General features: G+C 38.6%; 3 protein-coding genes and 2 pseudogenes across 3 annotated transcripts; 3 read left to right on the top strand and 2 right to left on the bottom strand.

Moving 5' to 3' along the window:
• Positions 1-834: 834 nt before the first annotated feature.
• On the top strand, positions 835-1,776 carry LOC131837159 (olfactory receptor 4F6-like). The gene has a single exon (XM_059183406.1). The coding sequence runs from the start codon at positions 835-837 to the stop codon at positions 1,774-1,776; it is 942 nt and encodes a 313-aa protein (XP_059039389.1).
• Positions 1,777-13,755: 11,979 nt separating this feature from the next.
• LOC131837157 (NHP2-like protein 1) lies at positions 13,756-14,172 on the top strand (annotated as a pseudogene).
• A 14,035-nt stretch (positions 14,173-28,207) lies between these two features.
• LOC131837156 (olfactory receptor 4F6-like) lies at positions 28,208-29,149 on the bottom strand. The gene has a single exon (XM_059183405.1). The coding sequence runs from the start codon at positions 29,147-29,149 to the stop codon at positions 28,208-28,210; it is 942 nt and encodes a 313-aa protein (XP_059039388.1).
• Positions 29,150-29,366: 217 nt separating this feature from the next.
• LOC131837155 (ferritin heavy chain-like) lies at positions 29,367-42,225 on the top strand (annotated as a pseudogene).
• Positions 42,226-51,430: 9,205 nt separating this feature from the next.
• Positions 51,431-55,877, bottom strand: LOC131835289 (olfactory receptor 4F4). The gene is made up of 2 exons (XM_059179645.1): positions 55,812-55,877; positions 51,431-52,402 (listed from the first exon to the last, which is right to left on the bottom strand). The coding sequence occupies exon 2, from the start codon at positions 52,346-52,348 to the stop codon at positions 51,431-51,433; it is 918 nt and encodes a 305-aa protein (XP_059035628.1). The 5' UTR covers positions 52,349-52,402; positions 55,812-55,877.
• Between the last annotated feature and the right edge of the window lie 16,212 nt (positions 55,878-72,089).

The raw sequence follows: 72,089 nt of genomic DNA, 5'->3' as shown, positions 1-72,089 counted from the left end.
ATCATAATTAAACATTTTGTTTAAGTAAAGTCACCAGTCTTTCAGTTTTGTGTTTGAATTGACACTTATTAATCCTAAAATAGACCTATCAAAAGCACAATATCTCTATCCTAGCAAAGTAATTAGAAGCCCTTTTTCAGAGTCTGCTGACACTCTGGGATTTAGCATTTCACCAGTTTAAGGTACATTTTAATTATCCAAGGCACTGGTTGCAGTCACAATATTGGAAACTATCAGAGGACTCAGCCTTTTCATTTTAAGCTAATGCTTCCTCTTAGAGTAAACATTCTTACACTCATTGTCTGGTCACTATTCACTATTGCATGAGTGATTAATGCCTGAAACTTTGCAGGTGTGAAGTAAAAGAATAATCAAAGAGTACATTCTGCTACAGTATCTGTGCACAAATATGATCAAGGGTTTGAACATTCAAATCATGGCTAACTATTTATGACACAGAAGACGTTTTCTTGAATATACATGGAGAAGACAGAAGATGCCCAAATTATTATACAAGGAGCATGGTAAAGAAACTTTCTACCAGGAAGATGTTACTCTTTGCTCCTAATTCCTCCACGTTACCTGCCTTATTCTCACATGATTTCTTTCCCTGTCATCCTAGCCTAACTTTTGATTATCTCATTTCTATTTTTTTCTTCCTTTCCCCTGTCCTCTCTGTATGTATTTGAACTTCTCAATTAGACACTTGCCACGTATTTTCCACAAAATCATTGATGGGCAAACAACATATCAATGTTCAGTTCCCATATTTCTCAATTCTGCCTTATTTTCTACCTTTAGAATACTTCAGCTTCTTCTCTACTGATTGAGCCAATGGATACAACAAATGTCTCTGTAGTATCTGAATTTGTATTGATTGGACTTTCAAATTCATGGGTGATGAACCTTTTTCTCTTTTGGTTCTTCTCTGTGTTCTACATGGGAGTTATCCTGGGAAACCTCTTCATTGTGTTCCTGGTAATTATTGACTCTCATTTACACACTCCCATGTACTTCCTGTTAGCCAACCTCTCTCTCCTTGATCTAGGTCTGTCCTCTACCACAGTGCCCAAAATAATCACTAATCTTTTCACTAACTGCAAAATCATTTCCTTTCCAAAATGCATAATACAGATATTTTTTATTCATGTCATGGGTGGAGGTGAGATGGTGCTGCTCATAGCCATGGCATATGACCGGTACACTGCAATCTGTAAGCCTCTCCACTACTTGACCATCATGAGCCCCAAAACGTGTGTTTCCTTCGTAGTGACTGCCTGGATAGTGGGGATAATCCATGCCGTATCTCAGTTTGTATTTGTCATAAACTTGCCCTTCTGTGGCCCTAATGAAGTAGATAGTTTTTACTGTGATTTCCCTCGGGTCATGAAACTTGCTTGTGTAGACACTTACAAGCTAGAGTTTGTAGTCATTGCTAACAGTGGGTTTATATCCATGGCTACCTTCTTCTCTTTAATTATTTCCTATATCTTCATTTTGGTCACTGTCTGGAAACGTTGTTCAGGGGACTTGTTCAAAGCATTTGTCACACTGTCAGCTCACATCACTGTAGTGATTTTGTTTTTTACACCATGCATGTTTCTCTACGTGTGGCCTTTCCCCACCACATCACTGGATAAGTACTTGTTCATTGTTGATTTTGCTATCACTCCCCTCTTGAATCCTGCCATCTATACATTAAGAAACAAAGACATGAGAGTGGCCATGAGAAGACTAGGCAAACGGATTGTGGGTCCTCATGGGATCTCACAATGATTTGGAGCAGATCTAGAGACCACATGCTTCAGGCTCACCAAGAGCACTGCAAGTCATGTGATTGTCATCACTACAATGGTAAGAACTACTATTGTTATGATAGTTAAACAAAAGTCCCCCTGTAGAAATTGATTATTGAGTCAGAGATGACTTTATTTTGCTAATGACAGAGAATAAATTGACATCACCTAGTTACATTGAGAAGAAAGGTGAGAAAGAAAACTGAGCTGATTTATAGGAGTAAACTTAACATTCAAATACCATTTTCTGTGACTTGCTAATTGTATTTACTCTCAATTACGAAGACATATGTCAAACAAGTGATAAATATATCTCATGGTAACATGGATTTAATTGATAAAATGTAACTTTGAGTCGATCAAAATCAATTCTACTTTTTAGTTTTTATTTTAGTTTGAGTTTAACTGAGAATAAGAAACAAAATCAACTATTTATTACTTAGATTAAGCATGTTGTTTTAGTTGTTTAGACTTGATTGGCTTTAAATAGAGAAGGATAACTCTTTACACTGTGAATACTTCAAATAAATACAAACCACAGATTTCTGAAATTTTGTCTCACTTTCTACTATTCTAAAGATGAAGATTTTCAAATATTCAATTATCCTAGTTTATTATCAAGAAAAAAAAATCCATAAAAGTAATTGCTGTTTCAGGGCACCTCGGCAGTTTTGTCTGTTAAACATCTGCCTTTGGCTCGAGTCATGATCTCAGGGTCCTGAGACTGAGCCCCATGTGGGACTCCCCGTCAGCAGAGAGCCTGCTTTTCCTTCTCCCTTGCAACTGCCCCCAGATTGTGCTGTCTCTCAAATAAATAAAATATTTAAAAATTGTATTAACTAAAATTTAAAACTAATAGCTGTTTCACTGAAGAATAATCACCCTAAGATGTATGTTTAGAGATTCTGGCTTCTTTGAATATGGTTTGCTGATCTGACAAAATGCTTCCCAAAAGTATATGTATCTTAGATAAATGAAAAGCCAAAAGTGGTAAGGCATATTCAATTTGACTGAGCACATCTACATTTGGAATAAGTGCTTTATTAAAGTACACGTGTTTTCATTTATTTGTTTATACTTCTCTGTAAATAAAATCTACTCAATTAAGGAAAATAATGCCTATATTTTTTGTCCAGTGTTTCTCCAGAAACCTTTTCAATAACATCTCTGCTTACTCCATGTAAATTAATCATTAATACTTCTTTTAATGTTTTGGTATTCATCTGGATGGGAAGTTCTTTACTTGATCATTGCTAACCACTCCCTCTTACAAACAATCCACTGGGCCTCTGAGATGGTACAGTCTCCCACTTTTCCCTCCTACTCTTGGGGAATTCCTTCCCAGTAACAGTTTGCCGGGTTCTCTCCTCTGCTCCACCACCAAACTCAGTGTTCCTCAGAATTGCAACTTTGGTCTTTTCTCACTCCATATTCTTTCCCTAGGGGACACCCGTTCTCTTGGCTTTAATTACCATCTCAGCTAATTTTATTATTGGCTTTTATTCTTAAGCCAGGCTATTATTTCTTGTGTTCCTACTTCATAAATCTAACTGCCTGCTGGCTTGATGCTTCAAGGGCATCTCCCACTCAGCAGATCTGAAACTAAACTAATTATCTTATCCTCAAACCCATTCTTCTGTCAGGTCCTTAGTCACAGTAATTGGCACCAATATTAACCCAGTCTCTCAGTGCAAAATCTAGGAGTAATAATGGACTCCTCCATCTGCAATCCCCACTATTCAATAAATCAGCAAATCATGTTAATTCCAACCTCTAAACACCTCCTAAATATGTCCTTTGCTTTCTTCTAAATGTCACCATTCTTGTCCGAGTCTTCACATGTCATTTTTCAAACTGAGTATGAGTCACTATGTGTCTTCTCTCTTCAAAGCTGATTTGCCTTTATTCCCATTATCTACATACAGAATGAGAGATTTTTTAAAGTGTAAATATAAGTACATGTTTGTTCTCCTTAAGACCCCTCACATACTTACCAACACTCTTAAATTAAAGTACAAGCTCCTTTTCAAGATTTATCAGGCGATCCAAGGCCTGGCCCTTATCCTCCTCTCCCGGCTCAGAGGACAACTCCAGAGGAAATTTTCTTTTCTTTTGCTTGCCTAAAACTTTATTTTCTCTGGGCACCAAGTGGCTCAGTCCCTTAAGCTTTGGAGTCTTAGTTTCAGCTCAAGTCATGATCTCATGTTCATAAGACTGAACACAGAGCTGAGTACTGCATCAGGCCCCGTGCTCAGGACTGAGTCTGCTTGAGGTTCTATCCCTCTGTCTCTCTCTCTAAAATAAAATAAATAGGTAAAATCTTAAAAAAAAAAACAAAAAACTTCATTCTCTCTTATCTTGAGGCTTTGCTCTGGCTAATCATTCTGTCTCAAACATCTGTCCTTCATATTTTGCCTATTAATATCTATTCATTCTTCAAACTCTGTTTCAACATTCTTTTATCAAGAAACACTTCCAAGATCCTGGGTCCAGAAGAACTCCTTCCATTGTATATATTATACCACTCCCTAATGCCACTTTCGTAACATCAATAATAATAATTAATAATAATAATTAATAATAATGAATTATAATAATTTCTTATTCAATGTAGATCTTCCTCATTATAGTTTAAGTTCCACATGAGGAAGGGGCTGGGTCCATCATAGTCACTGCTATATATAGCAGTGCTATAACACTGTTTATTCATGTTAATGAGTAAGAACTCTACAGAAAATGCTCAATAAATGCTTATCATTAAATAAATGAGTAAGACCAACAAAGAGTAAAAACAAATAACGTGAATAGTTTCTTGAATACTGTTTGGGCTTTCTTTGTACATTCAGTCAAAGGTCATAGGATTACAGTACTTCTGTCCTTTTCTTTTTCCTTTTCTCAATTAATTTTCTCTGCCTATGTGGCCTGAATGCTCTACAGTGAAATCTACTAATGAGTACCTTTCGTAGACTTAAGCCAATTCAAAGCCTGGGCCAATCTCAGCTGCATCAACCAATAAATTAGTGGTCTCCACCCTCTCTAATACTTCTAAGTCTCATAAACTCTACATTAGCAATGCCTGCTCCTCTTGACCCAGCAGCCTTTTCTGCTGCCAAGCAAACCCAAGATCCATTCCTTAGAGGATGGCTCTCAAATCACAGCTTGCTCTGTGTCTACCTGACCAGCTCCTCAGGACTTTATTTTTACCTAGATGCTGCTCATTCATCTTAATCTGTTGTTCTGCCTGGTATCCAGTGTCTGACTTAGAACACTGGTACATTGGAACAGGAGCACACTGACATGACAGAATGATATTATAGGGCACTGTGTTGCAGAAGAGCTTTTGGAAGGTTGGGAAACAACAGGAGAAATTTTCCTCTTATCTTAGAGTAGCTGTGCTTCTTCTAGGCAAATAAATTGCTTTACCTTGTCTGATATATATTATGATTCATGCAACTGACCATGCTTAGCTATTTATTTTTTATCAGCCCACAGGAGTCCTCAGTTTGTATTCTTGTTTGTACATTTTGTAATTTCAGTGCTTTTTGAAAATTAATTTGAGACTATCATTCCATAACTAGAGAATTAAGGTTCTTCCTTGTTTCTGACCTGAGAAAATAAAATGCAGGTCTAAATAAATACAGTTCTAAACAAAGATAGATCCTTCACACTTTGGAGCCCCATGATAGCCTGGAGATCTTATTCTTTATACTTCCACATCAAAAATCAATAAAGACTTACTTTTACAGAGATACACTATGCTTGTTTCAAAGCCTTATCATAGTTCCTTTGAATGAGTATCTCCTTCAGGTAAACATGTTCCTCTTAGAAATAACTCTAACTCCCTACATTTTCCTCTTTTGTTTTTATCTCCTTCCCTTGATGTCTTAAGAACTTGATCTAATTACATACAAATTTTACTTGTATCCAGTCAAGTCAGGAAATATAAGGGTCAAAAACATTCAAGAAGAACTTCATCCTCAACACTCCAAAGTTTGGGACCACAGGTAAATATATACAAGTTAACATAGGCTATGACAGGTAAGAGGAAAATGATCAATACATTCTCCCCCTGTCAGTCTTAAGAATCATCTCTACAGGCAACCTGGGTGGTTCAGTTGGTTAAGCAACTGCCTTCAGCTCAGGTCATGATCCTGGAGTCCCAGGATCGAGGCCCCCATTGGGCTCCCAGCTCCACGAGGAGTCTGCTTCCCCCTCTAACCTTCTCCTCTCTCGTGCTCTCTCTCACTGTCTCTCTCTCAAATAAATTAATAAAATCTTTTTAAAAAAAAAAGAATTATCTCTACATATCGGGGGTTTACATCTCTTTCTTCAAGTATGGTACATGAGCAAAGGTATGTCTGTACACTCAGGATATGTTTTCCCACCCTCTTTCCCTATCTCAGTGCTTCTAAGGATTTCATCCCAAAGATCATGTAACCAATATAGAGATATTTTTACACAAACCAACATACTGCCTACAAACCATCCCTCTTCCCCTCTGTTTCATTACTACGCAATTTCTCTTTCACAGTTTCTCTCATGGGGAAGCCAATGTGACTCAAAGGTTTAGTTCCCCAAGAGAAACTAATACTGGGCTCTGTACTGGCCTTCTCTGTGAGAACAGTTGACCACTCTCCTATGTAGCTAATTATTTCCCATTTTGGAGAATCTTTTGTACAGTTTTTCCTTGAGGGAAGATTATGCACAGAAATGAAGCTCTCTGGATTTCTCTTCTCCTAAAAATGTACATCCTGTGGCTGAACAGACAGATAGGAAAGATGCTTTTATTAAAAAGTTTCTTTTCAGTGTTCTAGAATTCATTGTTTATGTACCACACCCCGTGCTCCATGCAATACGTGCCCCCCATAATACCCACCACCAGGCTCACCCAACACTCTACCCCCCCTCCAAAAGCCTCAGATTGTTTTTCAGAGTCCACAGTCTCTCGTGGTTTGTCTCCCCCTCTGATTTCCCCCAACTCACTTCTCCTCTCCATCTCCCCATGTCCTCCATGGTATTTCTTACGCTCCACAAATAAGCAAAACCAATGGTTATTGACTCTCTCTGCTTGACTTATTTCACTCAGCATAATCTCCTCCAGTCCCATCCATGTTGATACAAAAGCTGGGTATTCAGCCTTTCTGATGGAGGCATAACACTCCATAGTATATATGGACTACCTCTTCCTTATCCATTTGTCTGTTGAAGGGTATCTTGGTTATTTCCACATTTTGGTGACTGTGGCCATTGCTGCTATGAACATTGGGTACAGATGGCCCTTCTTTTCACCACATCTGTATCTTTTGGGGTAAATACCCAGTAGTACAATTGCAGGGTCATAGGGTAGCTCTATTTTAATTTCTTAAGGAATCTCCACACTGTTTTCCAAAGCGGCTTCACCAACTTGCACTCCCACCAACATTGTAAGAGAGTTGCCCTTTCCCCACATCCTCTCAACACACATAGTTTTTTGTCTTGTTAATTTTGGCCATTCTAATTGATGTAAGGTGATATCTCAATGTAGTTTTGATTTGAATCTCCCTGATGGCTAGTGATGATAAACACTTTTTCATGTGTCTGATAGCCATTTGTCTGTCTTCATTGGAGAAGTGCCTGTTCGTATCTTCTGCCCATTTTCTGATGTGATTATCTGTTTTGTGTGTGTTGAGTTTGAGAAGATCTTTATGGATCCTGGATATCAACCTTTTGTCTGTACTGTCATTTGCAAATATCTTCTCCCATTCCCTGGGTTGCCTCTTTGTTTTGTTGACTATTTCCTTTGTTGTGCAGAAGCTTTTGATCTTGATGAAGTCCCAAAAGTTCATTTTTGTTTTTGTTTCCTTTGCCTTTGGAGACATACCTTGAAAGAAGTTGCTGTGGCTTATGTCGAAGAGGTTACTGCCTATGTTCTCCTCTAGGACTCTGATGGATTTCTGCCCTACTTTGAGGCCTTTGCCCATTTCAAGTTTATCTTTGTGTATGGTGTAAGAGAATGGTCAAGTTTCATCCTTCTACATATAGCTGTCCATTTTTCCCAGCACTATTTATTGAAGAGACTGTCTTTTTTCCACTGTATATTTTTTTCCTGCTTTGTCGAAGATTATTTGACCATAGAGTTGAGGGTCCATATCTGGGTTCTCTACTCTGTTCCACTGGTCTATGTGTCTGTTTTTATATCAGTGCCATGCTGTCTTGGTGATCACAGATTTGTAGTAAAGCTTGAAATTGGGTAACATGATGCCCCCAAGTTTGTTGTTCTTTTTCAACATTTCCTTGGCAATTGGTGGTATCTTCTGATTCCATACAAATTTTAGGATTGTTTGCTAGAGTTCTTTGAAGAATGCCCATGCAATTTTGATCCGAATGGCATTGAAAGTATGATTGCTCTAGGCAGTATAGACATTTTAACAATATTTATTCTTCCAATCCATGAGCATGAAATGGTCTTCCATCTTTTTGTGTCTTCTTCAGTTTCTTTCATGAGTGTTCTGAAATTCCTCGAGTACAGATCCTTTACCTTTTGGTTAGGTTTATTCCCAGGTATCATATGGTTCTTGGTGCTATAGTAAATGGAATCGATTCTCTAATTTCCCTTTCTGTATTTTCATTGTTAGTGTAAAAGAAAGCCACAGATTTGTACCCTGCCACACTACTGAATTGCTGCATGAGTTCTAGTAGTTTGGGGTGGAGTCTTTGGGGTTTTCCATATAAAGTATCATGTCATCTGTGAAGAGAGAGAGTTTGACTTCTTCATTGCCAATTTCAATACCTTTTATTTCTCTTTGTTGTCTGATAGCTGTTGCTAGGACTTCTAATACTATGTTGAACAAGAGTGGTGAGAGTGGGCATCCTTGTCGTGTTCCTGATCTCAAAGGGAAGGCTGTCAGCTTTTTCCTATTGAGGATGATATTTGCTGTGGGCTTTTCATAAATAGATTTTATGAAGTTGAGGAATGTTCTCTCTATCCCAATACTTTGAAGCATTTTAATCAGGAACGGATGCTGGATTTTGTCAAATGCTTTTTCTGCATCGATTGAGAGAACCATGTGATCCTTCTCTCTTCCTTTATTGATTTGTCCTATCTCATTGTTTGATTTGAAAATGTTGAACCACACTTGCAACCCAGGGATAAATCGCACCTGGCCATGGTAGATAATCTTTTTAATGTACTAGTGGATCCAATTAGCTAGGATTTTGTTGAGAATCATAGCATCCATATTCATCAGGGACACGGGTCTGAAATTCTCCTTTTTGGTGAGGTCTTTGACTGGTTTGGGGATCAGGATAATGCTGGCTTCATAAAAAGAGTCTGTAAGTTTTCCTTCTGCTTCAGTTTTTTGAAACAGCTTCAGGAGAATAAGTGTTATTTCTTCTTTGAAAGTTTGGTAGAATTCCCCAGGGAATTCGATCAGGTCCTGGGCTCTTGTTTTTTTTTGGGAGGTATTTGATCACTGCTTCAATCTTGTTACTAGTTATTGGTCTGTTCAGGTTGTCAATTTCTTCCTGATTCAGTTTTGGAAATTCATAGTTTTCCAGGAATGCATCCATTTCATCTATGTTGCTTAATTTATTGGCATATAACTGTTGATAATAATTTCTGATGATTGTTTCTATTTCCTTGGTGTTAGTTGTGATCTCTCCCTTTTCATTCCTAATTTTATTAATTTGGGCCTTCTCTCTTTTCTTTTGGAATAGTTTGGCCAATGGTGTATCGATCTTACTGATTCTTTCAGAAAAACAGCTTCTAGTTTCATTGATGCATTCTACTGTATCTCTGGTTTCTATCTCATTGATCTCTGCTCTAATCTTGATTATTTCCCTTCTTGTATGTGGAGTTGGCTTAATTTGTTGTTGATTCTCCAGTTCTTTAAGGTGTAGAGACAGCTGGTGTATTCTGGATTTTTCAGTTTTTTTTTTTTTTTTTTTTTTAATCCCAAGGGAAATTTTTTTTTTATCCTAAGTGGGAAATACATCCCAGCCTGGGCTGGGATGGCTATGTATTTCTCCCTTAGGGCCGCCTTTGCTGTATCTCATAGGTTTTGGACCAAAATGTCTTCATTCTCATTGGTTTCCATGAATCATTCAAGTTCTTCTTTGATTTCCTGGTTGATCCAAGTATTCTTAAGCAAGGTGGTCTTTAGCTTCCAGGTGTTTGAGTTCCTTCGGAACTTTTCCTTGTGGTTGAGCTCCAATTTCAAAGCATTGTGATCTGAGAATATTCAGGGAATAATCTCAGCCTTTTGGTATCAGTTGAGCCCTGATTTGTGGCCCAGTATGTGGTCTATTCTTGAGAAGGTTCCATGTGCACTTGAGAAGAATGAGTATTCTGTTGTTTTAGGGTGGAATGTTCTGTATATGCTATGAGGTCCATCTGGTCCAAAGTGTCATTCAATGCTCTTGTTTCTTTATTCATGTTCTGCTTGGATGATCTGTCTATTACTGAGAGTGGCGTGTTAAGTTCTCCTACTATTAATTTATTCATATCAATATGACTCTTTATCGTGGTTAACAGTTTTCTTATGTAATTGGCTCCTCCCATATTGGGGCATAAATATTTTTAATTGTTAGATCTGCTTGGTGGATAGTCCCTTTAAGAATTATGTCGTGTCCTTCTGTATCTCTGACTACAGTCTTTAGTTTAAAATCGAATTTATCTGATATGAGAATCACTACCCCAGCCTCCTTTTGAGGCCCATTGGCATGAAAGATGCTTCTCGATCCCTTCACTTTCAGTCTGGATGTTTCCTTAGGTTCAAAATGGGTCTCTTGTAGACAACATATGGATGGGTCCTGTTGTTTTATCCAGTCTGTGCTGTTTTATGGGTGCATTTAGGTCATTCACCTTGAGAGTGATTATTGAGAGATACGTTTTTATTGACATTGTGTTCCTGTGAAGTCTTTGTTTCTATACATTGTCTCCATAAATTTCTGTTTAATGATATTCTTGGGGTTTTTCCTCCTTTATAGAACCCCCCTTAATATTTCTTGTAGTGCCGGCTTGGTGGTCACATACTCTTTTAAGCCTTGGCGGTCTTGGAAGCTCTTTATCTCTCCATCCATTTTGAATGTCAGTCTTGCTAGATAAAGTATTCTTGGCTGTATGTTCTTCTCATTCAGTGCCCTGAATACCTCTTGCTAGCCCTTTCTGGCTTGCCAGGTTTCTGTGGACAGGTCTGACGTTATTTGATGGGCTTTCCTCTGTACATAAGGAATTTCTTTGCCCTAGATGCTCTCAGGAGCTCCTGTCTAAAATTATGATTCATCAGTTTCACAATCAGGTGTCTCGAGGTCTTTCTAGATTCTATGATCTTGGAGGGGAGACCTTTCTGCCTCTAGGACATGAACACTGGTTCCATTCACCAGATTGGGAAAATTTTCATGGAGAATTTGTTCAACTATATCTTCTAGTTTTCTTTATTTCTCCTCCCCCTCAGGGATTCCAATAATTCTGACGTTGGAACATTTCATGGCATCACTTATTTCCCTAATTCTGTTTTCATGTCTTCTAAGCTGTTTGTTCCAGGCTTCCTCCTGATCCTTTTCCTCTATCAGTTTGCCCTCTAGATCACTAATTCTATCTTCTGCTTCAGTTACCCTAGCTGTTAGAGAATTTAGATTGGATTGGAGCTCATTGAGAGCATGGTTATCATCATCCCTGGTGGTTTTCACTTCTGCCCTAATCAATTCCATTTTGTCATCAAAGGCTTTCTCCAACCTAGCCATTGCCTGGATAATTGTTAGCCTGAATTCCCTTTCTGACATACTGTCTGTGTCCATATCCAATTTCTCTGATGGAGAGGGCGCAGTATCTGAATTTTTCTTCTGTAGGGAGTTTCTCCTCCTAGTCGTTTTGGTGAGAGATGGCTGAATGGATGTGTAGCTGAATGTATCAACCGTGGTGCAGGCAAGGTGCACCCTGGGATGCTTCTGAGCAATCAGGAGTCCCCGCCAAAGAGAAAGAAAAAAGAAAGAGAGAGTGAGAGGGACAGGAAAAAAGAAAAGAAAAGAGAAAAGCAAAGACCAGCCTGAATCAGCCCCAAAAGTAAGTTTTATAAAGTATATGAACAAAAGCAGACCAACAAAAAGACCGAAAAAGTAAATGAGAAGGAAAAAAAAAAAAAGAACTCAGCCAAAATGAACCCCAAGTATAAGATTTATATACGACCAGAGCAAAAAGAAATACACAGAAACACTGACAGAAGAAAAAGAGGAGAGGGTGGTTATAAATTCTCAGTTGGGTGAGGAAGGTTATTTTGATTCTCCCTGGATGTATCTTGATATCTTTGTTAAAGGACTCAACTTTCCTGAGATAAAGGGGCATTAAAACTGGTTCATATACAGGGGTAGCATTGATTGGGGAAAGGGGAGCTTACCTTGGAGCTTACCTCTATATGAATATTAAAAAATAAATAAAAATTTAAAAATAGTAAAACAAAAGAAAAACAGGTATATGTATCAAAAAAGTTCAAATTAAAAGGTTATTATGGAATATGTTGTACTAAACATCTCATTGTAATGGTAAATAGGTTAAAATTTTATTTAAAAATTTGAAAAGAATGAGAACAGTGGGAATGAATTAAAATAAAAGTTGTATCTATGAAGTGGTTGTTGACCTCTTGTTTTTTTGTGAGGTTTTTTTGTGGGTTTTTTTGTTTGTTTGTTTCTTTGTTTCTTTTTGGTTTTTGGTTTTGGGGCTGGCTTTCTGGGGCAGGGGCCTGCCTCGTGGTTTTTCAGGCAGTCTTGCTAGAGTTGAGTCCTCCTGCCCCCTATCAAGGGGCTGGGCTCTGAGGAAACCTGTTTTTCAGATTTTGTTCTCTGGAGGGTTTTCCCCTCCTCCCCTTGGTAGCTTTTGGTGGTTCTTTGGAGGTTTATCAGGAAGCAAACTGCACCCAGACCTCAGTCTCAGAGAGAAGCCTCAGTCTCTTCCCCCCTGGGTGCTCCAGAGCACATAAATTGCCCCTCTGCTGCCAGCAGAGCATGTCCCCAGTCACAGTCTCAGGGGTCATAGGAACTCCTGCTTTTACCCAAAACCATGAGAAGTACTAATACAGAGAGCTGGCTTTCAGCAGCTGCCTCTGCCATGGCTGTCTGTGTAGGTCCAGACCTCTGGAGAGGTCCAACCAGAGATAGCATATTGAGATTTTCACGCTGGCCCTCGCTGGGAGTGTTCAGATTCTCCCGGTCCTAGAGATCACTGGCTAGCGCCTGCTCTTACCTCTCTCAGGGGAGGGTGTGGAGCTCGACTCAGACCCCGGTCGTGCAGTGCACGTGCAGAGTACAAAAGGCTGTGGTTCTAGAGAGTGCCAGCTGGCATCCACACCAGACTCTCTCACACGAGCCACCACCCAGATGCTCTCCTGCGCACCAGTGGGTCCCGGACCAAGGCCTGGCTTCTTCACAGCACTCGCTCTGGCTCAGTGTCAGCGATGGCCGTCCTGGGTCCCTGGTCTTAAGCCCCTGTCCCTAAACGCCTGTTCCACCAATTTCCTCTTAAGATCTTTTGCTCTTTTTGAGTGCTTTCAACCAGATTCCAAGTTAATGCTGGTCCCCAATCAGGGCACGCTCGAATTGAGGTATTTCTTTCTAATGGGTCACTTCTGGTGGCTCCTTCCCCCTTTTGTTTATCTTCCGATTTCAGTCTGATGTTCCCACTCTGCTTTACCTGTCCACTGGTGTCTTCTGCCCCTATAGAGATCTAGAAGTGTATAATTCTAATCTCAGGCTGATTTCATGGGTGATCAGAGTTCTTTGGTAGATAATCAGCTCACTTTAGGGGACCGGCTGAAACTGCACCTCCTACTTCTCTGCCATCTTATCTTCCAGTATCTGGAAAGATGCTTTTTTATTATAAAACTGCACCTGTGCCATTCCTCCCATGCAAACTTCTGGTCAAGGCAGGCTTGCTCCTGTTATTAAGTCCCCTTGCTCTGAGGGGTAGCAGGACCGCAGAAATGCAGATATGACTGACAGTGATATAAATCCAAAGGTCTACCCCCTCGCAGATGCCCACCTCACCAAAAAAACTACTGGACCTTGTTCAGCAGTCATGTAACTAAAAGAGCTTTGGAAAAGAGCCAAGGAAGCCACCAAAACTTTCAACAGAGGTGTCTCTGTGTTCATCATGATGGCTGCAGATGCTAAGCCCCTGGAGATCATCCTGCAACTTCTGCTGCTGTATAAGGATAAAAATGGGCCCTAGGTGATTGTGTGCTCCAAGCAGGCCCTGGGGTGGGCCAGCAGGGTTTCTGAGCCTATCATTGTCTGCTCTGTCACCATCAAAGAAGGCTCCCAGCTGAAGCACCAGATCCTGTCCATTTAGCAGTCCACTGAAAGGCTCTTAGTCTCAACCAGTTGCCTCTGCCCCACTCTTCACTGAGTCCTCCCCCTGGCGTTGTGTATCATATTGTCTGTATTTGCATTTAGTTTCTCTAGCTACCTTCTCTTGTCATATCCTAGTACTAAATCTGGGTTTTGCATTTTTGTATTATTTTTCTTTTGTTTTACAGTTTGTTATTCATATATTAATCCCCCACCCCACTCCAATCTTCCATTATACTCTCTCTGCTGTGCTATCCTTCCTTTTTATAAAATGAGCTAATGCTGAGATAGGGTTAAACAAAGTGTTGATACCTTTGAAAGACAACGGAGAGCCAGGACAGAGATCTGGTTCCAACGCTCAGGTGCTAACTTCCTGTTTTATGTAGGACATGATGGATGTAAATACCATTCACTTAGTATCCCTTGTGCCTGAAACACAAAATCATTCCATATGTGTGCTAGGACCAATTTAATGTTAAAACCTGTTTAGCTATTAGGGCCTTCTTAGCCAGAGCAACTCCATATTGCCTAGGTAGCCATAGTGTTGTTTACATCCACAGACTTCATTCTGGGAATAAACGTCCCAGCAGTTCCTGGTATCGCTTCTGGGTATCGATTCCAGGAATAAATGCCCTAACAGTAGAAGCCACATGCCTTGAGGTCTGTGGCTATTCACTATAAAACGAGCCTCTTATGAGGCGGCCCTGACTGGCCAGTCTGGTTTCTGACGCCTGGCATGGAAATAAAGCTTTGCTTAACCTTTGCTTTGTATCAGTCTCACTCCTTTGATCACGGATCCCATCTTCTGGGGGCTCGTCTGGGATCAAGCGATGAGAACTGAGCCAGCATCCTCCGGAGGAAAGATCTCGAGATCCCGTTCTGCGAGATCCTATTCTGTCTATTTGCTGAGCTCCAGGGGTGTGGCCCACCAGGGAGAAACTGGACGCAGAATTGTTCCCCAGGGCTGGAGTGGATGCGGGGATGCCCCATCCCTCCACTGGTAGATCACACAGGTGGTTTGAGTCCCCCTAGGCGGTCAGGGGACCAAGAAAATCCCCACCAGTGGCAGGTTGTGTTTTTGAATTGGGATTATATCTTGCACACACTTAGACTTGATATCTGGTTGAGGAAGGGCCCCTGGGTCTGCAGTTGTCTTTGTCTTGTCTTTTTGTTGTCTGTTGTGTTGTTTGTTGTGTTTAAAGAAATGGGGCAAGCAGGGAGTAAGGGACCTGTGACCCTCCCCATAAGTCTTGTTCTCCAGTTTTTCAAGGATTTTCAAGGTAAAGCCACCCACTCGGGTGATAAGGTTTACCCAGGAAAACTAAAAGCACTCTGCCAGTTGGAGTGGCCCACTTTCTCCACAGGAGGACATTGGAAGGACACTGGAAGGACATTGTGGCCTGGTGATACCTGGTGGAAGAGCCACCATCGTGGCTCAAGTCCCACCTTCCCCCTACTAACAAAATTTAATTAGTCTCTTGGAGACTGTCTTTCTTAGCCACTAGCCCACCTGGGTGGATATTCAGCAGCTCCTTATGGCCCTCGTTAACGTGGAAGAGAGGGATCACATTATGCGAGGGACCCATAAGGTGATAAGTGAGAGACTTGGCCGGGACCTCAATCCCCGGCAAATGGAAGACTACTTCCCAAAGGAACCCCCTGACTGGAATCCAAACTCTGGTGAAGGTAAGGAGAGCCTACGTTTCTACTGCCAGGCTCTGCTGGGAGGCCTCCATGTAGCTGTGAGGAGACCCCTAAATTTATCTAAAATTAGTGTGGTGACTCAAGGTAAGGATGGGTCTCTGGGGGCTTTCCTAGAAAGGCTTATTGAAGCCTATAAAATGTATAGCCTGATTGACCCCGAGGCGCCCAAAAATCAGAGGGTAATAAATCTTGCCTTTGCCAGTCAGTCAGCCCCAGATATAAGGAGGAAACTTCAGAAAATTAAAGGATTTGAAGGGAAGAATCTTACTGAGTTAGTGGAAACAGCAGAAAAGCTGTTTAACAACAGGGATACACAAAAAGATGAAAAAAAGACTAGAAAAATAGTTAAAGTTTTAGCATTACATGAGGCGGGAAGGAGATGGGGGAAAGAGGTCAGTGGAAAAGGAAAAGGCAGGTAGGAGACGCTCGGTGGAAAGAAAATCCTAAGCACAGAGAAAACAGGTGAGAAGACTTAGATTCAGATCAATGTGCTTACTGCAAGGAAAAAGGACACTGGGCCAGAGCGTGCCTTAAAAAGAAGACGGCAGTACTGGCCACCAAAGACTGAAGGGGCCATGGTTTGGAGCCTCTCCCCAAACTTTGGGTTAAAATTGAAGTGGAGGGGGAAATCAATTGATTTTTTCGTGGACACGGGAGCCCAATTTTCATCATACTAAAGCCTATGGGAAAACTATATGGAGAGGAAGATGGGAAGATGGGTACAAGGGGCAAATGGCACAGAAAGACATAAATGGACAACAGAAAGGACTTTAAATTTGGCCTTGGGAGTAGTCAAACATCGATTCTTGGTCCTCCCTAATGCCCCGTATAACCTAATGGGAAGAGATCTCCTCCACAAACTACAGGCTGGCATTCAGTTCTCAGAAGGAGACATGACTGTGACTTTGGGACAACCCACTGTGCAGATGCTTGTGGCAGCAGTAGACGAACACCTCCTTTATGAGCCAGTCTCAAAACCAGAGGGTGCAGGGGAGGGAAGCCTTCTCCAAACCCTACAGATTGAGTTTCTCGAAGTCTGGGCAGAAGGGAAGCCTCCTGGCCTGGCCAAGGGATGGCCTCCAATAGTGGTACAGTTAAAAGTGACGGCTACGGCTGTTCGCGTCTGGCAGTACTCCCTCCCCTGGAAAGCAAAGGAAGAGATCAGGAAACACATTAACCGCCTCCAAGGAGACGGGATCATAGTTCCTTGCAAGTCTCCATGGAACACACCTTTGCTGCCTGTCAAAAAGGCCGAAACTTGGGAGTACCGACCCGTTCAGGACTTGCGGGAAGTTAACAAATGGGTTGAAGATATTCACCTGATGGTGCCTAACCCCTATACCCTACTCTCCCTCCTGGGCCCCAAAAGAACTGTGTATACCATCTTAGATCTCAAGAATGCATTTTTCTGCATACCTTTGGAAAGGGAGTCTCAGCCCCTCTTTGCTTTTCAGTGGTCCGACCCACAGGAAGGGTTCCAGGGCCAGCTCACCTGGACAAGACTTCCCCGAGGATTTAAGAATTCACCCACTATCTTCAACGAGGCCCTACAAGAGGATTTGCATGAGTACAGAACCTCCAACCTGGGAGTCACTCTATTACAGTATGTTGATGACTTGCTAATAGCTGCTGAGGACTATGAGTCATGCTTGCGGGGGATGAGAGCTCTCTTACAGACTCTACAGGAAAAAGGGTATTGGATGACAACAAAGAAAGCACAGCTTTGTCAGAGCCATACTACTTATTTAGGCTTTGATCTCCACGAGGGAGTGCATTCACTGTCTGAGTCCAGGAAACAGGTGATCACCCGATACCCCCGCCCCACCACGTCCCAACAAGTGAGGGAGTTTCTTAGGACAGTGGGCTACTGCACACAGTGGATACCGTGGTTCACAGAGATTGTCTGACCTCTCTACAAACTGACTAAGGGAGGACTCACTATTGCAGAGTGGACAGCTGAGGCAGAGGGAGCACTTTGGGAATTACAAACAGCCTTACTGAGTGTTCCAGCATTGGCCATCCCAGATGTTACTAAGCCCTTCCACTTGTATGTGCATGAAAAGGCAGGGGTGGCCAAAGGAGTTTTGACTTAGACTCTGGGGCCTTGGCAAAGGCCAGTAGCCTATCTTAGCAAGAAACTAGATCCAGTAGCGGCTGGGTTCCCCCCTTGCCTCTGCATAATTGCTGCCATGGCCCTCCTGGTCAAGGATGCAAATAAATTGACTTTGGGTCAAAATCTCATCTTGACCACCACTCATGCTCTCGAGGGCCTCCTCCAGACCCCACCAGAGCAGTGGATGACAAACGCCTGAGTGACGGGGTATCAAGCCCTCCTCCTCAACAAACTGTAAGTGACTTTCTGGCCCCCGGCGGTGCTATATCCAGCCACGTTGCTGCCAGAGGAGCTGGCTGACCACCCACATGACTGCGGGGAGGTCCTGACCCAGATCACAGGAATAAGGCTGGATCTTAGAGACACTCCCCTCCCAGATGCGGAGATGACTCTGTTCACAGACAGGAGTAGCTACATGGCCAATGGAAAGATGTATGCAGGGGCTGCGGTGGTTTCTCCTGAGCAGGAGCTCTGGACGGCGGCCCTGCCACATGGAACCTCAACGCAAAAAGCGGAGCTGATTGCACTCACCAAGACACTGCAGATGGCCAAGGGTAAGACTGCCAACATCTATACGGACAGCAGGAACGCCTTTGCTACTGTGCATATACATGGGGATATTTATAAAGAAAGGGGCCTATTAACAGCAGAAGGAAAAGGAATTAAAAACAGAGAAAAAAATATTGGCTCTCCTTCTGGCTATTTGGGACCTGAAAGAGGTGGTGGTTATGCATTACCCGGGGCACCAAAAGGGGACTGATCTGGTTTCAAAAGGAAACCAATTAGCAGAGCAAGCCACAAAGCAAGCAGCCTGAGAAAGGCACAAGAACTGGTTACATTCCTGTCTCCAGCCCTACCAGAAAAACCAGACTATTCAGAGGAAGATTTATAATATTTACAAAAATGGGCTAAATTAGACTATGAAGGGGATTGGGCTAAGACTAGGACAGGAAAGCTAATTCTTCCTTGAAGACCAGGAAAAAAAATTAGTAAGCCAAATACATCAGGGCACTCATTTAGGGACACTCAAGCTTAAGGAGCTCATGGGCAAGCAGTTCCAGGTTTCTAAATTAGGGCGTATGGCCCAGGATGTGGTTGATGGATGTGCTCAATGTCAGGCGGTAAATGTGGGAGGAACTAGGATGGGAAGAGGAAACATAGAAAGAGGTAGGAAACCAAGAATTTATTGGGAAGTGGATTTTACAGAGACGAAACAGGGAAAGTGTGGACACAAGTATATGTTAGTTTTGTGGATACCTTTTCAGGCTGGGTAGAGGCTTTTTCTGCCAAACATGAGATGGCAGGAGTGGTAGCCAAAAAGCTACTAGAAGAAATAATTCCTAGGTTTAGGTCGCCTCTCGTGATCAGGTCAGACAACGGCCCTGCATTTGTGAGTTGAGTTTCACAGGCAATGGCCAAGGCCGTGGGCACTAATTGGAAACTACACTGTGCCTACCAACCCCAGAGCTCCGGGCAAGTAGAAAGAATGAACTGGACTCTTAAAGAGACCTTGACAAAGTTAATTCTGGAGGCTGGAGGTGGATTGGTGGATCTCCTTCCCTTCGCTCTCCTTAGGGTGTGGTGTACACCCCACTTAAATAAGATCACCCCATTTGAAACAATGTTCGGGAGACCCCCTCCACTCTGACCACAGCTACAAGAGGTTGCCCTAACAGAAATAACTGATCAGCCTGTACTCCATTCACCGCAGGCACTACAGTCTGTCTTAAAAAGAGCCCACACAGGGATATGAGCTGCCTACACTGAGATGGAGACTGAGGTGGAACCACATCCTTACCAACCCAGAGACTTGGTTTGGATATGCTGCCACCAAGTGGGAAACTTGGAGCCTTGTTGGAAGGGACCGTTTACTTTCATACTATGGAGGACCCGAGGGATTCCAACAGCTTACTGCAGGGATAGAACAGACAAAGCGTGTGGTTCCCATCCTATTCCTAGAAAAAGGGGGGTTTTGCATAGCCCTGGGAGAGAAATGCTGCTTCTGAGTAGATGAGCACGAACAACAACTCAGGAACTCCCAGGGATGGTATAAAAGTTTGTTCAACTAGTCTCCATGGATGACTGCCCTAATATCAGCAATTGCAGGCCCCCTGGTTTTACTATTACTAATGCTACTTTTTGTCCCCTGCATTATTAATGCCCTAATGTCATTTGTACAAAAAAAGAATTGGGGCAATAAAAACGTTAGTTCTACAAACTCAATATAACCCCTTACAACAAGAGGACATAGAATGGCTGAAGAGTCAAGGAATTGACTAATCTCCAAAGAAAAGGGGGGAGTGTTAGGGCCGTTTTAATGTTAAAACCTGTTTAACTATTAGGGTCTGCTTAGCCAGAGTGACTCCATATTGCCTAGGTAATCATAGTGTTGTTTACATCCATGGACTTCATTCCGGGAATAAATGCTCCAGCAGTTCCTGGTATCGGTTCTGGGTATCAATTCCAGGAGTAAATGCCCTAACAATAGAAACCACATGTCTTGAGGTCTGCCATTATGCACTATAAAATGAGCCTGTAAGATGGGGGTGCCGTCGCTCTCTTACGAGGCGGCCCTGACCGGTCAATCTGGTTTCTGATGCCTGGCATGGAAATAAAACTTTGCTTAACCTTTGCTTTTTATCAGTCCCGCTCCTTTGATTATTGACCCCATCTATGTGTTTGCTCTCTGGGGGATTACGTATTATTTGGGGAGAAAGCATGTATTCTGTGAGGTTGTTGGGTGTATGTCCAAGTTTCACTTGCCAATATACACCAATTGTCTGCTTTGGTAACATGATGTTATTCTCCCTCTCCCCCAAGTCCCAAACATGCCCCTGAGGGTAGCGCAGCAGCAGCATACCAAAGAGATGTGCTGCAGCATTCCAGAGCCTGCCTGGACAAGTTAGACATGAGGTAGCTGACCTAGATCTTGAAGGAGTCCAGAGCGGCTAGAAAAGAGGATTAGCTGATGCTGGAATGAAGTCTGGACAAGTCATGGAGACCTGACTGGAAGCTATAGAAAAGATGCTGGAATCAAGGAAACATCCTCTCTGGTGGCTGGGGATGTCTCCAGTGGACAACTGGTACCAGCTCTGAGAACCCTTACCCTTGTTGCCTGCCACGATGTAGGTCAGATGTATGTATTCTTTATCACATCAGAAGGGCAGGGCTAGTGTGTCATTCCTGTGAACATCCTAATAAGGAAATGTATTCATGCTCAAAAAAAAAAAAAATTGCACTTGTCATGGTTGGTCCCTCTTTCTATTCCCCTCAATTCCCCTTTACTTTCTACTCTTCGGTAAAATATCTGTGTCAGGTCCCGGGCTCTTGTTTTTTGGGAGGTTTTTGATCACTGCTTCAATCTTGTTACTAGATATTGGTCTATTCAGGTTGTCAATTTCTTCCTGGTTCAATTTTTGGAGTTTATAGCTTTCCAGGAATGCATCCATTTCATCTAGGTTGCTTAGCTTATTGGCATATAACTGTTGATAATAACTTCTGATGATTGTTTCTACTTCCTTGGTGTTCGTTGTGTTCTCTCCATGCTCTTGGATCGGAAGAATAAATATTGTTAAAATGTCTATACTGCCTAGAGCAATCTATACTTTTAGTGCCATTCTGATCAAAATTCAACCGGTATTCTTCAAAGAGCTGGAGCAAACAATCCAAAAATTTGTGTGGAATCAGAAGAGACCCCGAATCGCTAAGGAAATGTTGAAAAACAAAAATAAAACGTGAGGGAGGCATCAGGTTACCTAATTTCAAGCTTTACTAAAAAGCTGTGATCACCAAGACAGCATGGTACTGGCATAAAAACAGACACATAGATCAGAACAGAGTAGAGAGCCCAGATATGGATCCTCAACTCTATGGTCAAATAATCTTCAACAAAACAGGAAAAAATATACAGTGGAAAAAAGACAGTCTCTTCAATAAATGTGCTGGGAAACCTGGACAGCTATATGTAGAAGAATGAAACTTGACCATTCTCTTACACCATACACAAAGATAAACTCCAAAATGTATAAAAGACCTCAATATGAGACAGGAATCCATCAGAATCCTAGAGGAAAACATAGGCAGTAATGTCTTCGATATCAACCACAGCAACTTCTTTCAAGATATGTCTCCAAAGGCTAAGGAAACAAAAGCGAAAATAAACTTTTTGGACTTCATCAAAATCAAAAGCTTCTGCACAGCAAAGGAAACAGTCAACAAAGCAAAGAGGCTACCCATGGAATTGGAGAAGATATTTGCAAATGACAGTATAGACAAAAGGTTGATATCCAGGATCTATAATGAACTCCTCAAACTCAACACACACAAAACAGGCAATCATGTCAAAAAATGGGCAGAAGATATGAACATACACTTCTCTAATGAAGACATACAAATGGCTATCAGACACATGAAAAAATGTTCATCATCACTAGCCCTCAGGGAGATTCAAATCAAAACCACATTAGAGGGGCACCTGGGTGGCTCAATGAGTTAAAGCCTCTGCCTTCGGTTCGGGTCATGATCACGGGGTCCTGGGATCCAGCCCTGCATCGGGCTCTCTGCCTGCCTCTCTGCCTGCTTGGGATCTCTGTCTGTCGAATGAATAAATAATCTTTAAAAAAAACAAAAAAACAAAAACAAACAAACAAACAAACCACATTAGATATCACCTTAAACTAGTTAGAATGGCCAAAATTAGGAAGACAGGAAACAACATGTGCTGGAGGGGATGATGTGGAGAAAGGGGAACCCTCTTACAATGTTGGTGGGAGGCAAGTTGGTGAAGCCGCTTTGGAAAACAGTGTGGAGATTCCTTAAGAAATTAAAATAGAGCTACCCTATGACCCTGCAGTTGTACTACTGGGTATTTACCCCTAAGATACAGATGTGGTGAAAAGAAGGGCCATCTGTACCCAATGTTCATAGCAGCAATGGCCACAGTCACCAAAATGTGGAAATAACCAAGATGCCCTTCAACAGACAAAAGGATAAGGAAGAGGTGGACCATATATACTATGGAGTGTTATGCCTCCATCAGAAAGGCTGAATACCCAGCTTTTGTATCAACATGGATGGGACTGGAGGAGATTATGCTGAGTGAAATAAGTCAAGCAGAGAGAGTCAATTACCATTGGTTTTGCTTATTTGTGGAGCGTAAGAAATACCATGGAGGACATGGGGAGATGGAGAGGAGAAGTGAGTTGGGGGAAATCAGAGGGGGAGACAAACCACGAGAGACTGTGGACTCTGAAAAACAATCTGAGGCTTTTGGAGGGGGGGGGAGGGTAGAGTGTTGGGTGAGCCTGGTGGTGGGTATTATGGGGGGCACGTATTGCATGGAGCACGGGGTGTGGTACATAAACAATGAATTCTAGAACACTGAAAAGAAACTTTTTAATAAAAGCATCTTTCCTATCTGTCTGTTCAGCCACAGGATGTACATTTTTAGGAGAAGAGAAATCCAGAGAGCTTCATTTCTGTGCATAATCTTCCCTCAAGGAAAAACTGTACAAAAGATTCTCCAAAATGGGAAATAATTAGCTACACAGGAGAGTGGTCAAATGTTCTCACAGAGAAGACCAATACTGAGCCCAGTATTAGTTTCTCTTAGGGGAACTAAACCTTTGTGTCACATTGGCTTCCCCATGAGAGAAATTGTGAAAGAGAAATTGCGTGGTAATAAAACAGAGGAGAAGAGGAATGGTTTGTAGGCAGTATGTTGGTTTGTGTAAAAATATCTCTATATTGGTTACATGATCTTTGGGATGAAATCCTTAGAAGCACTGAGATAGGGAAAGAGGGTGGGAAAACATATCCTGAGTGTACAGACATACCTTTGCTCATGTACCATACTTGAAGAAATAGATGTAAACCCCCCGATATGTAGAGATAATTCTTTTTTTTTTAAGATTTTGTCTATTTTTTTAATTTATATTTTTCTTTTGAATTTTTTATTTTTTATAAATTCTTTTTTTAAAAAGATTTTATTAATTTATTTGAGAGAGAGACAGTGAGAGAGAGCACGAGAGAGGAGAAGGTTAGAGGGGGAAGCAGACTCCTCGTGGAGCTGGGAGCCCAATGGGGGCCTCGATCCTGGGACTCCAGGATCATGACCTGAGCTGAAGGCAGTTGCTTAACCAACTGAACCACCCAGGTTGCCTGTAGAGATGATTCTTAAGACTGACAGGGGGAGAATGTATTGATCATTTTCCTCTTACCTGTCATAGCCTATGTTAACTTGTATATATTTACCTGTGGTCCCAAACTTTGGAGTGTTGAGGATGAAGTTCTTCTTGAATGTTTTTGACCCTTATATTTCCTGACTTGACTGGATACAAGTAAAATTTGTATGTAATTAGATCAAGTTCTTAAGACATCAAGGGAAGGAGATAAAAACAAAAGAGGAAAATGTAGGGAGTTAGAGTTATTTCTAAGAGGAACATGTTTACCTGAAGGAGATACTCATTCAAAGGAACTATGATAAGGCTTTGAAACAAGCATAGTGTATCTCTGTAAAAGTAAGTCTTTATTGATTTTTGATGTGGAAGTATAAAGAATAAGATCTCCAGGCTATCATGGGGCTCCAAAGTGTGAAGGATCTATCTTTGTTTAGAACTGTATTTATTTAGACCTGCATTTTATTTTCTCAGGTCAGAAACAAGGAAGAACCTTAATTCTCTAGTTATGGAATGATAGTCTCAAATTAATTTTCAAAAAGCACTGAAATTACAAAATGTACAAACAAGAATACAAACTGAGGACTCCTGTGGGCTGATAAAAAATAAATAGCTAAGCATGGTCAGTTGCATGAATCATAATATATATCAGACAAGGTAAAGCAATTTATTTGCCTAGAAGAAGCACAGCTACTCTAAGATAAGAGGAAAATTTCTCCTGTTGTTTCCCAACCTTCCAAAAGCTCTTCTGCAACACAGTGCCCTATAATATCATTCTGTCATGTCAGTGTGCTCCTGTTCCAATGTACCAGTGTTCTAAGTCAGACACTGGATACCAGGCAGAACAACAGATTAAGATGAATGAGCAGCATCTAGGTAAAAATAAAGTCCTGAGGAGCTGGTCAGGTAGACACAGAGCAAGCTGTGATTTGAGAGCCATCCTCTAAGGAATGGATCTTGGGTTTGCTTGGCAGCAGAAAAGGCTGCTGGGTCAAGAGGAGCAGGCGTTGCTAATGTAGAGTTTATGAGACTTAGAAGTATTAGAGAGGGTGGAGACCACTAATTTATTGGTTGATGCAGCTGAGATTGGCCCAGGCTTTGAATTGGCTTAAGTCTACGAAAGGTACTCATTAGTAGATTTCACTGTAGAGCATTCAGGCCACATAGGCAGAGAAAATTAATTGAGAAAAGGAAAAAGAAAAGGACAGAAGTACTGTAATCCTATGACCTTTGACTGAATGTACAAAGAAAGCCCAAACAGTATTCAAGAAACTATTCACGTTATTTGTTTTTACTCTTTGTTGGTCTTACTCATTTATTTAATGATAAGCATTTATTGAGCATTTTCTGTAGAGTTCTTACTCATTAACATGAATAAACAGTGTTATAGCACTGCTATATATAGCAGTGACTATGATGGACCCAGCCCCTTCCTCATGTGGAACTTAAACTATAATGAGGAAGATCTACATTGAATAAGAAATTATTATAATTCATTATTATTAATTATTATTATTAATTATTATTATTGATGTTACGAAAGTGGCATTAGGGAGTGGTATAATATATACAATGGAAGGAGTTCTTCTGGACCCAGGATCTTGGAAGTGTTTCTTGATAAAAGAATGTTGAAACAGAGTTTGAAGAATGAATAGATATTAATAGGCAAAATATGAAGGACAGATGTTTGAGACAGAATGATTAGCCAGAGCAAAGCCTCAAGATAAGAGAGAATGAAGTTTTTTGTTTTTTTTTTTAAGATTTTACCTATTTATTTTATTTTAGAGAGAGAGACAGAGGGATAGAACCTCAAGCAGACTCAGTCCTGAGCACGGGGCCTGATGCAGTACTCAGCTCTGTGTTCAGTCTTATGAACATGAGATCATGACTTGAGCTGAAACTAAGACTCCAAAGCTTAAGGGACTGAGCCACTTGGTGCCCAGAGAAAATAAAGTTTTAGGCAAGCAAAAGAAAAGAAAATTTCCTCTGGAGTTGTCCTCTGAGCCGGGAGAGGAGGATAAGGGCCAGGCCTTGGATCGCCTGATAAATCTTGAAAAGGAGCTTGTACTTTAATTTAAGAGTGTTGGTAAGTATGTGAGGGGTCTTAAGGAGAACAAACATGTACTTATATTTACACTTTAAAAAATCTCTCATTCTGTATGTAGATAATGGGAATAAAGGCAAATCAGCTTTGAAGAGAGAAGACACATAGTGACTCATACTCAGTTTGAAAAATGACATGTGAAGACTCGGACAAGAATGGTGACATTTAGAAGAAAGCAAAGGACATATTTAGGAGGTGTTTAGAGGTTGGAATTAACATGATTTGCTGATTTATTGAATAGTGGGGATTGCAGATGGAGGAGTCCATTATTACTCCTAGATTTTGCACTGAGAGACTGGGTTAATATTGGTGCCAATTACTGTGACTAAGGACCTGACAGAAGAATGGGTTTGAGGATAAGATAATTAGTTTAGTTTCAGATCTGCTGAGTGGGAGATGCCCTTGAAGCATCAAGCCAGCAGGCAGTTAGATTTATGAAGTAGGAACACAAGAAATAATAGCCTGGCTTAAGAATAAAAGCCAATAATAAAATTAGCTGAGATGGTAATTAAAGCCAAGAGAACGGGTGTCCCCTAGGGAAAGAATATGGAGTGAGAAAAGACCAAAGTTGCAATTCTGAGGAACACTGAGTTTGGTGGTGGAGCAGAGGAGAGAACCCGGCAAACTGTTACTGGGAAGGAATTCCCCAAGAGTAGGAGGGAAAAGTGGGAGACTGTACCATCTCAGAGGCCCAGTGGATTGTTTGTAAGAGGGAGTGGTTAGCAATGATCAAGTAAAGAACTTCCCATCCAGATGAATACCAAAACATTAAAAGAAGTATTAATGATTAATTTACATGGAGTAAGCAGAGATGTTATTGAAAAGGTTTCTGGAGAAACACTGGACAAAAAATATAGGCATTATTTTCCTTAATTGAGTAGATTTTATTTACAGAGAAGTATAAACAAATAAATGAAAACACGTGTACTTTAATAAAGCACTTATTCCAAATGTAGATGTGCTCAGTCAAATTGAATATGCCTTACCACTTTTGGCTTTTCATTTATCTAAGATACATATACTTTTGGGAAGCATTTTGTCAGATCAGCAAACCATATTCAAAGAAGCCAGAATCTCTAAACATACATCTTAGGGTGATTATTCTTCAGTGAAACAGCTATTAGTTTTAAATTTTAGTTAATACAATTTTTAAATATTTTATTTATTTGAGAGACAGCACAATCTGGGGGCAGTTGCAAGGGAGAAGGAAAAGCAGGCTCTCTGCTGACGGGGAGTCCCACATGGGGCTCAGTCTCAGGACCCTGAGATCATGACTCGAGCCAAAGGCAGATGTTTAACAGACAAAACTGCCGAGGTGCCCTGAAACAGCAATTACTTTTATGGATTTTTTTTTCTTGATAATAAACTAGGATAATTGAATATTTGAAAATCTTCATCTTTAGAATAGTAGAAAGTGAGACAAAATTTCAGAAATCTGTGGTTTGTATTTATTTGAAGTATTCACAGTGTAAAGAGTTATCCTTCTCTATTTAAAGCCAATCAAGTCTAAACAACTAAAACAACATGCTTAATCTAAGTAATAAATAGTTGATTTTGTTTCTTATTCTCAGTTAAACTCAAACTAAAATAAAAACTAAAAAGTAGAATTGATTTTGATCGACTCAAAGTTACATTTTATCAATTAAATCCATGTTACCATGAGATATATTTATCACTTGTTTGACATATGTCTTCGTAATTGAGAGTAAATACAATTAGCAAGTCACAGAAAATGGTATTTGAATGTTAAGTTTACTCCTATAAATCAGCTCAGTTTTCTTTCTCACCTTTCTTCTCAATGTAACTAGGTGATGTCAATTTATTCTCTGTCATTAGCAAAATAAAGTCATCTCTGACTCAATAATCAATTTCTACAGGGGGACTTTTGTTTAACTATCATAACAATAGTAGTTCTTACCATTGTAGTGATGACAATCACATGACTTGCAGTGCTCTTGGTGAGCCTGAAGCATGTGGTCTCTAGATCTGCTCCAAATCATTGTGAGATCCCATGAGGACCCACAATCCGTTTGCCTAGTCTTCTCATGGCCACTCTCATGTCTTTGTTTCTTAATGTATAGATGGCAGGATTCAAGAGGGGAGTGATAGCAAAATCAACAATGAACAAGTACTTATCCAGTGATGTGGTGGGGAAAGGCCACACGTAGAGAAACATGCATGGTGTAAAAAACAAAATCACTACAGTGATGTGAGCTGACAGTGTGACAAATGCTTTGAACAAGTCCCCTGAACAACGTTTCCAGACAGTGACCAAAATGAAGATATAGGAAATAATTAAAGAGAAGAAGGTAGCCATGGATATAAACCCACTGTTAGCAATGACTACAAACTCTAGCTTGTAAGTGTCTACACAAGCAAGTTTCATGACCCGAGGGAAATCACAGTAAAAACTATCTACTTCATTAGGGCCACAGAAGGGCAAGTTTATGACAAATACAAACTGAGATACGGCATGGATTATCCCCACTATCCAGGCAGTCACTACGAAGGAAACACACGTTTTGGGGCTCATGATGGTCAAGTAGTGGAGAGGCTTACAGATTGCAGTGTACCGGTCATATGCCATGGCTATGAGCAGCACCATCTCACCTCCACCCATGACATGAATAAAAAATATCTGTATTATGCATTTTGGAAAGGAAATGATTTTGCAGTTAGTGAAAAGATTAGTGATTATTTTGGGCACTGTGGTAGAGGACAGACCTAGATCAAGGAGAGAGAGGTTGGCTAACAGGAAGTACATGGGAGTGTGTAAATGAGAGTCAATAATTACCAGGAACACAATGAAGAGGTTTCCCAGGATAACTCCCATGTAGAACACAGAGAAGAACCAAAAGAGAAAAAGGTTCATCACCCATGAATTTGAAAGTCCAATCAATACAAATTCAGATACTACAGAGACATTTGTTGTATCCATTGGCTCAATCAGTAGAGAAGAAGCTGAAGTATTCTAAAGGTAGAAAATAAGGCAGAATTGAGAAATATGGGAACTGAACATTGATATGTTGTTTGCCCATCAATGATTTTGTGGAAAATACGTGGCAAGTGTCTAATTGAGAAGTTCAAATACATACAGAGAGGACAGGGGAAAGGAAGAAAAAAATAGAAATGAGATAATCAAAAGTTAGGCTAGGATGACAGGGAAAGAAATCATGTGAGAATAAGGCAGGTAACGTGGAGGAATTAGGAGCAAAGAGTAACATCTTCCTGGTAGAAAGTTTCTTTACCATGCTCCTTGTATAATAATTTGGGCATCTTCTGTCTTCTCCATGTATATTCAAGAAAACGTCTTCTGTGTCATAAATAGTTAGCCATGATTTGAATGTTCAAACCCTTGATCATATTTGTGCACAGATACTGTAGCAGAATGTACTCTTTGATTATTCTTTTACTTCACACCTGCAAAGTTTCAGGCATTAATCACTCATGCAATAGTGAATAGTGACCAGACAATGAGTGTAAGAATGTTTACTCTAAGAGGAAGCATTAGCTTAAAATGAAAAGGCTGAGTCCTCTGATAGTTTCCAATATTGTGACTGCAACCAGTGCCTTGGATAATTAAAATGTACCTTAAACTGGTGAAATGCTAAATCCCAGAGTGTCAGCAGACTCTGAAAAAGGGCTTCTAATTACTTTGCTAGGATAGAGATATTGTGCTTTTGATAGGTCTATTTTAGGATTAATAAGTGTCAATTCAAACACAAAACTGAAAGACTGGTGACTTTACTTAAACAAAATGTTTAATTATGATATACTAAGAGCATGCGAAAACTACATGACCCCAGAGAGTCATGAAAGATAAAGGTCATGAGAGCTTGTCTTGAAGTTTAACTAAAATGCTATTTGAAGGTGAGTAGAATGGCTACAAACAACTTTTTCAAGGGAAATATCTGTTATCACTATGGATAAACAGAAAGGTTAAAGATGGGCAGCATAGATGGTGCAGTAGGTTAAGCATACAACTTTTTGGTTTCGGCTCAGGTCATGATGTGAGGATCATGAGATAGAGCCCTGTGTGGAGCCAGAGCCCCATGTGGAGCCTCTTGCTGGGCTCTGTGCTCAGCAGGGGTCTGCTTGAGATTCTTTCTCCCTCTCTCTTTGCCCCTCCCACTTGTGCTCTCTCTCTCTCCCTCTCAAATAAATACCTAAATCTTAAGAAAAAGAGAAAGGCTGAAAATATGTATAGATAGCTTGTATTTGGATCCATTCATTATTTAATGTAAAAGGAAAAATTAAAGGTACATTTCAAAGATATGATTAGAAATGAGATGATACTCAGAAAGGGGGATTTGATAAGATGAGCTAGGCCATCACAAAGAAGCAAATTTAGACTTGATGAGATGTCTGCTAAATTATTAAGTATAATTACTTATAAAGGAATATACATTTGATGTGCTCTTTATAATTATACACTACAAAAATATGTATGAATCAACATTTTAGATCATTTTGGATAATGACATTTTAGGTACTTCTAACACTAAAAATGTTGACCATCTATGTTTTGTTGTTTTCTACATTAGCCATGTATGTGTAATAAAAATTATGAAAAGGAGGAAATGGACATACAAATACGGAGAATAAACTGGTAGTTGCCAAGGAGAGGGCGATTGAGGGATGGGCCAAATAGTGTAATGGGGAGTGGGATATAAAACTTGCAATTATGGAGTAAATAAATCACTAGAATGAAAGAGCACAGAGAATGTTGTCAATGGCACTGTAATAGCATTGTATGGTGAGGTATGGTAGCTACACTGTGGTGAGCATAATCAGAATAATTAATAATTATGAAAAGGAATTGGAAGGAAAGCAATAGGAGAGGGGCAAGAAAAGGAAAAAGAATTCTGTGAAATATATGGTTGGAGTAGAGTATGCATATATGTGATAGAAATAGATTATTAATTATTACTATTGTTATTATTATTTTGGTACCAACATTTCTCAGCAAGTGATGATTTCTGGGGATAATTATGAAGAAAAGCTTCATGTTTCATATCTAATCTTAACCAGAAAGGTACTGGTTTCCTTGCTTAGAGAACATTAATATACATGAATGAATTTTGGCTCAAGGAATATAATGACTGGTAGCTGGATGGCATTTTACAGAATGCTGGTGTGTCTGTTATTTGAAACAGACAAGTCCTACACCAAGAACAGGAAAACACTAACAATAAGCCACTCTTTACCTTGGCAACTCAAATTTCCGTATATTCCCTTATAGTCTCTAAAAGAGAGAACACCTATCTGTTTAGGTATTTGATGGAAATTGCCATACTTTGTAAGAAACTAGGTTCTTATTTTAGCCGTGGGATGAAATATGAATAATCTATGTGACTTGGCCATGGGTTGGTGTCAGAGGGGCATGTAGCCAAGTTTTGATGAGATACAGAACAATGACTTCTGTGGAAGGTTTTCTTTCCCAGATTAAAACCCAAAGATTAATGTAGAGAAGTCTCTTCTAGCTCTTCCATTCCTGCATTTGATATTAATGTGATGCCCAAAGATGCAGCAATCATGACCTTTGAGAGTCTACGTGTTAAAGATGATATTATGAACAGATAGAAAAATAATCCAGTCTAAAAGGTCTTTGATGGATGCCAGCAGATGTCTGCATTCTTAGGACACCTGGGTGCCTTTGGTCAGTTCATGATCCCAGAGCTCTGGGATCCCGAGCCCAGCATTGTGCTCCCTGCTCAGTGTGGAGCTTGCTTCTCCATCTCCCACTACCCCTGCTTGTCCCCTATCTCTCTCACTCTGTCAAATAAGTAAACTATTGGGTATTATGGAGGGCACATATTGCATGAAGCACTGGGTGTGGTGCATAAACAATGAATTTGGAACACTGAAAAAAAATAAAATGAAAAAAAATTTATAAAAAAAGGTCTACATTCTGATATCTTATCATGGAATAAAATAAAATAAAAAATTTTAAGAGACTGTAAGTCAGGCATTGTTTACTTCCTGAAGCTGAATGCATTTTTGCATTCTTAGTCTTTGCGTAACAGAGCTCTCTTGTTTTTTTCTCCTATATCGCTAACTTCTTTCACTGATTCATGAATTTTTTTTTCCTGTTTATTTTTGAGTGTTCCTCTGTAACTCAGGAGACCTAAATTTTTTTTTTTTTCATTTAAAACACTTTTCTTACCCAATAGTGACTCTTAATCTCACAAAACAAACTGAGGGTTGCTGGGGGGAGGGGGTTTGTGAGAAGGGGGTGAGATTATGGACATTGGGGAGGGTATGTGATTTGGTGAGTGCTGTGAAGTGTGTAAACCTGGTGATTCACAGACCTGTACCCCTGGGGATAAAAATATATGTTTATAAAAATAAAAAATTAAAAAAAAAAACACGTTTCATTCTTTTAACTACTCCCCACTTAAAAGATTTCTGTATATATAGCTCTATTCCTGGACTCTAGCATAATATATCCAAGAGTGTATTTTAGTACATAGATGGACATCCCTAGAGCTCTTCAAAGTTAGATTGTGCAAGTCTGAGCTCATGATTTTATCCTCTTTTTAATGTCTTAGGAAATATCAAGACTATTATCTCTCTGGTGCTTAATCCAAGAATCTCTGAGGCAACTTTTCTCCCCTCTCACCTTATAAGACAGGCGGGAAATTGTACCTCTTGAATATTTCTGTTTTGTGTCCTGCTCTTCATTTCCACTGCCAGTTTTACTTCAGATTTATATATTTTTCATTTCCAAATGATTTCTCTCTCCAATTTTAGTTAAATTTAGTCTCTTTTCTATAGTCTGCTTTCAGATTTATCTATCTAAAACTCAATATGGGCCTCTTACTCTCTACTCTAAGCCTTTGGTTCTATCATTCGAGATATTTAAAATTCAATTGTGGGGGTGCCTGGGTCGCTCAGTAGGTTAATTGCCTGACTCGGTTTTTGCTCAGTTCATGATCTCAGGTTTATGGGATCAAGCCTTGCGTCTGGATCAGCATTCAGCACAGAGACTGCTCAGTATTCTCTCTCCACCTTTTTCCTTCCCCATCTGCACCTCCCCACCCTCTCTGTCTCTCTCAAATAAGTAAAAATATAAAACCTTAAAAAATAAAAGTCAATTATGTATCATATAAGAACCTTTATGAACTGAACACATTACTATATATTTTTTCACATTTCAGCTCTTTCATATACTTTCATGTATGTTATTCCTTGTCATTACAAAGTGGAACTGCCTTTGGCTCTTAGACCTAATAAGTTGGTTGCCATTTTAGTCCTGCCACCTGTGAGTTATATAAACTAGGGTAAGGTAGTCAGTTATGCTGATATTTATTTGTCCATAAAATGAGAGGTGACTAACTTCACCAGATGTTATGAAGGTTTGAGAGTATATGGGTATAACTATCTGACAGAAATGTTAATTCCCCTTTTCCTTTATCCTTCAAACTTTGATTAAATGCTAGTTACCCTGAAGTATTTATTGATGACCCCATGCAAAATAGTGTCTATAAACTATTGTTAAACCTTGTATCTTCTTTTTAATAAAGCACATTATAATTTCTTATGGATATTAGCCTTCCTATCACCTACGTCTTCTTTGAGAAAAGAAAGCTTTTTTTTTTTTAAGATTTTATTCATTTATTTGACAGATGGATATCACAAGTTGGCAGAGAGGCAGGCAGAGAGAGAGGAGGAAACAGGCTCCCTGCTGAGCAGAGAGCCCGATGCGGGGCTCGATCCCAGGACCCTGGGATCACGACCCAAACCGAAGGCAGAGGCTTTACCAACTTCGTATACCCCAGTAGTTAGCACAATTTCTGGCACAAGGTAGGCACTACTAAATGAGAATCTTCACTGACATTCATAGGGGAAAGTTGTAGAATATGTGACAAGAAAATCAGGTGCTTAGAAGCCCCTAAGGGACATATAGTGGAGAAGAAATATTCACCAAGTGACTTTGTGAATTGACCTCATTGACACCAGCACACTGATGGGAGAGTGGAAACCAGTCTGGAAGCCAGAGACCTCCTTGCCATGACAATGTCCTTACAGAATGACCTCAACACCCAACATTCCCATGTAGATCTAAATCTAATACAATAAAACTAGCAAAGGTACAAACTTTCCTCTTCATTTTTTGCCTCCAGCAAAATGTGTATAGTCATTACAGATATCTGGAACTTTCCTCAAATTATAGTGTAGTATTATTGCATGCTACAGAAATATTGCTGAACAGAAAAGCATCACCATAGATTTGGAAAAATTCAGTAATTTAGAAGGACAGGAGAGTTATCATAATAACCTATGAAAAGCTATTCACTACATGTATGAGGAACAGAATGTTTTTATACACTTAAAACTATATACACTTAAAACTTATAGATTTCAGTGCACATGGAACAAATTAGAACTTTGGATGAATGAAACCGAAAAGATGCATACTTTGTCATTAAGTTAAAAAAGATTATAAAACACAAAACATCACATATAATATAAATGTATATATGGAAATATTTAGACTTTACAACACAATATCTCTAAGTTGTGGGATTTTAGGTGATTTTATTTTTTCCTAAATATGAACTCTTTTTTTCTATATTTATTATAAATGATATTTATAGATTTTCTAATTTCCAAAGAAAATTTGAAATTAGTCAAAGAAATAGGAAAAATTATATAAGAGCAATTTTATAAGTAGCATTATTATATATAACTAATAGCAAACATACTGGAGACAGACTACCTGAATTCAAATCTCCATCTCCTTGATTTATGAACTACATGTCCTTAGGTGAGTTGCTTCCCTTCTCTGTCCCTGAATTTCCTCAACTGTAAAATAGAAATGATAACAGTACTTACCTTATAGTGTTGTTGTGATGATTAAGTGAGTTAATACATGGAAAACAGTGGAACATGCTGTGTCATATAATAAGTATTCACCAAGTTTTTAAAAATAACGATTTTTTGATTACTTGATTATTTTTGCTTTCCACAGATGCAGATAGCTTGCTCTGCTAGACTGTGTTCTGTTTGAATGAAATAGACAAAACAAAGTTTTATTTCCATAAATCTAAGATCATAGACAAAAAAGGGATAGAAAACTGAAGTCCTTTCACATATCAGTTTAATAAAGATATGGGCTCTTTGAAGAGAAATTAACCTCACAATACAATTGAAATCATGAAAATGAGACCTGAATATATATATATATATATATATATATATATATATATATAATCATTCAAGTAAAGAGAATGAGTAGAAAGAACCTTGAGATAGACAGAAAAAAATTTTGGTAACAAAACTTAACCAGTGTGGGGGGAGTTAGCACATTTCATTTTTACCTGCTCAGGTACACGTCTTACTCAGCAAGAGCTGAGTGATTTCAATTGTATTGAAGCAAGAGCTTCAAGAGATTGAAACACACAGACAGTTCACACCCTTTTGAATCACGACTGTTTCTTAAGATAGGAAGTTATAAATAGTTCCTACCATTTGGAAGGGTGTCAATTAGCTGCACTAGATGGTAGGACTGGGTAGAGTCTATAATTTCTTCTAATGGAAACCATGTCTTTGTGTACACTGGTTTTCCCAAAGGTAATTTATCACAACTTGCAGAAGAGATCCAGGGAAACTGAGCAGTTTTGATGTGGTGATCTGTGACTTTGTGCTTTGATCATTTTTTTTTTCCAAATTAGAGAATGTTAGGTTTACTTTAGTTGTCCATTGTGTTATTGTGAGTTATATGAACCACTGATAATATCAGTTTGTCACCACTATCAAGTTTAAAGAACCTATCCTCTTATATACTCTTAACAGCTTATCTCCTGCGAATTTTGAAAAATAATGAATTAATATTTGAACAAACCAGGGGAGTTCCAAAAGTAGTGCAAATTTAGATTTGAAAATGTTAGTTGGGGGGCGCCTGGGTGGCTCAGTGGGTTATAGCCTCTGCCTTTGGCTCAGGTCTTGATTCTGGGGTCCTGGGATTGAGCCCCGCTTTGGGCTCTCTGCTTGGTGGGGAGCCTGCTTCCCCCTCTCTCTCTGCCTGTCGCTCTGCCTATTTGTGATCTCTGTTAAATAAATAAATAAAATCTTTAAAAAAATAAAAAAGAAAATCTCAGTTGGTATTCTTTTTTTTTTTTTTTTTCAGGAAATAAGCTACTTTTATTGTATAGAATAATGCCTCAGTTGGTATTCTTAACAGCTTTATGGAGGTTTAATATTCTGCCATCTCATAGCTGTTCTGAGTTCTTGTAATGAATTGAAGAGTAGTTATGTACTTAAACTCTCAAATTCAAATGCAGTCATTTAAAAATATCTTTATATCAATATATATTGTGTCATTGTTTTCATACTTTCTTTCAATCTTTTATTGTTTATATTTTTTGTTTTTGTTTTTGTTTTTCTTCTGCCCTATTTTATTTTATTTCTTTTCAGTGTTCCAAAATTCATTGTTTATGCACAACACCCAATGCTCCATTCAATATATGCCCTCCTTAATACTCACCACCAGACTCAAACTCCCTAACCTCCTCCCCTCCAAAACTCTCAGTATATTTCTCAGAGTCCACAGTCTTTCATGGTTTGTCTCCCCCTCTGATTTCCTCCATCTTTTAATTTGGCTTTCTTTAGTTTTTGAACGTATTAGTCATAGCTGATTTGAAGTTTTTGTCTGCTAAATCCAAAATCTGGGTTCCTTCAGAGATAGTTTCTATTTATTTATGTCTTTCTGAGTATAGATATTATTTACTGGTATTTTTTGTATGTTTCATAAATTTTTGTTGAAAACTGGGTGTTGTAGATAACATGATATAGAAACTGTGAATTCCAATTCTTCCTCACACCTGGAGGATATTTTATTTTATTTTCATTTTATTTTTTATTTTTTATTAACATATAATGAATTATTAGCCCCAGGGGTATAGGTTGTGAATCACCAGGTTTACACACTTCACAGTATTCACCATAACACATACCCTCCCCAATGTCCATAACCCAACCACCCTCTCCCTACCCACCTCCCCCTGGCAACCCTGTTTGTTTTGTGAGATTAAGAGTCTCTTATGGTCTGTCCCCCTCCCGATCCCATCTTGTTTCCTTTTGTCCTTCCCTACCCCATGAATCCCCCACATTGCCTCTCAAATTCCTCATATCAGGGAGATCATATGATAATTGTCTTTCTCTGATTGACTTATTTCACTCAGCATAATACCCTCTAGCTCCATCTATGTCATTGCAAATGGCAAGATTTTATTTCTTTTGATGGCTTCATAGTATTCCTGTGTGTGTGTGTGTGTGTGTGTGTGTGTGTACACACATACACATACATACCATGTCTTCTTTATCCATTCATCAGTTGATGGGCATCTAGGTTCTTTCCATAGTTTGGCTATTGTGGACATTGCTGCTGTAAAAATTTAGGTGGATGTGCCCCTTTTGATCGCTACCTTTGTATCTTTAAGGTAAATACCCAGTAGTGTGATTGTTGGGTGGTAGGGTAGCTCTATTTTCAACTTTTTGAGGAACCCCCATGCTGTTTCCCCATGTTGTTTTCCAGCTTGCATTTCCACCAACAGTGTAGGAGGGTTCCCCTTTCCCTGGAGGATATTTTTTATGGGTGTTTCTTTTCTTTCATGTTAGTTTTTCAAATTTAAATTCAACAGCCAACATATAATGCATCATTAGTTTTTAATACAGTGTTCAGTGATTCATTAGTTGAGTATAGTACCCAGTGCTCATCATATCATGTGCCCTCCGTAATGCCCATCACCCAGTCAACTTTTTATTATTTATTTATTTTTTATGTTTATTTATTTATTTATGGGAACAAATTTATTTTGATTTTTCTGAAAGTATCAAGAACTATGAAAAATAAGCTAAATATTTGGCCATACCAAAAGCAAAATACAAGTAAAAACAACATTTAGAAATCATGTGTGACCTTACACAAACATGTTTCAAGATACTAAGTATAACACTCTTTCCTCCACAGATCAAAACAAGTCTATGAAACCACAATACTGGAGATTTAAAAAAAATTTTTTTTTTAATTTACTTTCAGCGTAACAGTATTCATTGTTTTTGCACCACACCCAGTGCTCCATGCAATCTGTGCCCTCTCTACTATCCACCACCTGGTTCCTCCAACTTCTGCCCCCGCCCCTTCAAACCCCTCAGATTGTTTTTCAGAGTCCATAGTCTCTCATGGTTCACCTCCCCTTCCAATTTCCCTCAACTCCCTTCTCCTCTCTAACTCCCCTTGTCCTCCATGTTATTTGTTATGCTCCACAAATAAGTGAAACCATATGATAATTGACTCTCTCTGCTTGACTTATTTCACTCAGCATAATCTCTTCCAGTATTATGCCTCCATCAGAAAGGATGAATACCCAACTTTTGTAGCAATATAGCAATACTGGAGGTTTTTAAATTGACATAACTTAAAAAAAATTAAAAGAAAAAAAAAAACCCATTGAATTTCTACCCTGGAAATTTGTCATTTATAAAACAACATCCTCAAATGTCAGTGACGATAAAGTTGGGAAACGTTTCACATATCAATAAAGGAATTCAGATTCCAACAGAACACAGCGCTTTACAGCTGAGGAAGAAGAGCTTTTGTCACACTCAGGTCTTACCAAACACAAATAAATAAGATTAAAAATGAGCTACTAAATCAAAACCCACTTAACCCATCTCCCAGTCCACCTTCCCCCCAGCAAACCATGAGTTTGTTCGCTGTAGTTAAGAGTGTGCTTTATGGTTTGCCTTTTGCTTTTTTTCTCTCCCTGTTCGCACCTTTTTTTTTTTTTTTAATTAAATTCTTCATATGAATGAAATCCTATGGTATTTGTCTTTCTCTGACTGACTTATTTTACTTAGCGTAATACTCTCTAGAACCATCCATGTTGTTGCAGATGGCAAGATTCCATTATTTTTTATGGCTAATATAGTCCATTGTGTGTGTGTGTGTATTGTGTATTTCACTTCTTTATCCACTCAGCAGTTTATGAGCACTTGGGCTCTTCCCATAATTTGACTATTGTTGATGATGTTGATAAAAACATTGGGGTGCATGTATCCCTTTGAATCAGTATTTTCATATTCTTTGGGTAAATACCTATTAGTGCAATTGCTGGGCCATAGGGTAGTTATTTTAAACTTTCTGAGGAAGCTCCATACTGTTTTCCAGAGTGGATGTACTGGTTTGCACTCTCCCCAACAGTGTAATAGGGTTCACCTTTCTCCACATCCTCACCAACATCTGTTGTTTCCTATGTTGTTGATTTTTGCTATTTTGATGGGTGTGAAGTGATATCCCATTGTAGTTTTGATTTGTATTTTCCTGGTGATGAGTGTTGTTGAGCATTTTTCATGTGTCTGTTAGCCATTTGTATGTCTTCTTTGGAAAAATGTCTATTCATGTCTTCTGCCCATTTCTTACCTCGGTTATTTGTTTTGTAGGTGTTGAGTTTGATAAGTCCTTTATAGATTTTAGATACTAACACTTTATCAGATGTGTCTTTTGCAAATATTTTCTCCCCTTTGAAAGGCTGCCTTTTAGTTTTGTTAATCATTTCCTTCACTGTGCAGAAGCTTTTTATCTTGATGAAGTCCTAATAGTTCATTTTTATTTTTGCTTCTCTTGCCTTTGGGGATGTATTTATTAAGAAGGTGCTTCAACCTAGGACAGAGAGGTTGCTGCCTGTGTTGTCTTTCAGGATTTTGATAGTTTTCTGTCTCACATTTAGGTTTTTCATCCATTTTGAGTTTATTTTTGTGTGTGTGGTATAAGAAAGCAGTCAAGTTTTCATTCTTTTGCATGGTGCTGTTAAGTTTTCCCAAAATCATTTGTTGAAGAGTCTGTCTTTTTTTCCATTGGATGTTCCACTTTGTTGAAGATAAGTTGACCATTCATTTCTTGGTTTTCTATTCAGTCCTGTTTATCTATGTGTTTGTTTTTGTGCTAGTACCATACTATCTTGATGACAACAGCTTTATAATATAACTTGAAATCTGAAATTGTGATGCCTCTGGCTTTGCTTTTCTTTTCCAAGGTTGTTTTAGCTATCTGGGGTTTTTTGTGGTTCCATTCAAATTTTAGGGTTGTTTCTTCTAGCTGTGTGAAAAATGCTGGTGTTACTATGATAGGATCACATTAAATGTGTAGATTGCTTTGGGTAGTGTAGACATATTGACAATATTTGTTCTTCTAATCCATGAATATGAAATATTTTTCCATTTATTTGTGTCATCTTCAATTTCTTTCATCAGTGTTTTACAAGTTTTCAGAGAACAGATCATTTACCTCTTAGGTGAGATTTATTCCTAGGAAACTTACGATTTTTTTTGGCAATAAATGAGATTGATTCCTTGATTTCTCTTTTTGCTGCTTCATTATTGGTTAATAAATGCAGCACATTCCTGTATGTTGACTTTGTATCCTGTGATCCTACTGAATTGCTGTATCAGTTGTAGCAATGTTTTTTGGTGGAGTCTTTTGGGTTTTCTTTATAGAGTATCATGTCATCTGCAAATGGTAAAAGTTTGACTCCTTCCTTGCTGATTTGGATGCCTACTATAATATGTTTCTTATAATAAGATATTTCTGACTTATTGCTGGTTCTTACTACTGACTAAATCTTGAAATTAGCATGTAACATGAGTTCCATAAAAATGAACTGAGTAAAAATCCATAATTACCCTTAAAATAGTGATTCTCAACCAGGATGATTGTGTTGCTTAGAGGACATTTGGTAATATCTAGAGATATTTTTAGTTATCTCAATGTGGAGGTTGAGCTTTGATGCTACTGGCACCTATTGGGTACAGGTCAGACATACTACCAAAAATCCACTACATATAGGACCCACAAAAAGACTTAGATTCCTCAAAATGTAGTTCTGAGTTTGGTTGACAAACCCTGCCTTACATAAGTTGGTTACCTTCCTATATTTTGCAAATCATAATATGCTTTCAAAACAAAAAAGTGCTGTATTTATTTACTTCCTGATATGTCATAGGTTTCAGTTAAAGACTTACTGACTGTCTTTTTGAAAATTTTGTGACTTTGGTTTTGCTTTGATAACAGCTCAGCTTTTGTTGCTTATATATTTGTGCTTTTAAAACACTCTGGACATCTCCGTCGAGAGTCGCCGCGGGTTCCTGCTTCAACAGTGCTCGGACAGAACCGGCGCTCGTCCCCTCGCCCCGGCGGCCGCTCAGAGCCAGCCCTCCGCCATCTCCTCACAGCGTCCTCGGACCGCTGCAAGGCCCCCCGTCGCCGCTCCAGCGCCGCGCAGCCGCTGCCAGCCGCCGCCATGACGACCGCGTCCCCTTCGCAGGTGTGCCAGAACTACCACCAGGACTCGGAGGTCGCCATCAACCGCCAGATCAACGTGGAACTCTGCGCCTCTTACGTCTACCTGTCCATGTCTTACTACTTTGACCGTGATGATGTGGCTTTGAAGAACTTCGCCAAATATTTTCTCCACCAATCTCATGAGGAGAGGGAACATGCTGAGAAATTGATGAAGCTGCAGAACCAACGAGGTGGCCGAATCTTCCTTCAGGATATCAAGAAACCAGACCGTGATGATTGGGAGAATGGGCTGAATGCAATGGGGTGTGCATTACACTTGGAACAGAGTGTGAATCAGTCACTACTGGAACTGCACAAACTGGCCACTGATAAAAATGACCCCCATTTGTGTGACTTCATTGAGACTCATTACCTGAATGAGCAGGTGAAATCCATCAAAGAATTGGGTGACCACGTAACCAACCCGCGCAAGATGGGGGCCCCCGAATCTGGCATGGCAGAGTATCTCTTTGACAAGCACACCTTGGGATACAGTGATAGTGAGAGCTAAGCCTTAGGCTGTCTTCCCAGAGCCACCTGGTCCCTGAGGCCATGCATGCATGTTGGGGTTACCTTACCTTTTCTATAAGTTGTACCAAAACATCTACTTAACTTCTTTCATTTGTACCATTCCTTCAAATAAAGTAATTTGGTACAAAAAAAAAAAAAAAGAGAAAAAACACCACTTTGGAAACTTTTTATATTTTGTTGTACTCTCTCTGACTCCTGCCCTCATTTATTTTACCATTCATAAAAGGAACAGGCAATAGTGCACTTAATACTATTTATGCAGAAGTAGGGGATGCTAGAGGGGCCGGTGGGAAAATAGTTACCTTGTAGATAATAAGGTTGTCTATGAAGAAATGTTTTATTTATAATATTCAGTTTTATACATTTTGATAAATATTTTTCTTTCATTTTACATGTGACATGCTTTGTAAAATACAAAATAGAAGTAGTTGTAAGAGGAATGTGGACATATTTCTGATTTCATGGGAAAGCTCTAAATATATCATATTATCTCCTATGTGTCCTGTAGTTTTTGCATAAATACTGCTTATCAGAATAAATTCCCTTCTAGGTGATTTCTCTAGGGCTGCTGTAACAAATCACAACTTTTGTGGCCCAAGAACCCACGAATTCATTTTGTCAAGGTTCTGGAGGCTAAAAATCCAAAATCAAAGTGTTGTCAGGTCCATATTCCCTCTGAAGACTCCAGGGGAGATTTTTTTTTCTCTTTGCTTTCCCTGTCTCCTGGCATTCTTTGGCTTCTGAAATAATTCCAATCTCTGCCTCTGTCTTCATATAGCTTCCTTCCTTGTGTCTCTTTGTGCCCTTTTCTGTCTCTTTTAAGGACACCTGTTGGATTTAAAATCCATCCTAGTTCAGTGTGATGTTATCTTGATCCCTACCTTGATTACATCTACAAAAACTCTGTTTCCAAATTAGATCACATTCTGACATTCTGGGCAGACATGAATTTTATGGGGACACTATTCAACCTCGTACACTTTTTATACTGACTTTGCTGGGACTTTTGCTATGAGATTTTTTGAGAATGGATATTGGATTTAATAGAATGCCTTTTCTATATCTACAAAACAGGTAGTGTGATTTTTTTCCCTCTTCATATACTTGATATAGTGTATTCCTTTGATTGATCTCCAAATGTTAAAACAATCTTGCATTTTGGGATACAACTAACTTACCCTGGTGTTTTCTCTTACATATATCAGTGTTTCTATTTTGTTCTTGCTTTTTAGATTTTTGTATCTGTGTTGAAGCGATATGCAAATTGGTTTATTATTTTCCTTTCTTATAATGTTATTTTCTTTTTAAATACTTTGGTTATTGGAAGGAAAGTCTTATTACCTGGTCAATAACCATTTTGTTTCATGATCAAGGAAAAAGGTTCAAGTGGGGAGAGAGACAGAGACAGGGAGAGGTATAGCAAAGAGGAAGGGAATGAATGGGAGTAACAGGAAGAATTTACTTGGTCAACTCTCCATGAAAACATGGTAACGGATTCTCTTCCTAGTGGTCTCTATTAGAAGATAGAAAATGGAATGGTTGCAAGATATACCTTGTCATTTTAGTTTGCTCATGGTAAATGACTCTGGAGTTTATGTTTTATGAGACAGAACCCATAACAAAGTATTAATGTTTACTCTCTGCTTATTGGAATATAAAAAAGGCATATGTCATGACCAAATACCTCCCTTTTTGTAAGTGATATCCTTCATGCACATTGGAGACTTAATCTGTTATATCTGGGCCAGGTAACATCCTCATGCAACAAAAGAGAACCTGGGGAGTTATATTGGCACTCTCAGACATCTGCTTCACTTGTATCTTGCAGTTACATGTATTCGTGAATTATTAGAAAAGTGTGTAACTGAGTAAGAAGTTTGATAGTTGTGTCTTTGGTATGACAGACCCTTTATTTTATATCTGTCAGATAAGCTGTTTCACCTTTTAAAATCTATATTTCTAAAAGAAATTTAGAATATTTTTCTTGTTACTTTTTTGGAGAATTCCCTAGTGGAATTAAGTATTTCTTTTTCTTTTTTATTGGAGTGGAACTTGTAAGTCTGGTTTCAACCAGTAGAGTGAAATTATATAACTTATTTTAACAATGAGAATTCAACTTAAGGAATCATTAGGTGTAACCTGTTCAACAAGGTAATTTAAAAGATAAATGGTTGCATTCTCTTTAACTAATCTAATGCTTGCACAGTGGACCCATGAATGAAGGACACATCATGGTAGAAAGGAGGGCTATGTATAAGCTCTACAGGGTGAGCTATTACATGTTACTGCCACTGTAGACTGTTTGACCTGTCCACAGTACAGGGAGAGCCTTGAAATGGTACGATGTTTTAAGGACTGAAATGAATCAGTTGAGAGTAGTTACTGACACTGAACACTTTCTAAACTATAGGGGACAGAGATTTATCCTTTGGGGATTCATTTATATATTTTGAGTATTTATTATCTTTCTTAATTTGAGCATTTGGCTGCACCACTATCAAGTATCCACAGTGTCTGATTTCCAGCATGAAATCTTGCATAATATTTCCTTAGACCAAGACTACTCACTTTGTAGCTGAGAAGGTACATGAAAGCATGCAGAACTAAGGAACCTGTTTTTCCTTTCTACATTGCATGATTAGGAGCTGTGGATCTGATAGAACATTGGAATATCCTGTTAAAGTTACAACTGAGGCACCATCTTGAAGATGATACCATGTAGAGGTGGGGTCTGTGCTTCAAGATATGTGCTTTGATCTATGACCTTCAGATGGTGCTGTGTCTTCCATGTTTAAAATATATATATTTTGTAACCAAAGGTGTAGAGAAAACAGTAGTGTATCCTATCAGATCTTAGTGAATTTTGTGTGGAGTTTCTGTTTTCTGCTCTCAAATTTTAGGTTTTGTTGTAGTGGGGGGAATGCTTCTTTTGGGAGACAGTATGGGTTATAATAAGCCTAAAATGTTTACCTGCTTTTCTTCCACTTGAGGTTCTTCATATTGGAAGACCAGCATTTAGAAGATTGAGTTACCTCATTTTTATTACATATTGGTTAAATACCATGTTGCTGCCTCTTAATGGATGATACAGTGAAGAGTTTGTCTAAAACTAGGGATCACTGAGCCATGCCTTGTTGGCTCCATGATGGATGATAACAGTTGTGGAGCAAGTGTAGCTACAGTATATTGGTGAGAACACTAACTAGGGCTCAGACTGCTCATAAAACCTGGCTCACCTCAGCAGGCAAGTAACATAGATCATCATGAGAACTGCCTGAGGATAGAGGGATTTAGAAAGGGTAATAGAGGAGAATATGACTATCAACAATGAGCAGCAGTGCACTGTGACTTGTCACTTCTGTTTTGTCTTCTTTTTGTGAAAATTAAACCAACCATCACTTTGAAGAATCTGTGACAGCATAAGGAAAGGGGAACCAAGTTCTTTAAAAAGTGGGATATACTGTGGCAGTTTTTGCTTCCAAACAAGGAGATGTTCCTCTATTTCCACAACTTATGGTTTCTCCTCTGGCTTTTTATAAGGCACAGTATTCTGTTTGGGAAAGACTGGACATGCTAACACATTAATACACCCTTTAAAAATGAAAGAGTATTCCAGTAGGGTAGAGTTAAGTTGGCAGGGGAGTAGGGGGTGCTAAGTTTTCCTGGTCCCTCAAATACAGCTAGATAGTTACCAAATCATTCTGAACACCTGTGAAATTGATTGGAGATCTAAGGAAAATGCTGCAATCCTGTAAGTAGAAAAGTGACCACTTTTTGGAAGGTAGGAGGTGCAGAGACTTGAGTCTGGGGTGATATATCTGAGGAAACAGTGGAGGCGAGGAAGCCTGCTTAAGGAGGCTCCACAAAGTATTTTAAGTAGCAGAACATGAAATTGGAACTTTTATAAGTCTGTTATAAGTCTGGAACTTTTATAAGACTGTGGAGTACATCCCTGGCTTAGAGGTGCTCAGGAGGTAAAGTGAGGCTGACTAATTTTGCTTAGTGTAATACTCTCTGGTTCCATCTATGTCATAGAAAATGGCAAAATTTTCATGGCTGAATAATGTATATATACACTACATCTTTTTCCATTCATCATTCCATGATTACTAATTTCCATCATTTGGCTACTACAGAGAATGCTGAAATAGCTGTTGGCGTGTATGTATCCCTCTGAATTAGCATTTTTGCATTCTTTGTGTAAATACCCAGTAGTATTTTCCAGCACCTCAGTTCCAGTGACAGGTCTCATTTCACAAGCAGACCAAAGCACATCTAATTAAAAGTGGCTGTATTCAGGCCAGGGACCAAACACTTCCCACTATAGGCAAGCAGAGCCTCTGTGGATGACTGGCCTGAAGTACAGAGCAGCCAAAACACAACAGCAGAGTGCAGGAAGCACACACTGGGGACACTCCCTGAAGCAGTAGGCCTTGGGTACTACATGACTTCTTCACAAGGCCATTACTTTCAGAAGCAGGAGATATAAGTGCTTTTCTAACACAGAGAAGAAGATAGACACTTAAACAAAATGTGAAGAGGAATTCATCCCAAATGAAAGAACAAGATAAGGCCATGGCCAGAGATCTAGGTGAAACAGATAAAGGTAACATGCTTGATGGAGAATTTAAAGCAACAGTCATAAGAATACTCTCTAAGCTTGAGAAAAGAAGAATGAGGGAGCCCATTATCATGGAGATTGAAGAATTGAAAAAACTAGAGAAAAAAAATGCAATAAACAAGATTGGAAACAGGCTTGTTGCAATGAACAGCAGGCTGGAAAAAGTAGATGAATGAATTAGTGACCCAGAAGCCAAAATAGTGGAAAATAATGAAGTTCAACAAAAGAGAGAAAAAAGAATTATGCAACATAAGCATAGACTTAGGGAACTCCGTGACTCCACTCTATGTATTTTGATGGGAGCCTTTAGTCTATTTACATTTGAAGTGTTTTCTAAAGCAGGTGTATTTTGCATTCCCATTTATTGATGAGGGTTCCATTTTTTCTTCATCCTTGCCAACACTTGTTATAATCTGATTAGAGCCTTCCTAATTATATGTGAAATGATATCTTAATTATATGTGAAATGATATCTTAATGGGGTTTTGATTTGCATTTCTGTAATGGTTAATGATGTTGAGCATTTTTCAATTTAATTACTGATTATTTGATATATTCTTATTTATTTATTTATTTATTTATTGATTTTTAAAGATTAATTTATTTATTTTCAGCAAAACAGTATTCATTATTTTTTCACCACACCCAGTGCTCCATGCAATCCATGCCCTCTATAATACCCACCACCTGGTACTCCAACCTCCCATCCTCCGCCCCTTTGAACCTCTCAGATTGATTTTCAGAGTCCATAGTCTCTCATGATTCACCTCCCCTTCCAACTTATCCCAACTCCCTTCTCCTCTCTAACTCCCCATGTCCTCCATGCTGTTATGCTCCACAAATAAGTGAAACCATATGATAATTGATTCTCTCTGCTTGACTTATTTCACTCAGCATAATCTCTTCAAGTCCTGTCCATGTTGCTACAAAAGTTGGGTATTCATCCTTTGATATCTTTTATTTTAAATGCCTATTAATTTTTTTGGTAATTTTAATTATTGAATTGCAAGAGTTCTTAATATATTTGGATATGAGGTCCTTATCTTACGTAATTAGCAAATTTATTCCCATTCTTTGTCTTGTGCCTTTCTTGATGGTGACATTTGGAACAAAAAAAGTATTTCATTTTGACGGAGTCTAATTTTATTTAATTTTTCTGTAGCTTTTGATTTTTGTATCACATCTTTGGAGGTATTTTTTAGATAAGAGTAACACTGAAAACAAAACACTTCCAGTAAAGACCACTCTGTATTGTGGGCTGGGCTTTTCTGCCTTTGGACACAATTTGCAACATCAGCTCTTCTTCCTTGGGTCTCCAGTCTGCCAGCCTTTTGCATTTGATAGTCTCCACAACTGGGTGAGCCAGTTCTTTAAAATCGATACGAACACACACACACACACACACACACACACACACCCTATTGTTCTGTTTTCTGGCGATCCCGACTAATACAAAATTTATGTTGTGTCTGTTTTCTATCAGTGATTCCCTCTCTTTTGTGTAATATTTCGATTTCTGCTTATTTGGATTTAATGTACTTTTTTTTTTCCTAACTTTTTAAGTGAGAAGCTTAGATAATGCTTTCTACCACTTGAAACACAATGTTAAACTAATACATTTCAAAGTTCTCTTTAGTTGCATAACAAATTTTGACATATTCTAATTTTATTGTAATTCAGTTAAAATATTTTCAGATTCTTCCTTGAAAGTGTTCAGAGATAGATGGTTAGTTTTAATATACCTGGTTTTTCTATATATCTTATGGTTGTTACTTTCTAATTTAATTGAATTGTGGTCATGTTCTCTGACCACAATTCAGAGAACTAATATTCAAAGTTTTTGAGATTCCTTTTATGACTTACCTTAGAGAAAATTTTTCTTTTGATTTAATTTTATTTTTAATTATGTAAAAACATTTACATGATTTCAATGTCAAAACTGCAAAATAAGGGGCGCTGGGGTGGCTCAGTGGGTTAAGCCACTGCCTTCGGCTCAGGTCATGATCTCAGGGTCCTGGGATCAAGTCCCGCATCGGGCTCTCTGCTCAGCGGGGAGCCTGCTTCCTCCTCTCTCTCTCTACCTGCCTCTCTGCCTACTTGTAATCTCTCTCTGTCAATAAATAAATAAAATCTTTAAAAAAAAAACCTGTAGAATAAGACATATTCTGAAAAATCTACCTCTTATCCCTGTCCTTTGCCCTATGTCTTCCTCTCTCCATAAGAAACCATTTTTAATTTTTTGTTTATTGTTGAAAATATATTTCTATAAGTATTTACAAAATATATGTTTATAAATTATATATACATACAAGCCTAGTACATGTATCCCCATTTGAACATAAAAATTAACATCCTGGAGATATTCTTTTTCAGCTTACTGTTTTTATTTAACATATACCTTGGAGATTCCTCCAGAGATGTTATTTGGAGATATTCCTCAGCAATTTTTATAGTACCATAGTGTTCCATTATGTATAATTTATGCAGTATTTTTCTTATTGTCTTTTGGGTATTTCCCAATCTTCTACTGTTAAAAACAATGCTGCCACAAGTAACCTTGTGCATTGGTTATTTTGTATTTTTGAAATGTGTTGTTAGGATAGAATTAGGATTGTTGGATGAGAAGTTAGTAGCATGCTAAATTTCATAAGTAATGTCAAGAGGTAACACTATTTTGTATTCTTATCAACAATGCAGATGGTGCCCCTTTCTGTATAGCTGAACCAACAGTTTGTTTTATTAACTATTAAAGTAAAATATTTCATATGTTATGGTCAAAACAGATATTCACATTGGTTTTACTCTGTATATATCTTAATACGAGAGAGCTTGAACCTTTTTTTATGTATTTAAGCATCATTTATATCCCCTTAAATGTCAATTATATATTCATGCTTTGCCCATTTATCTGTTTGCTGGTATTTTTTAGAAGTTCTTTACTGTTATAGCTATTGTTATTTGTGATGTGAGTTGTAAACACTTTTTTTCTAATATCACATTGAACTTTTATGCCTTGCTCATGGTTTTATCATGCATTTAAAACTTTAATTTGATATAGTTAATATTATCAATCTTTACCATATTCATGGGTTAAAAAGATATAATCCATGTTTTTTGTTAATATTTATATAGTTAAGAAAAAAGACTTAGGCTTGAATTTAGTTAGAAATTGTCCTGGCATATGGCATGAGGAATAGGTCCAATATATCATTTCCTGTATTGTTGTCCAGTTGTTCTACCATGACATTACCAGGTTCTCCGTTCCTCCACTGATTTGACATACTGCCATTATCATATACTTATTTTCTTATGTGTTTTTAACCTGCTACTGGAGTTTCTATTCTCTTTTTTTTTTTCCTGTGGCAAACATAATTTTTATTCTTTTATCATTTGACTCTCATTTATTAATTCAAACTTCACTTTGGAAAACTACATGCGTTTTTTTTTTTTTTTTCCTTAGAACATTTAATCTTCAATATTAGCCTGATTCAGTGATTCTTGCTGGAGAGTGGAGCTACGTATCAGACTAATTTGCCAAGCTTTTTAAAAAAATTATATTCCTGTACTTCTATCTTGACTTTTTGACATGTCTTCCAGCACGGTAGGATGTATGAGCATGGGTACACACTTGCAAATAAACACACACTTACAACTGTCATGTCCTCAAATGAGCCTCTGTTAAGATTGATGTATATCCTATTTTTCAAGTATGTTGGGATAAAATAAAGGTTGAGAACTTTTTGTTTCTTGGCATAGAGGCTTTTTATAATAATGACAGTAGTACTTGATATTTATTGCATCCAGATAACTTGCCACAAAATGTGCTATTTATCTGATTTTTGTTTTTGTCTCATTATCTCTCATAATAACAATATGTATAGGTATTATTATCCTTCTTTTGCACACATGGAAACTGAGGGTTAAGCAGGTTAGACAAAATGGCTGGTGATGGTTAGTAATGCATAAGTAGAGTTGAACCCATCTCTTTTGACTTCAAAAGTTCTTAGTTTGACTTCAAAAGTTCTATGTTCTTAAAAGCTAACCATGGAAAATGACATGGACAGACCAAAATGATGTACTTTGTGCCAACCTTTTGAGAGACTTGGATCCTTCTATGTACCTTTTATTGCATATGAGCTTTTGTTGTATGCACAGGATGTTAAGTGCCTATTAGGCAGACTCCCTCTTCCTGTCACTCCTGATGATGAACTCATGGATTATGGGTTGCTCTAGTGATTGGAGAGGAACTATGAACTATTACAGTGTGAAGAGTTTCTTTTCTAAACCTATTAAAAGTTAGCTGATAAATATGCTTATCACTAACAATATTTTTTGAGTGAGGTGTGTGGCAGTTGCTTCCTTGATGTTTTTAGCGAAAATGAGTAAAATGTAAAAAAATTATAAATCAGGCTAGTTTCTATCTTTCCCTGTATTATGCTCAGGACTGCTCAGCTAGTCACAGGAGCATACAAATATTGGCAGATTTTTGGCATTGTTCTGAGGGTTAGTGAGATAATATTGGAAAGCATATCAACATGTTATCTGTATCCAAAAATATAAAATGCAAAATTGTCAAAGGATAAATTGAGAGGGTATATGTGAAAGATCTTAGAGTATTACTAGAGGATATGGAAATGGAAGGTAAGATTTTCATGAAGGTTACTAAATAATTCATCAACTTTGCTAGGTCATTGTCTTAGATTAGCCTTATGGTTACAGGAGATCTAAGACTTTTCCTTAGAGTTCACATTCCATTTTCTCAACCGTTTCATTGCAGTCTTCATGTCCTTGTTCCTCAGTGTGTATATAATTGGGTTCAAGAGAGGAGTGACCACAGAATAAAACACAGCAAGGGATTTATCTAATGACTTGATGGGGAGCGGCCAGGCATAAATGAAGATACATGGTCCAAAAAGCAGAAGAACTACAGTGATGTGAGCAGTCAAAGTGGACAGGGCCTTGGATGACTGGTGTGAAGGGCATCGTTGGATGGTCACTAGGATAATAACATAGGAGATGATTAGGAAAACAAAAGAACATACAGTGAGCACACCACTGTTAGCAATGACCATGATATCCAACCTATAGGTGTCTGTACAAGCAAGTTTGATAACTGTACGTAGTTCACAATAAAAGCTGTCAACCTCATTGGGACCACAGAAAGGTAATTTCACTGCAAAGGCCAGCTGGCTCACTGAATGGAGGAAACCAGTCCCCCATGCAGCTGCCACAAGCCCAACACATACATTGCCACACAGAATGGTAGTGTAGTGAAGGGGGTTACAAATTGCTATATATCTGTCAAAGGCCATGGCTATGAGGATCACCAACTCACTCCCACCAAAAAAGTGAAGGAGAAATATCTGAGCAAAGCAGCCCTTGAAAGAGATGACTTTGCGTTGACTGAAAAAGTCAGCAATCATCTTGGGGGCTGTGACAGAAGACAGACACAGGTCAGTGAGTGAGAGGTTAGCCAGCAGGAAGTACATGGGGGAGTGAAGGTGGGAGTCGGAGGCCACAGTTATGATAATAAGAAGGTTTCCATACACAATTCCTACATAGAATACAAAAAAGAACACAAATAGGAAAATCTGCAATTCCTGAGAATTGGAGAGTCCCAGAAAAATGAACTCTGTCACCATGGAGTAATTTGTGTCACTTATTGATTCATTCCAAGAAACAGCCTCTGTAGTTACCTTGGAGAATAGAGTAAGAAGGAAGTCAGAATTATTAGACTCCAATTCAAAGTCTCATTTTGTTTTATTCTGCTCACTCACAAAATGACTTTCTGTGGTTTATTACACAAACACTTTCAAAATGCACACAATATAAACCTACAATTTTATCCTACACTCTTTTCTTGATGATGCCTTATAGTCCAGTTATTCAAGTTTACTTAGTATTTCCATTTATGCTAGGTTTATCTTAATAAAATACCTTTGTTCATGTTGCCCTCTCTGCCAGATTAAGTCTGTACCCCCAGCCTACATTTAGCTCCTTTTCCTTGAGCTTCAAAACAGTTTATATTCTGTAACCACTCTCTTAGCTCTTAAGTAAATGCAATATTATATGATATTTACATTTATAGCAGCATTTTATGACATCCATTTTTGAAAAAGTGCTCTTAGAGGTTTTGTAGCCCATAATGGTAATTTTATATTTTGGTCATTGGAAACCTCTCCAACAAACTAAGACAAATCCTTATTCACAGTTTTGATATGTGAGGCAATTTGTAATGCACAAGTTTTAAATGTAATCCATGGACATTTTAAGGTCCCTACTTAAGTCTTATTTTTACCATTTTTACAAATGTGGATACTAATTATATTCAATTCTTATGGTTATTATGAATTTCAAATGAAATAGTAAAAGCAAAGTTTTTTAGACAATTTTTGTATTTAGTGAGTGCATGATAGATTTAGACAATTATTAGCAGTAAGATTTATCATCTTCTGATTCATAGAGAAACCCTGGCTCCCCAATAATCATTAATGGATTTTACTTGTATTCTAGAAATAACAATGATAGCAAGATGATTGAATTTCAGCTCCCTATTCTTCTGTTTTCCTTTCTTTAAAATGAATGTACTGGATTAAAAATTCTCAAAATGCCCACTAATCTAATACTCTATAGGGTATGAGTGAGGGACAGAATTCCAAAATAATTTTCATAGTTTCTGAGAAGCTTGGATAGAAACGTGAGAGCTAAGACAGATGTAGAGATCCAGTCTTAGGAGAAGTTAAAATAAATGAAGATTCTAGAAAAGAAGGTATGAGGCCTTATAGTGAATGGAATTCATACTTACCATTTAGTGATATGGAAGTGCTTAGAAGAAAAAGATTTAATCCAAAATAAAATTAAAGATCAAAAATAGAATAAAAAATAACAGGGAAATAATAAAACGTGATTCAGTGGTGAAATGAAAAGTGAGAAAAATGCAAAAAATCACAGGAGAGATAATGTGAAAGAGTTTAGTAGGAGATAAAATTGAAAAAGGATTCTGGAATGCCTGCTAAGGTGTTTTATTATGAGTACAGCACAGAACTGTTGAAGAATTATGTGCAATCGTTTAATACAAATTTCTAACAAATGGTGAATAGTCTATGAACAATAGCCATTGTTAAGTTAGTAAGAGAAGGACATTTGTCAGCAGGATGTGGGAGATTTAAAAAAAAATAATGTAAATGATTTTATTCTGAGTGATTGTTGAAAAAGATGGATTCTAAGGAGCTTGAAAGTATAGTGTGTTATTTTTACCAATTTTGGGGGGAAGTAGTAGTATTTCTTTTCAACATTTCCCTAATCATGGATATTGAATTCCTTTTGGAAATTACACTTTTCTCTTCCATATCCCAAATCCATTACTTAGCCCTACCCACTAATACTACCTATTACTGTTTTCAAAGTTCTGTATGAATTTAGCAATTCTAATTTTATTTCCATGTATAAAAAATTCAAATAATAAAACAAGCATAACCCTTCTCTTCCCTCCTGCTTAGCATAGTAATAAATACAATCCTAGTGATTGCTGACAACAGAGAGGATGGGGTTCCTGTTTTGAGATCATTTCTGATGTGACTGATTGGTTAAGATGGTTCTTAAGAATCAAATTATGCAACTTATAATGGAACTTCAGTACTTACTAATGTACTGCAACCATTTCATTTCACTGAGAGGACAAACTCGATACTCATATCTCCATGAGAAATATACCAAGGGTGATAGCTGACCAGTGGTTTCTTTTCTGCAGAAAAAAAGACTTTATAGCATGGTAACAAGAATTCAGATATGCTGCTTCTCAGCAAAAGGAATTTCTTGCTCACTGAGTTAAGATGTCTCATTTCCTGAATGTATGCTATGGAGGAGTGAGTGATGATGGTAGATTCTCAGTTAAAGGGGACCTGCTACCTCTATAATCATTTCAAAGCTCATATCTGATTCTTCAAAAATGGCTCAAGGAGTCTGAGAAGAATTCCATTGATTCTAAGTTAAACATTAAATTTATTGAAGAAGTTCTGCAGAGTCTTTGACATTGGCTATAGCATTCATGAAGAGCCAGCTACATCTGTATCTTTGGGGTAAATACCCAAGAGTGCAATTGCAGGGTCATAGGGAAGCTCTATTTTTAATTTCTTGAGGAATCTCCACACTGTTCTCCAAAGTGGTTGTACCAACTTGCATTCCCACCAACAGTGCAAGAAGGTTCCCCTTTCTTCACATCCTCTCCAACACATGTTGTTTCCTGTCTTGCTAATTTTGGCCATTCTAACTGGTGTAAGGTGGTATCTCAATGTGGTTTTATTTGAATCTCCCTGATGGCTAGTGATGATGAACATTTTTTCATGTGTCTGATAGCCATTTGTATGTCTTCATTGGAGAAGTGTCTGTTCATATCTTCTACCCATTTTTTAATATGATTGTCTGTTTTGTGTATGTTGAGTTTGAGGAGTTCTTTATAGATGGGACTGGAAGAGTTTATGCTGAGTAAAATAAGTCAAGCAGAGAGATTCAATTATCCTATGGTTTCACTTATTTGTGGAGCATAACAAATAACATGGAGGACAAGGGGAGATGGAGAGGAGAAGGGAGTTGGAAATTTGAAGGGGAGGTGAACCATGAGAGAATATGGACTCTGAAGGTTTTGAAGGGGCGGGGGGTAGGGGGTTGGGGGAACCAGGTGGTGGGTATTAGAGAGGGCACAGATTGCAAGGAGCACTGGGTGTGGTGCAAAAACAATGGATACTAGTTACGCTGAAAATAAAGAAAAAAAAGAAAGAAATATGAAGAAAAGGAAGGAAAAAGCCAGGTACAAATGAATAAGAAAATCTTTCCCTATGTACTAGATTAAACTTAAAATTCAACACTGAGAGTGTTACATTTGTCCTAAATATCTTTTACCCTTGTTTAAAGAAAAATACCTAAAGTCCCCATAAGTTTCACTGAGATTGAAGTCAGCAGACTTTGGGGTTTTACTACAAAGTTACTGTGTGATTTTAGCATGTGATTCAGAATCTCAAAGCCTTAGTTTTCCTGTTTACAAATAAGCTCATTGGACCAAAATATCTCTAAGGCAAAATTCCATAACTCTAAAAGTATCATTAATACCTGTATGTGAAAGAAATATCCCAAACCAGATTGTAGTGTAGGAAGGAGGGATAGAGGTGGGTAAGAGAACACTGCTTCTGGGTATATGCAAAAGGGATCATTAAATAGAGAGGAAATAATAAATTAGCCTGAAAGACTCAGAGGGACTAAACACTTAGAACACTTGTATAACATATACTAAGTTTTATAACACACCTAGGACAATCCTTCTTAATAATCATACTAACTCTTCTAAATATTTGAACTGACCTCACAGGATCCTTCCATTTTTCTTGAAGATGCACATGCAATTGAATTCTGCCAAATGGGTTCTTACTAGTAGAAGCATCTCGTTGTCAATAAAATGCTACACTGTGGTTAGTTCTGCTACTATACTTCACTTTCATCATTCCACCTACCTCCTTCATATCTGGAAGAGACTGCAACAATTTTCAGAGCATGGAAGTGTACAGATTTTCTTTTTTTCACTTTGTCTTGAAGCAAAACATTTCCAAGAGAATAAAGTGTGTCTGATTGGTGTTCCTTAGTAAGTCACTTGGTTAAAAGCCATTTATGACTTGACCAGAGGCAAGTGAGGAGACCTGGAAATAGCCAGCCTGAAGTTTGAGTGCTAAGACTAAGTCATATAGTCTCACAGGTTTTTCCCTTGAGGATACACATGGAATCTTCTTGAGTCAGGAGCTGTTGTCACAATTTCTCAGCTTTCTTAGGTATTTCTAGTACCTCACTAAATCTAAGGGTGATTTTTTTTCTGTGCAAATGAAACTTTATTTTCTTACATCTACATTTCCTTTAACTCTCTTTATATTCAAATATAGTTGACATACAATGTAATGTTACTTTCAAATGTATAAAACATTGATTTGACAGTTCTGTACCTTAGTGCTCAGCACACTAAGTGTAGTCATCGTCTGGCAACATACAACATTATTACAATATTACTGACTTTATTCCATATGCTATACTTTTCATCTCTGTAACTGACTTACTTTAAATTGGATGTTTGTATTATGAATCTCCTTTATTTCTCCTATACTCCACCCATCTGCCCTGTGGCATCTGCCAGGTTTTCTTCTCTAAGAGTCAGTTTGTTTTTTGTTTGTTTTTTTGTTTGAGATTTCACCAATAAGTGATATCATATAGTATTTTTCTTTCTCTGTTAAAGGTGAATTTTCTTTTTTTTAAAAAGAGTCATGGTGAAAGTTCCTAAATAAGATAAAGTTCTGATATTAAAATATGGAGGGAGGGGTCAGGATGGCAGAGAAGTAGCAGGTTGAGATGACATCAGGTAGCAGATCAACTAGATAGCTTATAAAACCACTAAGAATAGCTACAAATCCAACAGGAGATTGAAGAGAAGAAGAGAAGCAATTCTAAACAGAAAATCGACAGAACAGAATTTCTAAACAGAAAATTCTAACAGAAAATTTCTAAACAGAAAATTGACCACTTTCTGAAAGGTAGGACTGGTGGAGAAATGAATCCAAAGCAACGGGAAGATAGACCATGGGGGTAGGGGCTGGCTCCCAGCAAGTGGTGGAGCAACAGAGTACAAAATCAGAACTTCTAAAAGTCTGCTCCACTGAGGGACATCGCTCCAGAGGCTAAACCAGGGTGAAGCCCACGTGGGGACAGCATGGTCTCAGGTCCTGCAAGGTCATGGAAGGATCAGGGGTGTCTGAGTGTTACAGAGCTCACAGATATTAGAGCGGAGAAGCTGGCTACAGAGATGGAGCCAAGGAGTGAACTCTCAATTCGGGGTACCTTAAATTGTGATCTGTGGCACAGGTCACTGCTCTGTGAGTGGGGAACCCACAAGACCCAGGGAGACTCCCCTGTAAGAGTGCAAGGATCTGTGGGGTCCAGAGACTCCAGGTGGGGCTGTGTGCCAGAGACAGATGCTTGGTCACAGCCTGGGTGAGCTTGGAGTGCAGTCGGAGGTCAGGGAGACGTGAGTGATTGAGCGCTTTTCTCTGAGGTTGCACTGAAGAGAGGGGCCCCAAGCTCTCGGCTCCTCTGGACTGGAGATTGGGAGACCAATATTTTCATTCCCATCCTCCAGAACTCTGTGGAAAGAGTTCAGGGAACAAAAACTCCAGAAAGGGAACCTGAGCGAACTACTTAGCATGGCCCCTGGTAAGGGAGGTGCAATTCCACCTCGGGCAAAGATACTTGAGAATCAGTACAACAGACCTCTCCCCAAGAAGATCAGCAAGAAATCCAGCCACAACCAAGTTTACTTACCAAGGTGAACAGCGGAATTCCAGAGGAGGAGAAAGCAAAGCATGGAGTTCATGGCTTTCTCTCCATGATTCTTTAGTCTTGTAAAGTTAATATTTTTTTATTTTATTTTTTTCTTCTGCTAAATTTTTTTAACTTTTACCCTTTCCTCTTTCAACATTTTTAAACTAGTTTATCTTAACAATAAATTTCAAAAAAATATTTTTTGAACCTTCATTACTATAGTCATATTTTATCCTTCATTTTATCTAACTTTATTTTTTGTATACATATAGGGTTTTTTCTTCTGAAAAAATTTGGAATACAACTTCTTCTAATAGATCAAAATATACCCTAAATCTAGCACAGGGCTTTGTTCTAGTCTCCAGTGTGAGCAAATTCTCTCCACTTTCTTTTTCTTTATTCTCCCAACCAACTTATCTTATCAATTCCTTTTTTAGAAATTAAAAACAATTTTCATATTTATATCATATTACATTCCTTCATTGTGTTTACCCTTATATATGCTTTTCATTCTTTAAAATTTGGGAAGGTAGTATCTCCTAAGAGACCAAAATACTCCCCAAATTAAGTGGGGGACCCTGTTCTATTCACCAATCTAATATATATATATATATTTTTTTCTTTTTTATATTTTTTCTTTATTTTTTCTGTCTTTAATTTTTTTTCTGAACTTATTTTTACCCCCTTTATTCCTTCCATGATGTGGGATCTCTCCTGATTTGGTTTAATGGGGTCTTTGCCACCCTTTAAGTATTTTATTCACTCCCTCATATATTCTTATCTGGATAAAAGCACAAGGCGGAAAAACTCACCACAAAACAAACAAACAACAACTAAAAAACAACAAAAACAAAAAACAAAACAAAACAAAACCAAAATAAACCACCAAGAGGTCATAGCAAAGACCAGGGACCTAATCAATATGGACATTGGTAATATGTCAGATCTAGAATTCAGAATTATGATTCTCCAGGTGTAGCTGGGCTTGAAAAAGGCATGGAAGATAATAGAGAAACCCTGTCTGGAGAAATCAAAGCCCTTTCTGGAGAAATAAAAGAACTAAAATCTAACCAAGCTGAAATAAAAAAAAGCTATTAATGAGGTGCAATAAAAAATGGAGGCTCTTACTGATCGGATAAATGATGCAGAAGAGAGAATTAGTAATATAGAAGACCAAATGACAGAGAATAAAGAAGCTGAGCAAAAGAGAGACAAACAACTACTCTACCACAAGGGGAGAAATTGAGAGATAAGTGATATCATAAGATGAAACAACATTAGAATAATTGGGATTCCAGAAGAAGAAAAAAGAGAGAGGGGAGCAAAAGGTATATTGGAGAGAATTATTGTAGAAAATTTCCCTAATGTAGCAAAGGGAACAAACATCAAAATCCAGGAGGCACAGAGAACCCCCCCTCAAAATCAATAAGAATAGGTCCACAACCATCATCTAATAGTAAAATTTACAAGTCTTAGCAACAAAGAGAAAATCCTGAAAGCAGCCCGGGACAAGAAGTCTGTAACATACAATGGTAAAAATATTAGATTGGCAAAAGACTTATCCACAGAGATCTGGCAGGCCAGAAAGAACTGGCATGATATATTTAGACCACTAATCAAGAAAAACATGCAGCCAAGAATACTATATCCAGCTAGGCTATCATTGAAAATAGAAGGAGAGATTAAAAAGCTTTTAAGACAAACAAAAACTAAAAGAATTTGTAAACACCAAACCATCTCTATAAGAAATATTTAAAGGGGTCCTCTAAGCAAAGAGAGACCCTAAAAGTAGTAGACCATAAAGGAACAGAGACAATATACAGTAACAGTCACCTTACAGGCAATACAATGGCACTAAATTCATATCTCTCAATAGTTACCCTGATTGTAAATGGGCTAAATGTCCCAATCAAAAGACAAAAGGTATCAAAATGGATAAAAAAGCAAAACCCATCAATATACTGTCTACAAGAAACTCATTTTAGACCCAAAGGCACACCCAGATTTAAAGTGAGGGTGTGGAAAACAATTTACCATGCTAATGGACATCAGAAGAAAGCTGGGGTGGCAATCCCTATATCAGATCAATTAGATTTTAAGCCAAAGACTATAAGAAGAGATGAGGAAGGACACTATATCATACTCAAAGGGTTTGTCCAACAAGAAGATCTAACAATTTTAAATATCTATGTCCCTAAAATGGGAGCAGCCAACTACATAAACCAATTAATAACAAAATCAAAGAAACACATCAACAACAATACAATAATAGTAGGGGACTTTAACACTCTCATCACTGAAATGGACAGATTATCCAAGCAAAAAGATAAACAAGGAAATAAAGGCCTTGGTTTAGACAAGATGGTGGGGAAGTAGGAGAAGGCACCTTTTTAATCTGTACCCTAAAGTGAGCTGATTACCCACCAAAGAACTCCAATCACCCATGAAATCAGCCTGAGATCAGAATTATACACATTTGGATCTCTACAGGGGCAGTAGATGCCAGTGGGCAGGTAAAGCAGAGTGGGAATGGTGGACTGATATTGGAAGATAAACAAAATGGGGAGAGAGCCACCAGAGGTGACTGGTTGGAAAGTAATACCCCTAATACAAGCAAGAGTGCCCTGCGTCTGGGGACCAGCATTAACTTGAAGACTGGTTGAGAGCACTCCAAAAGAGCAAAGGATCATGGGGGGTGGGGAATTGTGGGAATCGGGGTGGCTAGGAACAGGGGCTTAAGTCCCCGGTACCAGGACAGCCTCCCCTAGCGCTGAGCCAGAGAGAGTGTGGTGGACTTGGTCCCTGAGCCGCCAGCGTGCCCGAGATTGCATGGGGTCTGGCTCCTGTGAGGGGATGGGAGCCATGCCAGATGGCAGAACACGTAAGCCCTGCTACAGAGCCTGAGATGCATGTGCCCTCATCCTTCCCTGAGAGAGGTACAAAGGCCCAGCCAGCCCTCTTTGACCCGCGCCATTGTTTCAGAGCCTAAGACGTGCACCCCAAACTCTCCCCTGAGAGAGGTGTGCAAAGGCCCAACGTGGTGCTTTCAGACCTGTACCCCTTTCTCAGAGCCTGAGATGCAGGCACGACCCACAGCCTCTCCTGGAAGAGGTGCACGCAAGCCGGGTGCTCTTAGACCCAGAAAGACCAGGCACTCCCAGCCCGGGGCCAGTGGGAAAATCTCAGTGTGCAATCGTTGCTTGGAACCTCTCTGGCAGTCTACAGCTTCCCAGACAGCTGCCATTGCTGTGGTTTTGGGTACATGCAGAAGATCCTGTGTCCCCAGGGTCTGTGACTTGGAACCTGCTCTGCCAGAGGCCAAGGGGAAATTTATATGGGCTCTGCAACACCCACAGAAGAACAGACTGAGGCTTTTCTCTGAGAGGGAGGTCAGGGTGCAGTTTGCTTTCCTCTAAACCTACAAAAACAATTAAAAGCAGTCAAGGCGAGAGGAAAAAAAAAAAAAGTGAACAAACATAAAAACCTCCAGAGAACAAAAGCCTGAAAAACCAGTTTCCTCGGAGCCCACCCCCTTGAGGGGGACTGGAGGACTTAACTCAGGGAACATCATTGACTGAAAACCCATGTGGTAGGAACCCTCCCCCAGAAAAACAACCAAGAAAGAAAGAAAAAAAAAAAAAGACTACAAGAGAATAACCACCACTACTTCATAGGACAACTTTTATTTTTAAATTGTTCCCACTATTCTGGCTCATTTTTTTAATATAGTTTTTTTTTAACCTATTTACCATCACAGCGAGTTGTCCAGTACATCAAATTCCATAATATCCTTCTAACCTGAACTTTTTGATACATACACCTGTGTTTTTTCTTTGCATTTCTTTTTTTAATTTCTTTTTTTAAAATTTTAGTTTAGTTCAGTCTAGTTTATTCCTTTTTTATTTTTATTTTCTAATATTCATATATAGTTAAGCTTCAAAGTAATCCCTTTTCCCCAATCAATACTACCCCTATAGGTAAGCCAATTTTTAATCCCCCTTTATCTTAGGAAAGTTAAGTCCTTTGACAAAGATATCAAGATACATCCAGGAAGAATCAAAACAACCTTCCTCAGCCACACTGAGAATTTATAACCACTCTCCCATCTTTATATTCCACCACTGTTTCTGTGTTTGTACTGATAGTATATAAATCTTACACTTGAGGTTCTTTTCGAGATGTTCTTCCTTTATTTGCATATATATATATTTGCATATATATATATTTCTCTCTTGTTATATACTTTTATCAGTCTTTTTGTTTGTTTTTGTTTGTATATCTCATAAATCTTACCGTGGGGCCCATTTGGGATGAACCTTCTCTTTTATCTTTCCTATCTTTCCTGTCTCAATCTCTCTCTCTTTTTTTTTCTTTTCTTTTTTCTCTCATTTGGGTGGGGAATGCTGATTGCTAGAAGTGTTCCAGGGTGCACCCTGAACTGCACCACGGTCGATACATCCAGCTACATCTGTTCAGTCATCTCTCACCAAAATAACTAGGAGGAGAAATGCCCAACAGAAGAGAAATACAGTGGATGGACCTTCTGCAACAGAGCTAACGGCTACCAACATAGACAATATGTTGGAAAGAGAATTCAGGCTAACAATTATCGAGGCAATAGCTAGGTTGGAGAAAGCCATGGATGACCAAACAGAATTGATTAGGGCCGAGCTGAAAACGACCAGACACGATGTTCACAATGTTAGGGCAGAGACAAAAGCTACCAAGGCTGAGGTTCACAATGCTCTCAATGAGTTCCAATCTAATCTAAATTCTCTCAAACCTAGGGTAACTGAGACAGGAGATAGAATTAGTGATCTGGAGAACAAACAGATAGAGAGAAAGGATCAGGAGGAAGCCTGGAACAAACAGCTTAGAAACCACGAAAACAGAATCAGGGAAATAAATGATGCCATGAAACATTCCAACGTCAGAATTATTGGAATTCTTGAAGGGGAGGAGAAAGAAAGAAGTCTAGAAGATATAGTGGCACAAGTTCTTCATGAAAATTTTCCCAATCTTGTGAATGGAACCAGCGTTCATGTACTAGAGGCCGAACGGTATCCACCCAAGATTATAGATGCCAGAAAAACATCAAGACACCTAATAGTCAAATTGAGGAATCATAATTGTAGGTATAATCTCTTGAAAGACACTAGGACAAAGAGAATCCTTACTTACAGAGGAAAGCCCATCCGAATAACGTCAGATCTATCCACAGAGACCTGGCAAGCCAGAAAGAGCTGGCAGGATATATTCAGGGCACTGAATGAGAAGAACATGCAGCCAAGAATACTTTATCCAGCAAGACTGACATTCAAAATGGATGGAGAGATAAAGAGTTTCCAAGACTGGCAAGGCTTAAAAGACTATGCAACCACCAAGCCGACACTGCAGGAAATATTAAGGGGGGTTATATTAAAGAGGAAAAATTCTAAGAATAGCATTGAACAGAAATATAGAGACAATCAACAGAAAGAAAGACTTCAAAGGTAACACGATATCAATAAAAACTTATCTATCAATAATCACTCTCAATGTGAATGGCCTAAATGAGCCCATATAATGGCACAGGGTTGCAGATTGGATAAAATGACAGGACCCATCCATATGTTGTCTACAAGAGACCCATTTTGAACCTAAAGATACATCCTGACTGAAAGTGAAGGGATGGAGAAGCATCTTTCATGCCAATGGGCCTCAAAAGAAGGCTGGGGTAGCGATTCTCATATCAGACAAATTAGACTTTAAACTAAAGACTGTAGTCAGAGATACAGAAGGACACTACATAATCCTTAAAGGGACTATCCACCAAAATGATCTAACAATTATAATATCTATGCCCCCAATATGGGAGCAGTCAATTACATAAGAAAACTGTTAATGAATATAAAGAGTCATATTGATATGAATATATTATAGTAGGAGATCTTAACACACCTCTCTCAGAAATAGACAGATCATCAAAGCAGAAAATCAATAAAGAAACAAGAGCATTGAATGACACATTGGACCAGATGGACCTCATTGATATATACAGAACAAAATAACAGAATATTTATTCTTCTCAAGTGCACATGGAACCTTCTCCAGAATAGACCACATACTGGGTCACCAATCAGGACTCAATCGATACCAAAAGACTTAGATTATTCCCTGCGTATTCTCAGATCACAATGCTTTGAAACTGGAGCTCAATCACAAGGAAAAGTTCAGAAGGGACTCAAACACCTGGAAGCTAAAGACCACCTTGCTTAATATGAGGAAGTGGTGATGCAACATGGGGGCTTAAGTGGGTAGGAGAAGAATCAATGAAACAAGATGGGATTGGGAGGGAGACAAACCATAAGTGACTCTTAATCTCACAAAACAAACTGAGGGTTGCTGGGGGGAAGGGGTTTGGGAGAAGGGGGTGGGATTATGCAGTCAAATGCTCTACCACTGAGCTATACCCCCAGGGGGGTGGGATTATGGACATTGGGGAGGGTATGTGCTTTGGTGAATGCTGTGAAGTGTGTAAACCTCGTGATTCACAGACCTGTACTCCTGGGGATAAAAATATATGTTTATAAAAAATAAAAAATTATAAAAAAAAAAGAATGCTTGGATCAACCAGGATATCAAGGAAGAACTGAAACAATTCATGGAAACCAATGAGAATGAAGACATTTCAGTCCAAAACCTATGGTATACAGCAAAGGTGGTCCTAAGGTGGCGCTAAGGGGGGCTTAACCATCCAAGCCTCCCTCAAAAAAATTGAAGAATCCAGAGCACACCAGCTGTCTCTACACCTTAAAAAACTGGAGAATCAACAACAAATCAAACCAACTCCACACATAAAAAGGGATACAATCAAGATTAGAGCTGAGATAGATAAAGAAGAAACCAGAGATACAGTAGAATATATGAATGAAACTAGAGGCTGGTTTTTGAAAGCATCAATAAGATCAATAAACCATTGGACACACTAATCCAAAAGAAAAGAGAGAAAGCTCAAATACATAAAATTATGAATGAAAAGGGAGAGATCACAACGAACACCAAGGAAGTAGAAACAATCATTAGAAGTTATTATCAACAGTTATAGCCAATAAGCTAAGCAACTTAGATAAAATGGATGCATTCCTGGAAAACTATAAAGTCCCAAAATTGAACCAGGAAGAAATTGACAACCTGAATAGACTGATATCTAGTAACGAGATTGAAGCAGTGATCAAACACCTCCCAAAAAACAAGAGCCCAGGACCTGATGGATTCCCTGGGGAATTCTACCAAACTTTCAAAGAAGAAATAACACCTATTCTCCTGAAACTGTTTCAGAAAATTGAAGCAGAAGGAAAACTTCCAGACTCTTTCTATGAAGCCAGCATTACCCTGATCCTCAAACCAGGCAAAAACCCTACCAAAAAGGAGAATTTCAGACCAATAGCCCTGATTAATATGGATGCTAAAATTCTGAACAAGATCCTAGCAAGCAGGCTCCAACAGCACATTAAAAAGATTATCCACCATAACCAGGTGGGATTCATCCCTGGGCTACAAATATGATTGAACATTTGCAAATCAATCAATGTGATAGAACAAGTTAATAAGAAAAGAGAGAACTATATGGTCCTCTCAATTGATGTAGAAAAAGTATTTGACAAAATCCAGCATCTGTTCCTGATTAAAATGCTTCAAAGTATAGGGATAGAGGGAACATTCCTGAACTTTATAAAATCTATCTATGAAAGACCCACAGCAAATATCATCCTCAATGGGAAAAAGCTTGCAGCCTTCTCATTGAGATCAGGAACACGACAAGGATGCCCACTCTCACCACTCTTGTTCAACATAGTATTAGAAGTCCTAGCAACAATAATCAGACAACAAAGAGAAATACAAAGTAACCAAATTGGCAATGAAGAAGTCAAACTCTCTCTCTTTGCAGATGATAAGATCCTGTATATGGAAAACCCAAAAGACTCCACGCCCAAACTACTAGAACTCATACAGCAATTCACTAATATGGCAGGATACAATGTACAGAAATCAGTGGCTTTATTATACACTAACAATGAAAATACAGAAAGGGAAATTAGAGAATCGATTCCATTGACTATAGCACCAAGAGCCATAAGATATGTGGGAATAAACCTAACCAAAGGGGTAAAGGACCTGTACCTGAGGAACTACAGAACACTCTTGAAAGAAATTGAAGACACAAAAAGATGGAAGACCATTACATGCTCTTGTATCAGATGAATAAACATTGTTAAAATGTCTATGCTGCCTAGAGCAATCTATACTTTTTTTTTTAAGATTTTATTTATTTATTTGACAGACAGGGGATCACAAGTAAGCAGAGAGAGAGGAGGAAGCAGGCTCCGCGCCGAGCAGAGAGCCCGATGTGGGACTCGATCCCAGGACCCTGGGATCATGACCTGAGCCGAAAGCAGAGGCCTCAACCCACTGAGCCATCCAGGCGCCCCAGCAATCTATACTTTTAATGCCATTCTGATAAAAATTCCACCGGTATTCTTCAAAGAGCTGGAGAAAATAATCCTAAAATTTGTATGGAATCAAAAGAGACCCCGAATCACAAAGGAAATGTTGAAAAACAAAAATAAAACTGGCAGCATCACGTTACCCGATTTCAAGCTTTACTACAAAGCTGTGATCACCAGGACAGCATGGTACTGGCATAAAAACAGACACATAGACCAGTGGAACAGAGTAGAGATCCCAGATATGGACCCTCAACTCTATGATCAAATAATCTTCGACAAAACAGGAAAAAATATACAGTGGTAAAAAGACAGTCTCTTCAACAAATGTGCTGGGAAAATTGGACAGCCATTTGTAGAAGAATGAAACTCAACCATTATCTTACACCGTACATAAAGATAAAATCAAAATGGTTAAAAGACCTCAACGTGAGACAGGAATCCATCAGAATCCTAGAGGAGAACATAGGCAGTAACCTCTTCGATATCAGCCACAGCAACTTCTTTCAAGATATGTCTCCAAAGGCAAAGGAAACAAAAGCGAAAATGAATTTTTGGCCTTCATCAAATTCAAAAGCTTCTGCACAGCAAAGGAAACAGTCAAGAAACAAAGAGGCAACCCACGAAATGGGAGAAGATATTTGCAAATGACAGTACAGACAAAAGGTTGATATCCAGGCTCTATAATGAACTCTTCAAACTTAACACACACAAAACAGACAATCATATCAAAAAATGGGCAGAAGATATGAACAGACACTTCTCCAATGAAGACATACAAATGGCTATCAGACACATGAAAAAATGTTCATCATCACTAGCCATCAGGGAGATTCAAATTAAAACCACATTGAGATATCACCTTACACCAGTTAGAATGGCCAAAATTAGCAAGACAGGAAACAACATGTGTTGGAGAGGATGTGGAGAAAGGGGAACCCTCTTCCACTGTTGGTGGGAATGCAAGTTGGTGCAGCCACTCTTGAGAACAGTGTTGAGATTTTTCAAGAAATTAAAAATAGAGCTTCCCTATGACCCTGCCATTGCACTCCTGGGTATTTACCCCAAAGATACAGATGTCGTGAAAAGAAGGGCCATCTGTACCCCAATGTTTATTGCAGCAATGGCCACGGTCACCAAACTGTGGAAATATCCAAGATGCCCTTCAACAGATGAATGGATAAGGAAGATGTGGTCCATATACACTATGGAATATTATGCGTCCATCAGAAAGGATGAATACCCAACTTTTGTTGCAACATGGACGGGACTGGAAGAGATTCTGCTGAGTGAAATAAGTCAAGCAGAGAGAGTCAATTATCATATGGTTTCACTTATTTGTAGAGCATAACAAATAGCATGGAGGACATGGGGAGTTAGAAAGGAGAAGGGAGTTGGGGTAAATTGGAAGGGGAGGTGAACCATAAGAGACTATGGACTCTGAAAAACAATTTGAGGGTTTGAAGTGGCGGGGGTGTGGGAGGTTGGGGGAACCTGGTGGTGGGTGTTAGAGAGGGCACAGATTTTGTGGAGCTCTGGGTGTGTTGCAAAAATAATGAATACTGTTATGCTGAAAATAAATAAAAAACTAAATTTAAAAAAAGTAAATAAAGGCTTTAGATTATACACTGCACCAGATGGACATCACAGATATATTCAGAACATTCCATCCCAAGGAAACAGAATACACATTCTTCTCTAGTGCACTTGGAACATTCTCCAGAATAGATCACATCCTGAGTCAAAAAGCACGTCTCAACTGGTATCAAAAGATTGGGATCACTCCCTGAGTATTTTCAGACCACAATGCTCTGAAGCTAGAACTCATTCACAAGAGGAAATTTGGAAAGACCCAAATGTATAGAGACTAAAGAGGATCATTCTAAAAAATGAATGGGTTAATCAGGAATTAAAAAAAATTGAAAAACTCATGGAAACAAATGATAATGAAAACACAATGGTTCAACATCTGTGGGACACAGCAAAAGCAATCCTCAGATGAAAATATATAGTGGCACAAGCCTTTCTCAAGAAACAAGAAAGATCTCAAATACACAACCTAACCCTACATTTGAAGGAGCTGGAGAAAGAAAAACAAAGAAAGTCTAAACCCAGTAGGAGAAGAGAAATAATAAAGATCAGAGCATAAATCAATGAAATATAAACCAAAAAACCAATAGAACAAATCAACAAAACTAGGAGCTTGTTCTCTGATAGAATTAATAAGATTGATAAACCCCTGTCAGGACTTATCAAAAAGAAAAGAGAAAGGACCCAAGTCAATAAAATCATAAATGAAAGAGGAGGGATCACAACCAACACCAAAGAAATACAAGCAATTATAAGAACATATTATAAGTAACTTTATGCCAGCAAATTTGACAATCGGGAAGAAATGGATGCATTCTTTGAGACATATAAACTACCACAACTGAACCAGGAAGAAATAGAAAACCTGAACAGACCCATAACCAGTAAGGAGATTGAGGCAGTCATCAAAAATCTCCCAACAAACAGCCCGGGGCCAGATGGCTTCCCAGGGGAATTCTACCAAACATTTAAAGAAGAATTAATTCCTATTCTCCTGAAACTGTTCCAAAAAATAGAAATGGAAGGAAAACTTCCAAACTCTTTTTATGAGACCAGCATTACCTTGATCCCAAAACCAGACAAGGATCCAATCAAAAAAGAGAATTACAGACCAATATCCTTGATGAACACAGATGTGAAAATTTTCACCAAAATTCTAGCCAGTAGGATCCAACAGTGAATTAAAAGGATTATTCACCACGACCAAGCAATATTTATTCCAGGGCTACAAGGTTGGTTCAACATTCCCAAATCAATCAATGTGATACAATACATTAATAAAAGAAAGTACAAGAACCATATGATACTCTCCATAGAGCTGAAAAGCATTTGACAAAGTATAGCATCCTTTCCTGATCAAAACTCTGCAAAATGTAGGGATAGAGCGTACCTAGCTCAATATCATCAAAGCCATCTATGAAAAACTCAGTGCAAATATCATTCTCAATGGAGAAAAACTGAGAGCTTTTCTGCTACGGTCAGGAACATGGCATGGATGTCCATTATCACCACTTCTATTCAACATAGTACTAGGAGTCTTGGCCTCAGCAATCAGACAACGAAAAGAAATTAAAGGCATCCAAATCAGCAAAGAAGAGGTCAAACTATCACTCTTTGCAGATGTTATGATACTATATTTGGAAAACCCGAAAAACTCCACTCCAAATCTACTAGAACTTGTACAGAAATTCAGTAAAGTGTTAGGATATAAAATCAATGTGCAGAAGTCAGTTGCATTTCTTTACACCAACAACAAGACAGAAGAAAGAAATTAAGGAGTCAATCCCATTTAAAATTGCACCCAAAACCTTAAGATACCTAGGAATAAACCTAACCAAGGAAACAAAGAATCTCTACTCAGAAAACTATAAAGTACTCATGAAAGACTGAGGAAGACACAAAGAAATGGAAAAATGTTCCATGCTCATGGATTGGAAGAACAAATGTTGTGAAAATGTCTATGCTACCTAAAGCAATCTACACATTTTTCCCCTTTTAAAAATATTTTTAAAAATTTATTTTCAGCATAACAGTATTCATTATTTTTGCACCACACCAGTGCTCCATGCAATCCGTGCCCTCTATAATACCCACCACATGGTACCCTAACCTCCCACCCTCCCACCACTTCAAACTCCTCAGATTGTTTTTCAGAGTCCATAGTCTCTCATGATTCACTTCCCCTTCCAATTTTCCCCAACTCCCTTCTCCTCTCTAACTCCCCATGTCCTCCATGCTATTTGTTATGCTCCACAAATAAGTGAAACCATATGATAATTGACTCTCTCTGCTTGACTTATTTCACTCATCAATCTACACATTTAATGCAACGCCTATCAAAATCCCATCCAAATAATCCTAAAATTTATATGGAACCAGAAAAGACCTCGAATACCCAAAGGAATATTGAAAAAGAAAGCCAAAGTTGGTGGCATCACAACTCCAGACTTCAAGCTCTATAACAAAGTTGTCATCATCAAGACAGCATGGTACTGGCACAAAAACAGACACATAGATCAATGGAATAGAATAGTGAAACCAGAAATAGACCCTCAACTCTATGGTCAACTAATCTTTGACAAAGCAGGAAAGAATGTTCAATGGAAAAAAGACAGCCTCTTCAACAAATGGTGTTGGGAAAATTGGACAGCCACATGCAGAAAACTGAAACTGGACCATTTCCATACACCACACATGAAAATAGACTCATAAGAGATAAAGGACCTCAATGTGAGAAAGAAATCCATCAAAATCCTTGAGGAGAACACAGGGAGCAACCTCTTTGACCTCAGCCACAGCAACTTTTTCTTAGGAACATCGTAGCAACATGGACGGGACTGGAAGAGATTATGCTGAGTGAAATAAGTCAAGCAGAGAGAGTCAATGATCATATGGTTTCACTTATTTGTGGAGCATAACAAATAGCATGGAGGATAAGAGGAGATAGAGAGAAGGGAGTTGGGGGAAATTGGAAGGGGAGGTGAACCATGAGAGACTATGGACTCTGAAAAACAATCTGAGGGTTTTGAAGAGGCGGGGGGTGGGAGGTCGGGATACCAGGTGGTGGGTATTATAGCGGGCATGGATTGCATGGAGCACTGGGTGTGGCACAAAAATAATGAATACTGTTATGCTGAAAATAATAAATAAATAAATAGACAGATAAATAAATAAATAAATAAATAAAAAGAACATCGCCAAAGGCAAGGGAAGCAAGGGCAAAAATGAACTATTGGGACTTCATCAAGATCAAAAGCATTTGCACAGCAAAGGAAACAGTTAACAAAACCAAAAGACAACTGACAGAATGGGAGAAGTTATTTGCAAATGACATATCAGATAATGGGCTAGTATCCAAAATCTATAAAGAACTTATCAAACTCAACACCCAAAAACCAAACAATCCAATCAAGAAATGGGCAGAAGACATGAACAGACATTCTGCAAAGAAGACATCCAGATGGCCAACAGACACATGAGAAAGTGTTCCACATCACTCGGCATCAGGGAAATACAAATCAAAACCACAATGAGATATCACCTCACACCAGTCAGTATGGCTAAAATTAACAAGTCAGGAAATGACAGATGCTGGCGAGGATGTGGAGAAAGGGGAACCCTCCTACACTGTTGGTGGGAATGCAAGCTGGTGCAACTCTTTGGAAAACAGCATGGGGTTCCTCAGAAAGTTGAAAGTAGAGCTACCTTATGACCCAGCAATTGCACTATTGGGTATTTACCCTAAAGATACAAATGTAGTGATCCAAAGGGGCATGTTCACCCGAATATTTATAGCAGCAATATCCACAATATCCAAACTTTGGAAAGAACCTAGATGTCCAACAACAGATGAATGGATAAAGAAGAGGTGGGATATATATATATATATATATATATATATATATATATATATATATTGCAGCCATCCCAAAAAAATGAAATCTTGTCATTTGCAACG

The sequence above is a fragment of the Mustela lutreola genome, chromosome 7, assembly GCF_030435805.1.
Source record: "Mustela lutreola isolate mMusLut2 chromosome 7, mMusLut2.pri, whole genome shotgun sequence".
In the NCBI taxonomy this organism is placed as follows: domain Eukaryota; kingdom Metazoa; phylum Chordata; class Mammalia; order Carnivora; family Mustelidae; genus Mustela; species Mustela lutreola.
Note: the sequence above shows the minus strand (reverse complement) of the source record. Positions and strands in the feature narration are given on the sequence as shown.

Excerpts from the sequence above, each read along its gene's own strand:
- LOC131837159 (XM_059183406.1), top strand. The coding sequence starts at position 835 with ATGGATACAACAAATGTCTCTGTAGTATCTGAATTTGTATTGATTGGA.
- LOC131835289 (XM_059179645.1), bottom strand. The coding sequence starts at position 52,348 with ATGGTGACAGAGTTCATTTTTCTGGGACTCTCCAATTCTCAGGAATTG.
- LOC131837156 (XM_059183405.1), bottom strand. The coding sequence starts at position 29,149 with ATGGATACAACAAATGTCTCTGTAGTATCTGAATTTGTATTGATTGGA.